The sequence below is a fragment of the Podarcis filfolensis genome, assembly GCF_964270895.1.
Source record: "Podarcis filfolensis genome assembly, chromosome: 5".
In the NCBI taxonomy this organism is placed as follows: domain Eukaryota; kingdom Metazoa; phylum Chordata; class Lepidosauria; order Squamata; family Lacertidae; genus Podarcis; species Podarcis filfolensis.
Window position 1 is genome coordinate 51,188,952 of NC_139608.1, and position 72,089 is coordinate 51,261,040.

General features: G+C 40.7%; 1 protein-coding gene across 1 annotated transcript; it reads right to left on the reverse strand.

Annotated features, from left to right (window-relative positions):
• Positions 1-795: 795 nt before the first annotated feature.
• On the reverse strand, positions 796-39,870 carry PDZD8 (PDZ domain containing 8). The gene is made up of 5 exons (XM_083616676.1): positions 37,576-39,870; positions 22,848-22,970; positions 21,173-21,275; positions 7,986-8,148; positions 796-5,167 (listed from the first exon to the last, which is right to left on the reverse strand). The coding sequence occupies exons 1-5, from the start codon at positions 38,451-38,453 to the stop codon at positions 2,877-2,879; spliced, it is 3,558 nt and encodes a 1,185-aa protein (XP_083472802.1). The 5' UTR covers positions 38,454-39,870; the 3' UTR covers positions 796-2,876.
• Positions 39,871-72,089: the final 32,219 nt, after the last annotated feature.

Consider the following 72,089-nt stretch of genomic DNA (forward strand, 5'->3'; position numbering starts at 1 on the left):
GATTTGTCAGTTTTTGCATGTGAAAAAGACATTGGTCCTGTCACTTTGATACATGTTTCTGGAAGGAGGAGAAAGGCTCTGTAGTGTGCAGCTGCAAAGGGATGTGCTCTTGGACTCAGGTTAAACCCACACAAAATGAAATATAGGCCCTAAAGCAACTTTCCAAGGTTGCATTGCCAGTTTCAGGATATGTGAGACTGAAACATTCCCCCCCACAAAAAATCAAGATACTGTGAAGTTTAGGTCTGCAATGCCAAAGTGCATTTAAGGAATTTATACTAATTTGATGTAGTAGATTTTTATCTATGCAGCTTTGCAACGGAATGGATCCTGATAGGCAGCCTACAATACTTTCAATCCCCTGCACTTGTTGAGGCCCCCCAAATGCAGGAGAAATTTAGCATGCTACCTAGAATGTATCACTGAATCCTCTGTGCGGATGTGAAAGATGTTCCTTAGCTAACAAGTCAATGGAAAGGAACAGTGAAAGCAGTCTATACCACTAGCCCATCAAGCTCAGTAGTGTCTACAGCGAGTAGAAGTGACTCTCAAGGGCTTTAAGGCAGGTGCCTTTCCAACTCTTATCTGGAGAAATCAGGGAGTAAAGATGGGGCCATCTGCAGACAAAGCATGTTCTCTATCACTGAGTTGTTTTCCAGGGCATCACTGAAAGGATTCACTTGAAGATAAAAACTTTGGATGTCAATCCTCTACAACATGGATAAGATAATATTTGCAGATAAGTACTGAAAATATCCTATAAATATAACAGCTTGCAACAGAGAAACTGAGAACTTATTTTAAAAAATTTATTAAAGCTTGTTTTCATGATAAAATCATGTCTGACAATCATCTTGGGCAGACTTTCTATAAATATGTGCAAGTGTCAAGTAGTTACATACCACTACATCAAGATATCCTTGCTTTCAGTGGCATTTTTTATTTTCAGCTATGTACAGTAAAGCACAGAAGCAAAGAATATAATAGGAATGTATTAATACAGCTTGCCTCTCAAGATCAGTGTTTGTTATAATTATGTTTTCCCTTGCTACCATACAATTATTTTGCCACCATTCTCACGCAACATTTAGAATATTGCACTACATTTATTATACAATCATCATAGCAGAGTATTGATACCAAACTTTTCATGCCCGTTTCATTAACTGATAAACTATAAGGTATTATTTTGAAAAAACCTAATGCCTATATTATTTTTGCAGCTGTTTTCTCAAATGAGCAAGTGTTTCAAGGCAGTACCTGGACTCAAGCGAAAAACTAATGGAGAATTATTCCAAACCACCTCAGTTGGTAAGCAACCCAGAAAATAAATTGAGAAATAAAATTCATTAAACACAATGTTGAACTCTTTTGGAGGGGTTTATTTTTTGGAAGTATCTAGTATAAGTTATGAAGCAAATTTTTTAAAAGAGCAGAACTGTACCCTTTTTTACTAGTATGGATTGTATTCTAATTTAATATTCGGCTCAGTTATGTTTTTTAAAAAGCAAAAGGTTATTCTTAAGGCCAAAAAGATGTGAAGAGGTTGTTATCACTCCTATACAAACTGAAAAGCAGATTCAACATAATAGGATATCTGATTGCTTGCCTGTCAAAATAAGAGGCTTTAGGTGTGCTAGCTTTGCCAGTTTCTACAGGTGTTTGTATATATAGCACAGGGCCTAAAATAATGATATGGAAAACAAAGCCCTATGACACATAAATGTCCCCCACCAAATATATTTCTTAGCAGACCAGCTGGGGCTTTTAAAAAAGAAATTTTAAAAAGGTCCCCAATTTCTGTTGGGCCCAGGAACCAGTAAGGAAACTCACATGCTATATTAAAAAGCTGGGTATCTAACTAGCATTTTTCTGTTCACGATGGCATTACAACCAGTGGAAGTAAATTATTTTAGCATTTCATTTACCCTTTAAACATTAACACACAAAAGTCATACATTTTGTGGAAAAATCAATGCTTAGGTAAACAGAAAAAGCTACAACTCAACTTAAAAATAGGTCTTTATGCATTATAATATTACAGTGATATGTTTTATAAGGCTTCCACCTATTTTTACATTAACATATCTTTTGCTGGTACATTTCCAAGAAATTGCTATACAATATTAGTACAGCTTATGATCAGGCGAAATTGAATGTTTGTGGTCTTTAAGGAAGGAGAGAGGGAGATGAGCACCTACTGATAATTATTTGAGCTTTGAACTAGACATGTTTTAGAATTCTCTCCCAGCTTACAATTCTGTTAAACCCATAAAGGAAAAAGGTATTCAAGTGTCAATTAAGCTTCAAAAATCTGTGACTGAAAAAAATTATGGAAAGTAAGCATCATGATATGTAGTAACACCTTTACTAAATAACTGAAAATAAAGCCTGTGTTGGCTATGATGCATGATTGGCAAAAAAACAAAACACCCCTGCTCTGAAATAAATCAAAGAGCCAAATAATGAGACACAATCAAAATCTTCAGAACCTGGTCCCCATGGCTGTAAATTTCAGCATGCAGTTAAAAATCAAAACATTAAACTTAATAATGGAACAGAACAAAAAATAAAACAACTGTATTAGCATGAAACTTTAGAAAAAGTTCAAATAAATTAATCTTCCAGTATAAACTTCCAAAATGTTCTTTAAACACAAATTGGACCAGCTATGTCAACAAAAAACAAGAAAGGGGAACTGTACTTGTAAAGAAAACTCTAACTATACTCTTACAGAGATTTTAAAAAACACCTGTGGAAAAGCAGCTTGTATACATTTTACCAGTGTTTAATTACATTTTAATGTATCTGGTGTGGTTTTGATTAAGTGCAAAGTATTTTCCCAGTTTATCATTCTCAAGGCCAAATGTGCAACATCAATCTACTAAGTCATCAGATCTTTCAAGCTCTCCTTCTTTTAGTAGTTGTTCGAGTACTGGCTCCATTACTAGAGCACTTTCAACTTCATTATCCATTTCTTCGTCTTCATATTTATCCTCTTTTCTGGATTCCAGGTCTAAAGCTTCTATATCTTCAATGCCTGCTCTGTAGTGAATCATAAGGAGTGTTAGGGCTTGCAGTCGTTCACCTGATTTAGCCAATGCAGTAGACAGTAGCATTTTTTTCCTTGTATCTGTTGTTTCTTTCTTTTCTCTTATTAAAGAATTGTTATTTTCCAGTTCCTGGTCTATTTCATACTGTAGTTTTTCCAACATAACCTCTAATTTTAGGATTCTTTCTTCTGTAGGCAAACCTCTATAAAGGTCTCGACCAATTTCTTTAACAGCAATGTAGACACTATCATCTAATCCACCTTCTTTTCTTGCTAACTTTATCCCTGTACTTGCTTGCTTGGAAGGGCTACTTGGACCACCAGTTTCTGTGTCGCTACCTTCATTATCGGAACCATGTGGCGTGTGCTTTGGCGAAGGTTCTACTACATCAGCCCCTGGCTCACTAACACGAACTTTAGGAACTTGACGAAGATTTAACAACCGGGAGCTAGTGTTGATGATATGTCTTGTTAAACCTGTTGTTCTGTTTGCAGTTTTCAATTCTGTATCGGCACGAGATGCTGGTACGCTTAGAGAATCAGGGCTATCAAATTTAAAAGTGCGAAGGTCTCGTTCAAGCCGTCTTGTGGCTCCTAAACAAAATGGGCTTTCCGTTAGACACTTTTCTTGACATTTTTTGTGACAAACGTATGCACAAACAACACACTGTGATGCTGCTTTAGTCCAAACTTTTTTTTTGCAGTAATCACACCAAGTTGGATTCTGAAACTGGGTGTCCTGAAAATTATGCTTGTTTTCAGTGTAGATAATCTGTCCAAAATAAGGATCCTCTTTGGGAAGAATGGGAGCAGACTCATCTTCTGAAATATTTTCTTTTTCTTTTTCCAGGAGAAAACTGGAGTCTTCTGGTTCACCCTCTTTTAAATATTTAAAATGTATAGTAATATCACCGTAACAAAAATTTTCATTGAAACCTTTGTGAGAAATCAAATTACGCAATGCAGTTCTAGTTACTGAAGCTTTAGGTGCAGGAGGATTTAATCTAAACTGTCTAATGAATTCCATGGAGGATGTAGCTATACAATCTAAAGCTATTTCTTCAAGTTTTATGCTTTCATATCCTAAACAGAGAAGCCCACCTAATTTGAAAGGATCCCTACACCAAACAGCAACATTTAGGTACTTGTGCTCTTTTTCTACTTCAAATATGTAGGAAGAGGTCTTTGTCCTTGTCCATTTACCTAATCGTTTGCGATAAGGAATTTCTGGTGTTTCCCATGAATTATGGTTTTCTGTAGCTGATCTAGAACTTTGTGAAGATTCTGAAGGTTCTTTTACTGTTTCTAATTTGTTTGTAACTGCTTTGTTTGTAACTGCTTTGGGACTCTGTAATGATTCTGAAGCGTCCTTCATTAATTCTAGTTTGTTTGCAGCTGGTTTGTTTGTAACTGCTTTAACATTCAGTGTGGAATCGGAAGGCTCCTTAACTGCTTCTGGTTTATTTACAACTAATTTGGATCCTGTAGGTCCTTCTTCTATATCAGTATTTTTTGTTAGCTTTACTAAATTTTTATCTCCATTACTTGCAGGAAGTGGCTGCTTCTCTGGTTTCTCAGCAGATAAGTCACCAGTTTCTAGTGTATTTTGAACTTCATTAGGAAGTGGTGTGATTTTAAACTGTGGCCTGGGTGGGACAGGAGGTTTACTTGTCTGTTTGTTTGTTTGGTGGGTTGCATCTATATTTTCAGAATTTTTTTGTACCACTTGTTTGGCTGCCTCTCTGAAAAGTGCCTTTCCAGTTGCCTGAGGACTTCCAAAATGTCCCTTGCGGCTTGGTAGCGGTGATACAGTTCCAGGTGGTTTTGCTGTAGATGACACTGTGGTATGCTTGGGACTGGTTGAAGAATCATCTCCGGGTTCATATGACTTTAATTCATTTGCCAAATCCTCAAATTGTAAATCTAGTTCTTTGTTTTCTAGATCTGCTGATGTCTCCTCATCTGGAAACACTGAGTTTACAAATGGTGCAAGACTATCTTGCGGTACTGAATTCTGTTGGTTATAGCCAACAGGCCTCTCATAATGTACGATGACTCTGTCACCAGCCTGTCTGATGAGCTTTAGCACTTGTATTGTTGATGTAATTTTCACTCCTGTCAAAAAAGAGAAAAAAATCCAAGAATCAACAGTAATGAAAAAAATATATATAGCTGACTTTATAAAACATTCATGCCCTGTTTCAATGAGGACAATGGTCATGCCAAACACCAGATTCTGCTGACTGGGAAGTGTGCACAGAAAGGGCCCGACACATGGAGATCTTGGCAGCACTTTGACCGGAATATCTTGTTTCCATGATGAACAAGACAATCAGATTTGACAGCATACATGTGAAATGGAACTCTGGCCCCTCCTAGTGGTAGGGTGATAGGCACCTGAATTCAGCTCCTTATTGATCCTAAAGGGAATTGGTACCATCAAACATGGCAGTGTGAAACACTTGGTTCAGTAGCTAACCATGTCAACCATTCCTGATTCAAGGAAGAAGACACAAGCTATTAACACAAACCAGAGCCATGGAGAATATTTTACTATTGTCACTCCAACTGATGATGAAGAAATAAATATGAACTTACAAAGATAGAAGTAAGTTGCTAATATACCAGAATACCACATATAGAAAAATGTTCAGGAATCTGTTTTGTGAACTCCAAATTACTGGATATTGTTGCACCAGAACCCAAAATACTTCCTCACTTTTGGAATGGCTGGTGCCTAATCATGTGATATGGGCCAAATTATTTATATATTTTTCAGGTCTCTAGGTAATAATTTATCAATAATTATTGTTGCATCAGCCCATAGTGCCTGCAAAAACCATGATCCATGTTTAGGTGCAGCTGGAATCTACACACAGGCAATAGCCAGGGAAGTGAAACTGCGAAGCAAGAGCTGCTGGGAAAAACCACCCTGTAGTTCTGCCAGGTAAGAAACACTGTGATACCATCTAGAAGATTTTAACAAAAGGTGGTTTCAGATGAACCCCATTCACATTTAAAATATTGAAGAGGGTGATGTGCTATACCTCTAATGTACCTTCCAACCTTCTAGAATGGTGCTGGGGGGCTGCAGTAAAAGCTGCCTTCCCTGCCCCCCTGCCACATGAGTGAAGTCTAGGTTCAAGGTCACCCTTTGCCAAATGCACATTTGAATCTGCATTTTCCACACATACTCTAGCAGCTGCATCACACTGGTACACTACATACCAGGAACAGTGTCAGTGCCTTTTGGTTTTGATCTGCAGGCACTGGGGTAGGTAAATTTATCTTTCCAACATAGCAATTCCACGAGTCCATCAAGGAGGGATTGGGACTGAAATTAGTGGACCCTCAGATTCCAAAGTTCTATTGGGAGTGATGTGGCAGGGCAGAAGGAAGGAAGGGAGCAGCCCCCCCCCCCGTCCTTGCCTCTGGTTCTTCCACCTTTTTTATGATCCCTCCCCTACTGTTTTTGAATGGTGGGGGGCAGGCAAGAAATGTCATGTCCAGGACTAGCATAGTTTGTTCCATACTTCAGTTGTGAGCTGGAGAATGAGAGGGCTTCTTCTGGCACATTTTCCTTGCCCCCCTTATGTCTCTACTGACCAGGGGTGCCACTTGAATAAAATATTGGGAGGGCCCAGGTAAGTTCCACCCCACATAATCAATCACATGATGCAGTGCACGCACACCATTTGAATGGCAAAGCCCCCTCGGCCCCTCTAGGAGCTGGCTCCTATACTACTGACATCTGCAAGGCAAGGGTGCTGTAGTTTCATAATGGTTAGGAGACAGCTCACAAGATCAATATCACTCACCCAAGAGTGGGCCTCTCTCTTTTTCTCTACCCTGGAAAGAGATTCTCTAAATATCCTCTAGGATCCCATCTCAGGGATCATAGGATTGAAGTGTAAATAAACTTTAAAAAAAATGTATTCATGAAAAAGAAAAACACAATTGCACGTAAACAAAGAAATGTCTAATGAGTGGAGACACCATGTCTGTCTTTGAGTAGGAACAATTTAAATGTGTTTATATTGATCTTCAGATGCTTTCAGTGCAATTATGGAAGTCAGGTGTTAAGGAAGCTTTAAATCTATAGTAATGCATTACAGCAAGTACTTTCAGAGCAAGTGCAACCTAACTGTTAACAGCAAGAGGCACAAAAACATAGTTTTGGATGTTTTTGGATCCATAGTTTGGATGGACACCTACAGTTTGTAGGTTACACCTACAAACTGCAGGTGTAACCTAGAACCACAGAACTGAAAAAGATTTTACTGTGTCTGTTTTTCCAAGGGTAGGTAAAACTAACATCTTAGGGCTGACAGGACTGGAACCTCATACACAGGCAGGCTTGGAACTGGGAAGAGGTTTTACGATGTCAAAATAAAACAATAACCTGAGGGAAAGAAAGCCAAGAAGAGTTTGTATTTGATATCCTGCTTTATCACTACCCTAAGGAGTCTCAAAGCAGCTAACAATCTCCTTTTCCCTTCCTCCCCCACAACAAACACTCTGTGGAGTGAGTGAGGTTGAGAGAGAGAAGAGTTACTAGCCCAAGGTCACCCAGCAGCTGCATGTGGGACACGAACCCGGTTCACCAGATTACGAGTCCACGGCTCTTAACCACTACAGCACACTGGCTCTAGGAGGGTGAAGCAGCAGGACAAAGTATGGATTGAAATGAGCCCAAAGAAAATGTAGAGAGAGAGCAGGGCTTGAGGAAAAGGACAGTTACAACTGGAAAAGAAAGCAAGAAGAGGTTATAAATAAACCTCAGGTCACTTAAGTACGGGACAGGAGTGAACAACAACAACAATATGCTACGTGTGGAAGAAGGGACTAGTACAGTATTAGGGAAGCTAGTCCAGAGAGGATAGCTAAAGATGGATCTGACATACAGTTTTATCCAAGTTGTTTTACTACTTACCTCCAATAGCTATAAGCCTATCCCCTCTTTGAAGATCAGCAGCTGCTGCAGCTGAGTTCGGTGTGATAGTTTCAATGACAACATGCCCTGTTTCACCTTCCTTAACTTGTATTTGGCGCAGAGTGAGTCCAACACTTGGTGAATTTCCTTTTATTAGTTCTGCCTGGGAAGAAAGAAATTGTAAAATTGTAAAATGAAATGACATTTAATCTGGTATCTAATAAAGATTTAATGCATAAGGTTGCTATGTTTTCTCTAGACAAATCTGTCTTACAAAATGTGGCATGTTTAAAACAGGGTTGATCAATAATGAACAATGTCATTTTCTATCCATGTTTGCAAAAATGAATGCTTTTTATCAAATAAAGTTGAATATAAACATGTTACGTGAACTATAGCATACTCCAACTCAGCAGAACACTATGTGATCCATGACTTTAATCAAGCCAGTTAACAGAAAAAGAAAACCAAATTAAGATCAGCTCTACAGATATCATATGCTGTATTCAAAACCATGTGGCAAACAATTTGCTTCTTCCAGTACAAGTAGTGCTCAGGGTCTCAAGCAGAAGTTAATCTGAAATGCTGCAAATCAACGTATTTTGCATTCAAAAATCTTATTTTACTAAAGATGAAGTGATTTGAAATCATAGAGCATTTATTGCTGTAGGGGATAAACTAAGCTCAAACTATTTCCCATTTCCTTTTTTCAAAAAACATCATATGGGCATCAGGGAAATACATCTGTCTCCCTTCTCAGAGGAACATTAAGTTTTTTCCAGGTACAGTCTGAAGCAAACAAAAAGCCTGCAAAACCAGGGGCAGAAAAACTTATACATTTATGGTGGACACTGACAGGTGGGAACACCCAGGTTAACTCATTTAAGATAAATCACTTAGAAGTGTACCTGCACATTTTGCTTCAGAAGCTACTTTTCTAGGGCTACTTTTTTAAAAAAAATAAAATGCCAATGAAGGCATTTGTGGGTATGATGGCACCTGGCAGCCCCCAAAAGACATCTAAAACTGATTTATTAACAATATGAAACACATACCAATAAAATTGCAACAGCAGCTGCAAAATGAGGCTCTCTCAACAGAAGTTATAGAAGTCATAGAGCTGGAAGGGACTCCGAGAAATCATCTAGTCCAACACCCTGCAATGAGGAATCCTGCCCACAGCTGTCCTTGGGTGGACCTGAACCACTAACCTTCTGGTTAAAAGCCAGATGCACTGACCCGTTCAGCCACCTGGCACCACCCCTCCCCAAAGGCTTGGGCAAAAAGGTACATATTTTTTCCTGCTGACGAAACAAAAAAACATGCTGGAGTGTAACACACCTCAGAGGGGAGTTCATTCAACAGGTGCGGAGCCCCCACAAGGAAAAACCTTTCATGGGCCCCTACACCATGGACCTCATTAAGTGCAGTTATTACCCAGATTCCTCTAAGCAAGGGTTACAACTCCTTACTGTGGTCGTGTGGCTGCAATGGTGGCTTTTGCAGAGATCTTGGGAGAGTTCTGTGAGATCTTGCTGGAAGCTGCCATTGCATGACCCTAGTAAGCAGAGCTTTGGCAGGGGTGGAAGGGTGGGGGACACCTCAGGCAACAGAAGGGGACAGGCCGTCCCTGGCATATGTTTTGCATGCAGAGGGGTCAATCCCTGCCATCTAGTAAAGGAAAGCAATTAGTAGAGCTAGAAAAGTTAACTGCCTGAGAAGTTGGAGAGCCACTGACAGTTTGAGTAATACAGGGCTAGATGGACCAACGTCTGACAACTTCATATGTACAAATGCTCATATTTTCCCAACATAGAAAACATTCTCTACTGTTAGAATATGTGATTTATATAAAAGGGGGCTTTTCTGGGCATACTTGTAATAGCTTATGTTTACCTTCGAATTGCAAAGCAGTAATTTTTCAGAACACTCAGAAATAACCAGTTTCTGTGACATGCAAGACACAATCTCTTTAGCGATTAGCATGAATTGCCCAGGTATTCCAAGCAATGACAATTATGGAAGCAGCAGATACAAACAACTACAACAGGGTAACTAGCATTTAGGAGGACAATGTCTGCACCATGTAAAAAGGAAGCCATTGGTTTTACACGCAATTCTGCTCCTCTTCTAAAGAAAGCAATTTAGAAAAAGATGCTAGTGTAACTCATGCTGAATGGTTATTACTCATTGACTTTTAGTTCTTGCTAAATGCAGTTGTGATGTTCTCTCAGTCCTGAAAAAATGGAAAACAATTGATTTTTTCATATTTCAATTCTGACAGCCACTGATAGAAAAGATTCCTCTAATATAGCACTTGAGCATGGATCAGTTATTGCAAAATGTTGTACAATCTCACATTAACTGACTCATAAAGTCAATTTTCAAATATTGCAAGAAGAGCTGGGGGGGGGGAGAGAATCAAGAGGGTTTGGGGGCCAGAAATGAGTCCCAATCTCTCCACACCATCAGCACTGCCTTTAGAAATCACAGTTGACTTGGCAGAATAGCTGTGATTAAAATGTCTATTCTTCCAAATTTTTCATATTTTTTCCAGGTTTTGCCCATCCATATTTCCTCCTCTTTTCTTAAAAAAATGGCAATGACAGCTAATTCTATTTCTATGAATAGAAATTCTAATTCTATTCATCTAGTGGGAAAATATAGAATAAAGTATAAAACATTATTTAGGCATAGATCTAAGGAAGGTCTCAGAATGCCCAATCTAGGACTCTATTATGCAGCATTTCAAATTAAATCTCTGATCCCCTTGATTAGGGGACAATATGACATTCCATTGGTGCAGACCAAGGCCCCTCCCTCTTCACCATCAGTAAGGGCATTTCATTTCCAAAAACTGTCCCAGGCTGAGTAGAGCAAGATTCAAAACTATTTCGCTTTTCAGTGCATAGCTCTAGCACAAGGTGCAAGCTAGCTCTTCTGTAAGCAGAATATACTTAACATAAAAAGAACATCTTAGGATTGCAACCCTTGTCTATGGTTTCCTAAGTACCAATAGTCTCTTCTGCTTTTCCATTTCTTTTTCCTGAGCTATAAAACGTTTCTACCTCTTTGTGTTTATTTCCCCCCAAGGACTATTGTTCAACATTACACTGTGCTGTATTTTTCACTTTTCAACAGCAGCTGACTAAACCAAATTTCAGTGCATCTCAGGGAAGCAGAATGACCCCACCAGTGCCATGTGCTGTGTGTCAGGAGTGCTTTCATCTGCTTCCCTGTAACTGCTTTTGTTTGAAAAACCATCTAGGATTTTTTTACTACAATATTATAATTCTTAAGCTGAAACTAAGATAATAACATAGGTAATTTGGGGGGGAGGGGGATGTTTTACTATCCCAAGTGAAATTCTAATATGCATCTGGGTAGTAAAATGTTCCAAAACAAAAGCAATGTGTTTTCTATCAGAAGAAGGGCACTTATCTGCTTCCTTGGGTTGATTTTTGTTTTAAAAACTGCGTGGTACATTTGTTACTCCAATATACTAACAGTGGCTGAGACAGAAAAAGCACCTCAGTGGCAGAAATCAATAGATTTCACAGGTTTTTGTTGTTGACAGAAATAAAACTTAAAGGTTGAAATTTGGGAGCACCCTGGGTAGGTGACAACTGTGCAGATGATGATATATCAAGAGGGACTACTTAGGTGTAAAGAAAAGTATTGGTGGGGTAAATTTTAACCACAATTGGAGTGAAGAAGGTTTTTAAATAAACTAATTGTTTGACTGGCAATTTTATACTATAATTATCATTTTATTTAAATTTTATTGTGAACTGCTTTGAGCACAATGTATTTGTGAAACATATCAGTATTATTTGCACAGTATATCATGACTATTATTCCTCTGCATGCAGTAATTTGACATTTCATCTCTATATATGCAACTGAAAACTGTCTGTGCTTTTAATACTTTTTAAAAAATGATCTCTTCTGTGAGCCTTTCAAAGAGTAGAATGTTCAGAAAATTCTGCAAGTCCTAGAGACAGAAAGAGTGCTACATTTTTGCCCTTTTTGTTCCTATTTGCAAACAAAGGGATCTATGTTACCTTATCATTTTAAGATCACTCAGTTCTGTCAATTACCATAATACATCAATAAGGCAGTTTTATTTCCTACTGAGGAAATTTGTTAGCTTTCAAATGTCAGCAGAAAATCATGAAGAGTAAACCTCTGTTTTCATCACTGAACTCTGGTGGCTCATATCCTTTGACCTATATACTTTAATATCCTCTAAACATGAGTGTGGTAAAATAATTAAAAGTGAAAAGATTCTACAGTATGATGGCATTTAAATGATTTGATAGCTTGGAAAAGTAAAGATGGAATTATGTTTCTATGTCATTAAATCAACCAATATTGTTTTGAGTTTTATTGTACAAAAATAGGTTTAATTTATGGATTTGTTTAAATGCCACTTTCCCTTCAAGGATGATTAAATGCTTTAGCACAGAAGTAAAAATAAGGAAACAGCAATGTAAAGAAAACAAACATTTTTGGACAATCATATGCCCTAACACCTACCACTTGACAGGGGCAGAGAACAGACCCAACACTGGCCTGATTTGCACAATAACAGTAAACAATGGTTTAATAAAGCACAAGTTGTCCCACAGAAGTTCAAACAAACTATGGCTTGTTTCTCCAAAGTTTGATATGTTTCTCTTTTGCCTTGTGCCTTTCTAGTTTGGTAAGCACATGATATGGGGTGGCTGAACAAACCATGGCTAAGGAGGTGTGGCAGGTCTGCAGGTTAACACAAAGTCATAGTTAAACAAAGGTTCACAAGTCAACAATAAGCTTCTGATCATGTTTTTTGACATAAAAAAATCTCACTAGTGTACAGGGTTCACACATAATAAATAATTTCTTAGCATATGTGAACCAGACCACATCAGTGTACTTCAAAAACCCTTTGGTAGGAAGAAATATGACTGGAAATGTCACTCTCAATAGTATTAGTTTGTAACACAGTTGGCCAGATTCAACTGCTAGCAGAAGCCAACACAAGATGTCTGGCTGGTACAACAAGGCTTTCCCTTGACTCCTTCCCCTGTGTGCCCCATCAGCTATAGGGGGTCAGGAGAGTCCCCAGAACTGCATGTGGCAGGAGGACAGGAGAGATCATTCTATCGTGTAAGTCATGCTAAGGTGATAGCTATGCCAGCACAATAATTCTTGTGCTGGCATAACTAACTCTTCTTAGTGCTATTTTGAATTCCACCCAGGGTATTTTTTTTTAATGCTTTCAGTAGGTTATCTCTTGTGCCTTTCCCCTCTTCCTCCCCATAATTCATATTTGGGCTTAAGCCTTTATTAAATTTTGAACATTCTCTCCTAAAAGATCATACACTCCCTTTGCCAGGTATATGGAAGATGGCCAATGTAAAGCCAAGTTTTAAATACACCCAGAGAAGATCCAGAAAACTCAGATCTGTCAACCTAGTTTCTGTCTCAGAAATGCAAACTGGAAGAAAGCGCCTATTAACAATTAAACATTCAGAAAGCATCAGTTTAGCATGTTTAAAAGGGAAGTCATTCCTCAGTAGCTTTCTGGAGTATCACCAAATATGAAGATAAGGACAACCTGGTGAAATGAATTCCAAACCTTTTAGAAAGGAATCCCCTATCAAAGGCTTCTAAAAAATATGGTTATCATGCAGTAAGAAGGAAGGTCCTCTTATATAGACTGGCAACGAGCTAGAAGGAAACAAGCAAAAGTAGAAGTAAATGGCCGTATTTTATTTTTTTATATAAAGGAAGATTAAAAGAGTAGGCTCTCCTCCAAGAACTGAGATCATTACTATCATAGAACATCTTTCTAGTAACAATGAGAGGAAATGCTCGGTAAGGCAATATATTCGTTGCTTGATACTGAGCTTATCCCAATAACTTGCAAAAATATGTTTTTGGGCAGAAGAGGCTGGTTTGCACATAACGTTAAACCATAGCTTAGAACTACATACATGAACTAGAATAAGCTTGAGCAAAGTCTTGGCCTCATGTACTCTCTCACCCTCCCCCCCCCACCTCACCCTGTACAGCTGGGAATAGAACTGGCATGTTTACATTCAATTTCCATGAATCTTGGCTTCTTATTACACGCAAATCAGGGGCAATTGTTTAAGGTTAAATTAAACAAGTCAGCTTCACAATCCATGGTTTGAAATTGGCTTGTTCTGAAACTTAAAAAGAGTTTGTTTTATGCCATAACTAACAAGCCAGAAATTTGAAGTCTACATGCCAGAAGTCCTTCTCTTGGTCATATGGGAGGAGGTGAGGTAGCTTATTAATCTGAGGCTTCACTCTGCTCATTCTAGTTTGTTCATATAGTCATAAAACATGTTTAATGTGTCCAAAGAGAAACAACAACAACAACAACAACTAGTATTGCTAGTGCTATGACATCAGCACTTGGCTTCAGAAGGAACATATTCTAAACATGGCTGCAGTAGCTATGAACCAGAACACCAAGAATGACAATTGGCCCTTGAACCATTTCAACTTTGCCTCTCTTTTAGATATGAACTTTCAGGGCCAAGGACAGATGACTGTTTTGCAACCTTTCCATGGACTACCTGAATGGAGTGTGCAGACCATATTTTGAGAAACTCTGGTTTGAACACAAGCCAGGACTCCCAAGTAAATCACACACATACATAGACACAATATTAACTAGATTACGCTGGAACCTTGTAACCAGGCAATATATTCTGTACAATATATCACATATGCTTTAGAAAGTCATTTGAAACTAAGCACATTACCTGGAAACCACCATGTTTAGTTGGGTCAAGAAAACAAACATTGTTATCACTCTTACAAACAGGCCATATTGTTTACACAAATAATTAGCTTTCATGCTGAGTCCACCTTTATAGCTGAAGTCACTTGTCACTGTAAATCAATTTCAAATGAGAAACATGGCTGTCTGCAAGTAATACTGAAAACTCTGCCTTGTGTCCAATATTTATATAAGCAACAGAACAGATTACCATGTGAATACAAAATGGATTGTCAGCACAGTGCATCTGTGAAAAATAAATACTCCTCTTTGTTTCTTTTAGGATTTGTAGCTGCTTAAAGAAAATAAACCAAGTTAAGTTTATACCCTAGGATAACATATGCCTTTACAAAACATGTGTTACAGTGCACTGAACCATCATTAGCACCTAAGCCATCCAAACAATAATTAATTAATTAATTAATTAATAATAGTAAACCTACTGTTTTAAGAACAGAGTTAAGAAAGGGGAAACTGTAACATAAAATAGGACTGGGAACACCTTGACTTTTCCTCATCCAAAGTAGCCAAGTTCAGCTAAAAAAACCACACCTTGGTGCATTCACAGTATGTACAAAATTGTGTCCTTTATTTATTGGAAGGATCTTGGAGGGAAAGGACAGATATCATATGACTGCAGACATTATTATAATAATAATATGCACATCAGGGTAATGCTTGCAACTGTTGCCAGGAAAGGGAAGATAGAGGAAAGCTATTTCAACAGAATATAACAACTTTAAATCAAGGCAGTTACTAAGTAAGCCAAATAGTTAATGCTCGACATGAGAAAGCAGACAGCTTTCCATTTTACATGCAATATGGATTACAGAAAGTTATGCAAGTCTCAAAATTATCCCCCATTGTATTTTCAAATGCTAAGTTTTACAAGACTTGGTATTTTCATAAAAAGTGACATTTTCAAAAATGGAAGGTTTTTTATTTGTTTTTTGCCTTAATCTCAGTTCTTTCCTTTGACAGGATTAAAGACTGAAATGGCAGACTTCAGTAAGCTCACTAAAATACTATTACTGAGAGACATTTGACTGAGTCTATTTACACTATTATTTCACAACTACTTCAAGTTGTGAAGTAGTTGAAAAAATGGCATTTTATTAGAGTATGTATCATGCCACACCTACTGCAATTTCTTGCAATGGGGGGAAAAAAACTAAAAGAGGACCCAATAAGGTTACATATTTTGATATGTTTATTACATTGGGTGTCATGAAAGTCCAGCTCAAGCCAACAACAGAGTTCCTTGTAGTCATCTACCAGTGAAGTAGCAGCATAATGTACCCCAGTTGTCTTCTCTAGCCATTAATGCTAATAACCCTCTAGGAATGCCATCAATTTTGGTACCCTCCAGTGTTGGCCATTTACTGGATGACATCAATTCAACCATATGATTAAGTTGGCTTGTTTTATAATAGCTATTTAAATTCAGAATGCCTCATCTGCCAACCAATAGGTAGAGAGATATAGTAAGACTGTTTTCTTTAACCCAGTTGGCACATAATGCTAAACTATGTTTCAGCATTATGAGAGAAAGCAGTATGAGGAGCTTGTGGACTCCTTCCTCCTCCTCCTCTAAAGTGACCAACTGAAGATCAGAAGCATCTACTTCTGTTTAAGATTAGCTACAGTTTGGCTTTGTTGAAACCCTAAAACGTGACTAACCTTAACTATGTTTAGCATAAGCAAGTCAGCTGCATAACCCAGGGTTTAAAGATGGCTTGTTTCTACTAACCATAGTTAAGGCCAGTGCTTTTTTTCAGGGGGGACGTAAGGGTATGCAGTACTGGCACCTCTCTTTTTTGGTTAAAAAGTGTGGCACTTACTCTAACAACTTCATGGTGAGTACTGGCACCTATTTTTATAGGGGGGGGGGAACAGTGGTTAAGGCTAAGCATGACCAATTGCATTTAGTCTAAAATGGAAGCAAAACCATCTATTCAGAGCAGTGCGAGAAAGGAGAGCAGATAGCAGGCAAACCCAAGGTTTACTATGGTTCATTCTGTTAATGTTAAAACATGGTTTGGTATTCAATGACAATGCAGTCTTTGTTAATCGGGAGACTCAAAAATTTGTTTGTTTGGAAAAAAGACTAACACTAGTTTAATTTTCCAGGTTTCAGTTTTAACAAATAGTTTGTTCAATGTCACTTAATGGAGAACATCTAAAGTCTAAAGGAAAGTCCTGCCTTACTTCATATCCAACTACTGATTAAAATCAATCTAGTAATGGAAAATGGAAAATTTCCAACCACAACAACTACTGTATATGCCACAGCCAACAACATATGAAAAGGGTTGTAGCTTGGTTATAGGTTATGGGCATTGCATGGGAAAGGTCCAAGGCTCAGTTCCTGTCATCTCTAGGTAGGGTTAGGCAAGATTCTGGTCTGAAACCCTGTAGCTGCTGCCCATCAGTGTAAATATCAAGCTAGATAACTTGGTGTAAGGCAGCTTCATAGGTTCACCTACCATATTAATCTCATCTTTGAACTGGATAAATAAATCCAGAAACCCCATATGTTGCGACCTCTCGTGTACAATATTTTATCTGAAGTATTTAACTTTTGCAGAGTTACTTAATAGTATTGATTCTACATGCAGTTTCACTATTACCATGCCCAAACTATCTCAACAGCATCCATGTGCAACCACAACTATTTCCCATTAATATGTTTGTACATTTGGTTTCTCCATGTAATGGTTTATTTGCAATGTTAGCATATTAGGGGCAATGTGGAAAATTGCAGCCCATGCACCATATAAATTTGCTTGAAACAGATCCATCTTCCATTGTAAGTGACATTTGAAGTAATGCACTGGACAGGTTTAATAACCTAGAATCTTTGTTCAAAATCAATTATACACCAATATGTAAAGGGACATGATTTGATTAAAGTCTCACTATTTTTAGTCATTGTGCATCAAGCTGTCTAATTTATCCTCACTGCTTACATAACAAAAATATGAAAGAAAGACCTAAGGTGGGTATTTTGCAACTGGAAATAATTATAGAGGACAATTTATAGTAAGAAAAAACTGTTTTGTCAACTGCCCATGAACAAATTTAGCTCTTTCTGTAAACTTGCAAAACAAGAAATTGTTTGAAAATATCCAGACTTAAGACATTTGAGGTTCCTATACTGTGATTTAGTTTCTAGGTCACAAAGGACCATTATTCACATGCTTATCCATTACAATTCATTTATTTCAGTGGGATCAATTTCTACATAAGTGTTTATAGGTCTACATTTAAAAAAATAGCAGTGGTATGGGGAAATCAGAATATTTCTCATTACAATGGAGGTTGTAAGGATTGAACCAAGGATCTTTGATTTACAAAGCATGTGCTCTGCCATGGAGCTATGTCGCCTATCCTCACCATTCAAATATTACTTTTGCATGGAAGGGCTGTGGCTTCATCTGATCCTGTGGATACTCTGTGTAAGATATCCTACCTCTCTCTACAGTGTTGTCACTGGCTTTGCCACCACAGATAAGGCTCCTTCTCGTGTTGCCACCCTCGCAGCACACAAAGAAGGGGCCTCAGATGATGATCACTGGGTCTCGGTCAGTTCATATGGGGAGAGGTGGTCCTTCAGGTATTGCAATCCTGAGCCATTTAAGGCTTTAAAGGTGAAAACCAGCACTTTCACCGGGACACAAAACTAATTGTCAGCCAGTGCTGTCGAGCCAGGATCAGTGTAATATGCTCAAACTGTCTTGCCCCAGTGAGCAACCTGGCCGCCAAACTGCACCACCTGAAGTTTCCAAACCATCTTTAGAGGCAGCCCCACCTATGATGCGTTCCAGTAATGTAAACTAGAGGTTACCATAGCATAGACAACAGAAATTAGGCTATATCTGCCCAGACAGGAGCGCAGCTGGGCCACCAGGCGAAGCTGTTGGAAGGCACTCCATGCCACTAAGGCCACCTGAGCCTCAAGTGACAGCAAAGGATCCAGGCGTACCCCCAAGCTACATACCAACTCCTTCAAAGGGAGTGTAACCCCATCAAGAGCAGGCAATTTCCCATCCATCCGGTCCAGGGAACCACCCACTAACAATGCCTCTGTCATATCTGGATTGAACTTCAGTTTCCTGGCTCTCATCCAGTCCATTACCAAGGCGAGACAACAGTCTAGCAATTCCACTGCCACATCCACAAAAGTAAAGGAAAAGTAGAGCTGTGTGTCATCAGCCTATTGCTGACAACATACTTTCCATGCACTACCTTCTGGACACGACCATCCAAGTAGGACCAGAGCCATTGCAAAGCGGTGCCACCCCTAACTCAGAGAGCCGTTCCAGAAGGATACCATGCCCAAATGTTATCAAAAGCCACTGAGAGGTCAAAGAGAAGTAACAAGGACACATTTCCTCTGTCTCTCTCCTGACTGATGTCACCACACATAAAATATTTCCTTAAACAGTACTCATCTAGCTTGAAGTCTCTCTTCCTTGCAAACTTAATCTTGTCCCCTGCCAACTCATGTTCCAGACTATTGTTCTGCTCGTAAAGGAGAATCTGAGTATTTTCACTAGCAGCTTGAGTGAGTTTTAAACAGGGTGGATAAAAATAAAAGTTTTTTTAAAAATAATAATTAAAAAATCAGTTTTTTTAAAAAAAATAAATTGGATTTTTAAAATAAAATGCTTTTGGAGGAAAAATCTTTCTAAACATAGTTTTCTATTTAAGTTACATTATAGCCCAAAGTCTATTCATCAGGAAATGAGGATTTGTTTCAAGTTTTTCATGTGTGCTAAAACTCAGTCTAAGGTTTTTTTTTAATTGTTTAACCACATCGGTTAACAAACATAGATACGTATGCTATAATGTTATTGTTTTAGTTAAATAAATTGTTTAAATTGTTATTAAGGAAATGATTATTTTTCTCCTTCCAATAAAGTACAGCAGAAAAGTTGTCCAAATATAAACAATAATTTCATAATTATCTGTCTATGTATTTCTGATAGGTATAACCAAATCAGTAATTTTTTGATGTAACTGTAAAAACTATGCTGAACATTTATTATTCCAAAAATGAAACCTTCCTCTGGTTGTAAATATTAAGAGGATGCCAGCAGGGTTGAACCTTTCTGTAAAAAATGATTTAAATCAAGACTTGCTGACTAGTGATTTAAATCGTTATTTAAATTGATTCGATTTAAATCAAATCCACCCTGGTTTTAAACATTTTTTCAATTTGAGTAATTGGTTTCTGGTATCACCATAATGCCAAGAATAAACATCTTGTAGGTTAAAACACAACACATACATCATCATCAGTATTTAACTTCTTTTAAAACACAGTTCTCTCTTTCCTGCTGGTCTAATTCCTACTCTGCTGTCTAGTTATATGTGTAGTAATACTGCCATCTGGTGTTGAAATGTATGTAACTACTATGTATGTTAAGGGAAGAAACACATATTTACAAAGTACGCAATTGGGTTGTGGGCAGGTGGTATTTATTTGCAAAAGAAATCCTGCAGAAACCTCCAGATGTATTTAGATTGCTTCCCCTTACTGGCCCTCTGTGCAAAAAGGAGCTGATACACAGAATAGGGAGACCAATGCAACTCCCGCACTTTCACCAAGAGTTGCTTATTTCCCTCGGACCTCTGTCCACTACTAAAGATTGGGATTCAAGTACAATTGTACCTTGGAAGTCCAACAGCTTAGTTCCCGAATGTTTTGGCTCCTCAATGCCGCAAACCCAGAAGTGACTGTTCCGGTTTGCAAACTACTTTTGGAAGCTGAATGTCCGATAGGGCTAACGCTGCTTCCGATTGGCTGCAGGAACTTTTAGAAGCCAATCAGAAGCCGCATTTTGGTTTTCAAACATTTTGGAAGTCGAACAGACTTCTGGAATGGATTCCATTTGACTTCCAAGGTATGACTGTAATTTGAAGGCCAGGGGCCCAGGGAGGAAAACAACAACTGTATATATGTACAGGAAGAGCACAAGGGCCAATCCTTATGTCCATTAGCTGGCCCAAGAATTGAGAGGGGAGATTTCCATTGGGATCTACAGAAATCTCTCTCAAAGAATGTGGGGAGCGGTGTAGGTGAGTGTGTGAGAAATAGATCCTGCCCTTAATATTTTGATACACTGTATTCATAGTATTATTTCAGTGCTATTTATTTAAACAAAATTTTTGATGTAATTGGGTAAAAGGTTACATAGCTACTTCATGTGCATATTCTTAAAGGTGGAGGGGTTTCCTATTGGTTTTATCTCATGAACTTCTTAGAAACAAGAAGTGAGTACTTTGTATTCAATTGCGCTTGCGTGTCAAGTTATTAAGTGAAATGAGGGGAAATATGAGCCATCACATAAAAATAATATAAAATAGCATATATATAATTTACCGTCTTGATAAAAGATCTTTCTTTTTCTTCCCAAACTTTTTCACCCAATTCAAATGTGCAATGAATAGATACTTCTCTCTCATAGGATCCAAAAATAAGTAATCTGCAACACAAGAATATCAGTAGCATTAACACAAACATATATTTTAAGCCATCATTCATTGTTTGTAATTGGTTTAACATTTGCCCATATTAAGGAACCCCTTAAAATATTAAATAACTTGAATGTATAGCTAAGCCCACATGATTCTACTTGACAAATGTAGCACAAGTAACATCAGAAGTTTTATAAAGCACTTGCCCCCTCTAGTGGGAAAGGAGGATACATGAACTTGTTCAGATGCAGTTTCTCAATTTCTCAAAAACATAACATGCACACTGAAGTAGGCAGAAAGTTGAATCTTGCACTATTACTACATATGTAACAGTGATAAAGAATGAAGAAAATTGATCATATTTTAATTGATCAATTTTGTATTAATAGCCTAGTACTCAAGACATGCATGCTTCCATATTCTGGCATGCACACCTAACACCATCACAGAAGAGGTGTGATAGGAAGAAAAAATAATGATCATATTTAAAAGCCGACCCAGGATCTACCAGATCCCAAGTAAGTCTAACTACCATATCACAACAGCATCATGCACAGTCTGCAGCCTAGAGCTGGCAAAAGGATCAGGCCCAATAGTCCTTCTCAATCCCATTGCCATGAGCTGCTGGGCTGTAGCTCTGCAAGGACTCATCAGCAAGGAGGACGGATTTGTCTTGCACACTAAAATATTAAAATACCAGTGGATAAAATGTAATTCATATACTGCTGTCTGCTATTTTGATGTTATACTTTACATTACTCTGTCAAGAGAATTATCTGTATTTCATCTGCTTGACAGCTCCTATCATCAGTTCTGTTTTTAGAATCTTTCAACAATTAAAACCTTGCAGATATCAGAGGCAGGGAGCTATTAGTATTATAAACTTGATGTTCTAAGTGCAACTGTCAACAAGTACTCTGAATATTTGTTCTGTTATAGAACCCACTAAACAAAGCTGTGCTCATAACAAAAAGCTAATCATCCCTGGCCTCCAAATCAACCAGCCTTAGATTTCAGTAGACCAGATCAGTAATTGCAATTGTCATGAGTTTTAAGGGTTGACAATACATTTTAAATTTGAATTGCTATCTAAAGATCTGCTTGACAGAGTTACTCATTTTTGCTCAAGAAGTGCTAAGGCAGTACTTCTATACAAATTTACATGGCAGTAAACCACACTGAACACAGCAAGCACCATTAATACTTAAGCATGAAGCAGTGTTACAGTTACAGTCTATTCCTACTCCATTTAGAACACCAACAAAATGAAAAAAGGTATTCTTCATTTGAAATACATTTTTGAAGATACAAAAAAAAAGAAGATACCAAAAAAAAAAGAAAAGAAAAGAAGAAAATGTGCTAATAGAAGCTGCGAGCAACAGCTCCTAATCGTCTTTGTAATTAGCAGAGAAAAGCAAACTAATGTAAAGGAACACATATTTAGGAATTAATTTTAAATAGTGTCGGTTAACAAACTCATTTTATTTTTAAGAGCTACAGTCCCATTCCACAATCCACAAGGGAAATCCAATGGAAGACATTCAGTGAAACCAGACATGCAGAGAGTACCAAGAACATACCTTGAACATTCTATTAAGGAAACTTTCAGTCGTCCTTCAGTTAGTGAAAAATTTTGTATACTGAGATTCCAATCTCTAAATTCTTCAGGTGGCACAACTTGAAATGGAAAAAACGGCTTGAACCTAGTCAAAATATATGTATAAATAGGTTAAAAACTTTCCCCCATAGGTGAAAAAAGCATACAAAATTTACACACTGCAACAAAGAGATGAAAGGTCTGATTGTAAGAACAAAGCAACTGCGTAAGTAACACTATACAATACAGTGGTACCTCGGGTTACATACGCTTCAGGTTACATACGCTTCAGATTACAGAAATAGTACTTCGGGTTAAGAACTTTTCTTCAGGATGAGAACAGAAATCGACCTCCGGAATGAATTAAGTACTTAACCCGAGGTACCACTGTATGTCGAATTGAAAAGTAACATGATTTTGTCAGATTTGTTTAAGAAATATATGAAAGAGTTATCAATTGGAAACTTGATTTAAAACAGTCTTTTTTCTTGCCAATTTAAATCACTGATTAAAATTAATCTACCCAGCCCCTACCCTCTTCCCAAACTTTCCCCCCATAGGTCACTTGAAAATTGCTGAGTGTCTTGTTGGACCATTTGATGTTTATTCTGTCTGTTGTAGAAATTGTAATGTGCTGTGCTAGGTGCTGTATCATTTTTAATTGTATTTTTATTACTTTTTTATTTCTTATACAGTGGTACCTCAGGTTACAGATGCTTCAGGTTACAGACGCTTCAGGTTACAGACTCTGCTAACCCACAAATAACTCGGGTTAAGAACTTTGCTTCAGGATGAGAACGGAAATTGTGCTCCGGTGGCGTGGCAGCAGCAGGAGGCCCCATTAGCTAAAGTGGTGCTTCAGGTTAAGAACAGTTTCAGGTTAAGAATGGACCTCCAGAACGAATTAAGTTCTTAACCCGAGGTACCACTGTATTGTATTTTATTGTATTACAATTTGAATACATTGAAGTTCAAAGAACTCAAATATTAAGTGTTCTTCACAGACACACTGTGGACCACTGTTTGCCAATCCCTGCAATAAGGTATTTGCCTGACATGCGGATTGGAACTGAATGGCCATGTCCCTATCGCCAGATGTTGAGGCTGGCTTTTGTTGCAACAGCAAAAGCCACTTTTTACCCTACTGAAACTAAAGTCAGCCAACCTATTCATGTTATAAATTAATGATTTGCAAATATCTGTTTCTTCCATCAATATATTTTGGGATCCCTAAAATCTCCGTTGGGCCTGGAAGTTCCAGAGGCTCAGACAAAGTTTCCAAGTTATCCACAGAAGTTCAATTTTTACTGAGTAACAAGTTGCATATGGCTTGCCTCCTCAAGACACCTTATTCTTTATACTCTATGGTTTGAAGTTGGCTTGTTTCAGTAATCTATCTTTAAGACTAACCATAGTTTAGTTTGGTTCAGACCCACTCTAGTAATGGTTCGGCACTAAAATTGCCCTGGTTGATGACTTATTATGAGAGAGACAGAGAGTGTGCAACCTTGTAGATCCTCATTTATCTCTCAAAAGCTTTTTGATACCACTGACCCTAAGTGTCCTTTTGGAGGTTGAGGATTGGAGGCACTGTGATATGGTGGGTGTTTTTCCAGCAGAGCTGTCTCCAGACAATAAACATTGGGAGACTTCTTCTAGGTGCCTTGACAGTTAAGCAGAAGAGTCCTGCAGGGTTTTATTCCGTTCCCACTGCTGTTTAATGAAACCATAGTGAGAGCTATTGAGGAAGTATGGAGCATAGCATCACCAATATACTGATGAAACGTGACTCTATTTTTCCATAAGCCGGTCAGATGGTATAGGTGCTGGTGTGTGTGGCTTCAATGGCTAAGAGTGTCTATCAGCATTTATGGCTAGTTTGCCAGCTATGGTCATTCCTAGACCAGGATAGCCTAGCAGCCCATGCCCTAGTAACCTTCTAATTAGATTACTCTAACATGTTCTACAAGGGACTGCCCTTGAATACTTGAAAGCTGCAGCTAGTGTAAAATAGAGCTGCACTTATTGCCAAATGTTACTGGGATCAATTCAGGGTGTTTGTTAGCTTATAAGCAGGCTTGTGCAGAAGTGGAAGCAGCCGGGTACACTTGCCCTGGGCCTCAGAGGGACTAGGGACTGGCTGCTTTTTTGAGTTTATAAATTTGTTCTAACAAAATTCATGCCCTGGGCCTCAGACGTCTGCCCTATAAGTCCTAAAGAACTTGGAACCCAAATACTTGAAGGAGTGCTTCTGCCTATATCAGCCTGCCTGAGCCATTGGATCTCATTGACAGCTTAGCTCAGCAGTGATTCTAGAGAGGGCTTTCTCTGTAGTGCACACATTTATTGAACTGCCCCCTCCGAAAGGTGCATAATGTACCTTCACTACTGTAATTCTGGTGCCATCCAGACAGCGTTTTGCCCTGGCCTTCACAGAATACTGAACAAAACAGAATCTCTGGATGAGATCAGCCACAAGAAAAGCAATCAGTTTACTGCAGCTATACATCTCATTTTAATTGTGTAGTTGTATTAATTATTTGGAAGACTGATTTAGAATTTGTTTTATTGCTGTTTTAATGTGCAATTGTAAACTGCCCTAGGATTCTGTCACCTAATGGGCAGTATGAAATTGGGTTTTTTTAATATAACAACAACAACCACCTGTGGTTAGTTAAAAATGAAAGTGAAAGCTTCTATTCTCTTTAGAACTGAACAGGCAGTTGAGCGAGGAGTACACAAGCTGAGTTTCACCTGGGCTTGTTCATGTAATGATAAATCCAGTTTTTAACCATAGCTTATTGATACAACCAGATGCAGCCAAGTAAATGCCAAGATAAAATTACTATAGACTTCCACCTAAACATTAGGAAGAACTTCCTGACAGTAAGAGCTGTTCAACAATGGAATTTGCTGCCAAGAAGTGTGGTGGAGTCTCCTTCTTTGGAGGTCTTTAAGCAGAGGCTTGACAACCATATGTCAGGAGTGCTCTGATAGTGTTTCCTGCTTGGCAGGGGGTTGGACTCGATGGCCCCTGTGGTCTCTTCCAACTCTATGATTCTATGATTCTATTCTATGATTCTATCCTTCTAAGCGGAGTTCACATTAATTTGCTCACCTTTGCATACATAAAATGTTAATGGATGCAGATACTCGCATGCTAGTATCTCAATGGATACAATACTAGCATGCTAGTATTGGAATAACTGCTGAAAAATAGTTTTCTCAACAGGAACAGCATAAAGAGATAAAATAACTCCTAACACATTCTAATCAGAACTATCTGTTAATGTTGTGCCACTGAAATTATGAGTTTATGTGTGTCCTTTCACTGACCTCTATGACAAGGGGAATATCAAATGACAGGATTGCACAACAAACCCTTATGATCTCCAGAGGGGTAGCTGTGTTAGACTTAAAGACTAACAAATTTTACAATGGTATCATTTTATTATGCCATTCAGAACAATTTCCTCCTTATCATGTGGGATAGTGTTTTCCGAAAAGCAAACTTGTACTGGAAATAATCAGTACAAGTTATTTTTGTTAGAAGCTAATGTTTATACACTATTACAAAGACAGTAAGTTTATAACACAGACTTCTACTATGGCCTGGCATATACAATATAACTATTGCAATACATTTTACACCCTGCAGATCTGATAACTGATCATACGGCTACATTTGCTGCAGATACAAATTTCACCAGTGCTGCAGAACTACAGTGCTCTACTCTAACCAAGGGTGCAGATGTTTGTCTGCATTCACAATGCAGTTTACAGAACCTTGTCAAGATACCCATTGCATATTATTTAAGTTTAAAAGCAAAGAGAGCAGAATGGAATTTGGCATGTTTTTCAATACGGAACTCCCCAAAATAAATAACTGTCCCCATGAAGCAGATTGTGAATTCAATTTAAAACAATTCTCAAGCTCATCATAATTTAAAATTGGATTTTCTTGAGAGAAAGATTTGCAACTTTAGGCAGATCCATTTTCCACCAGCAAGATACAGAACCTGTTCTACAGCTAGGTTTAGCTGAACTGTAGCACTCATTTTAAATTTGACCAGTCAAAACTTCAGTAATGTGTGTCAATAATATATTATATAAATACATGATTGTTTCAAGAATAAGCAGCCTTCAACAAATCCACTTGTCATGGTGAGTGCGGCACCACCCCTGAAGAGGATGACAAATGGTTAGTCTTTGTCATCAACTTCAATTTTCACCAACTTGAAAATTCTTTAAATTTGCCCACCCTCCTAGAAGATTAATACAATTTTGGGAAGAGGTTAACCCAGCTACCATCTGCCAAACCTACAAAACTGGGTAGGGCTGAATACTTCAATCAAGTACTATCTTAAATAGAATAACGATCTATAGCTTATTATTGCATTTTTATCCCATCCTTCCAAAGTGATCAGACTGGTGCACTTGAACTAACATATTTTATACTCAAAACAACCCTGTGATGTAAGTTAAACCTCAATACAATAACTGGTCCAAGGTCACAGAATGAGCTTCATGGCAGAGTAGAATATGAAAAGAATCTCTCCAGCCCTAGTCCAACACTACCCACTAAACTACACTGCCTGACCTGCTTTGGAAGTCCCTCTAGCAAATACATAAGACAGATGTTGCGCAATCATCTTCATATTTATAACATGAAAGTTATACTCAGAAAGTTCTGAGTTAAATAGAGCTTCTTAATTAAATGTACTTATGATTGCTTTCATTTTTAATTTCTAAGGTATGACCAGTTAAAACTTCAGTAATGTGTGCCAACATCATTATATAAACAAGCATAGCTTCCTAAATATATCTGTTATTTTTAGCTGCCACCAGGAAAGATGCTTGCCATCATCAGACTATAAAAATAAAATGATTTCTCTTATCCTTTTGAGACAGAGATTCAGCATTAAACTTTCCACTATTCTGTCTCATATTTTCAACACACACCACCTTTGAAAACCTCTTAAGTTGTTGAGTTCTTAAAATAAGTCATCGAAAACAGCAATTTAGTGCTGTCAATTTAACCTTAACTAAAGGCTAAAAATTGAATGCATGTGTCCCAATGAATTTAGTGGTGTTTATTCCCAGGTAACAGGAATAAAATCAGGCTATAATAACAGTTATTGCAGTTATTAACTGTTGGCTAGCTGCTTATATATCCTACCATAGTGAGGAAACATTGCAGAAGCAGTATGTAAAAACACATAAAACTTAAAATAGACTCTTGTTACTTCTTCTTTCACACAATCTTTAAGAAACATATAGTAAAATGATCTGTGTCCTTGACTGACACCCCTGACCATTATCGAGTTACAAAGATGTTTCTGCTGAACAGAAGTTTGGAGGTTTCCTGAATGTATCTTCGAAACATACGTCTGACTACTTTCAAGTTATGAAAATACTATCTTCCCATTACTGTCATGAGAACAAATGTAGGAAGAAATTTGAAACAGCCCTAAAAAGTACATATACAAATACATGTGAACAGGGCTTGATGTGGAGAGGAAAGAAGCAGCCACAAGGAGCTGCTGTTTTGAGCGGAGAAGTGGGGGAAGTTTAAAACAGAATTATTACAAAATCTCCACACACCCCTCCAGCAGCTTTCCCTCCTTGAAAGGTTCCATATAAAAGTTTACAAGAGTACTTAGGCATTGCTACTCACACTTCCATGGTGGAAATTAAGTTTGGAGGAAGATATGCTTTGGAGTAGATGGATGGCAGGGAAAGGGGTAAAGTACATACACAAACACACCCCAGTTAGATTTCAGAGGGTGCTTTTCATTTTTAAGAACACATATATGTAGTTGCCCCTAACAGACAATAAGGAATATTTCCCCAGTTTTAAAAGATGTGTTGTGACAAAGATGTGAAATAAAATCAAGTACTCCATTACTGCTCTTGCCATCTCAATTTAAAATGCTGCAGTGACCAGAAGCAATAACTGGCAGAATTCTCACTTCAACGCAATTCTTAAAGGCACAGGAGTCCTCTCAGGACATAGATCTGGCACCCAATGACCTCTTGGCTCCCTCACCCACATCCCCAATGCTTTTCCTTTGGCCTCTTGGCTCCTATACTTGCCTTTCCCTCAGGATCATATATTTCACCCTGCTTTTCTTCATTTGCCTAGCCTCTGGGCACTCTACTTCATACATTCCCTATCCTCCCAGGCCTTCTCCCAGTCAGCTTAGCTCACCCCATACAGCTTTTCTTTCAATAAAGTCTATGGGGTTCTATACCCAGACAGACAAGTATTCCTTTTTATAACTTAGACAGTGAACCTTTTGTTGCCAAGTTCTTGGTTCTCTGAGGAGTTAGAATGTTCTGTGCCATCACACGAGCTCATCTGATGTCCAAGGCATCATCGCAAGAATCACGTTATAACAGACACCAATTATGTTCAGTTTAATTTCTATGATAAAGAACTGTCTCAAAGTAAAAAACGTAAACTATATTTGTAACTTATGCTTTCTGGAATATACACTGGCAATTTTTAGAATGCAGGAAGATAGAGGATTAACATAATGGTTCCTAGAAAGAATATTCTCCAGTTACCCAGAGTTTACTTGAAAATATTAATAATTGTTCCGCACAATAATTACATTTTACTGTTGTATCTGTGATGCAGAAATGTTACAGAAACCCTAATAAAGATGGTTAGCTATTCAACAAAGGCAAGGGAGAAACAATATGCAAGAGTATACTATATAGACAGACAAATCTGAGGAAATACGTTGATAAATGGTCAGAATGAGGATTCACATTATTCATTCTTTCCTAAACACCATAGGTGCCACATAAAATGGTTATGTCATATTCCGAAAGATAAAGAATTCCACTGGGAAACTGTTAGCATCCTGCAAACCTAATCTAAGAGCCAAATTGCAAAAAAAGTATATTTCAATTTAAAATTACCATACCTGCAAGTTAAAATCATATTTCTCAAGTGAAACAAAAAAGTAAAGAATTCCACTCCTTTTATGTAACAGACTAATGTCCTTATTATATACAGAGCTCCCTTACTGATTTAGCTACGTTAAGCAGATTAGGTATCTAATGGATGAACTCGCAAGACCTTGAATTAGGAAACACAGCAGCTGGCAGATTTTTCATATTACTTATGTGGAAATAACTTCTCATAGAAGCAGGTGTGTGAAAAGCAGAACTCAATGCTTTAGTTGCAAAGCACTTTTTGAAATGCATGTAGCAAATATTTTTTATTATTATTAGTGTAAACCAAGCTTCAATAAAAGTTCCCCAGGCAATGAATAGTATACAATAAACCACAGAACTTCCCCCCCCCAACTAGAAATAATACAACTATAATTGTCATAAATATGATAAAAAATAACCACCAGCAGCTTAGATTATCATTATGCAGTACTGATGTGACCATCTCATAAACATCTGAAGGCCAGGTGGAATAGATGCTTCAATTCCGTCTGATGTCTTTTCATCACCTGAAGATGTATCTCCAATTGGAGGAAAACCCATAATCAGGGAGCCATATTGAGAGGTTAAGTATGAAGGGTCTACAAAGATAGGCCTAAGAAAGGAGACAGAAACAACACTGCCTATATGGTGGCCCTGGACAAAACAGCCATAGTGACAGAGGCTGCAAAATTACCCATACTAATTCAAAACAAATAGCAAGCCTCTACTATAAGCTTGTAATAGTAAATGTAAGGTAAAGGTAAAGGACCCCTGGACTTTATAACATATGGATGGATGCATATTGTAAGATCTGAGTGCTGGAAAACCAAATGCAATTAGGAAGGCTGTTTTCAAGCATTACACTTCTACAGGAGGTCCCACAGGCCCAAGGGATTGTTTCTCAATATAGGCATTCTTGCTAATTATATATACTTCATTTCCACAAGTCTTTTTCCATGGGACTGGAGCACCTTTGCTAAAATTTATATTTAGATTAATTTTTAAAAAGTAACCTAAAGGAAGGGCATGATGAAAGTTATTAAAATTATGATTTGTGTGGGCAAAATAAAACAAGGTAAGTTTGTCTCCTACCTTCTTAAAACTTGGATGAACTTAGGATCATCCAAAGAAGTTTAATGGTGGAGATTCAGGAAATAAAAAAAGAATTTCTTCTCACAGTGTGTAAGAAATTAAATGAAGTCACTGCTACAAGACACTGTAATGACCAGTGTTACGCTATTTTGTAAAAGGTAAAGGTAAAGGGACCCCTGACCATTAGGTCCAGTTGTGACCGACTCCGGGGTTGCGGCGTTCATCTCGCTTTATTGGTTGAGGGAGCCGGCGTACAGCTTCCGGGTCATGTGGCCAGCATGACTAAGCCGCTTCTGGCAAACGAGAGCAGCACACGGAAACGCCGTTTACCTTCCCGCCAGATTTATCTACTTGCACTTTGACGTGCTTTTGAACTGCTAGGTTGGCAGGAGCAGGGACCGAGCAACGGGAGCTCACCCCATCGTGGGGATTCGAACTGCCGACCTTCTGATCGGCAAGTCCTAGGCTCTGTGGTTTAACCCACAGCGCCACCTGCGTCCCATTAAGCTATTTTGTAAAGAGTATTAAACAAATACATGGAAGGTGTCTATCAAAGACAGGTCTCCATGTTCAGATGCAGTATGCCACCGAGTATCAGCAGTTGTGGAGCAACAAAGGCAGTGCCCTATTCCCTTCATACCCTACCTGTGAGGCACAGAGATACACTAGGTTAGCAGCTATGGGAAAGTGGATGCTGGACTAGATTAACTATTAGTCTGCCCTAGAAAGTATCTACCTAAACTCTTAACTTTTCCTTCCACAGCTAGCAATTATACCCATCCACTGATTTATTTGTGGAACCCTCTTGTAGTACTGCACAAAGCTGGGGAGATTGTCTTTACCTGCAAACATCTAATCAGTAACAGCCTCAAAATCTGTGTTGGCTGCATTTGTGTATCTACCACTTGAATGGACATCATTCAACATGCAAATTCACAAAGCAGATGTTAGAGAGTAAACCAGTCACCTTCAGTGCAACAGTTGTTTGCCCCAGAGAACAAAGTGTCCCCATTAAAAGAATGTTCTAATTCTTTTTAAATTGCTAATACTTACTAGAACAAAATGCAAAACAAAGAACACAAGCAATAGACTATTTACTGTTTTATGTCCATATTGCCAGTTAATACCTATATTGTTTGTTTGTTCTGTTTATATACCACCCTTCAGACAGAGTTGGTTTTCAGAATAAAAACACAAAAGATACATAACTTAATAACAAACAATATATCTGCAGCTTGAGGTCAAAGTTGCCTTCCCCAGTATGGTGTCATCCAGACATTATGAGCTACAGCTCTCATCATTCCTAACCATTTGCCATGCTTGCAGGGATTTGAAGTCCAAAACAACAGGAGAGCAGCACATTGGGAAAAGCTTCATTACCTGAACTTTATTTGTCCTATGCATGGGTGATTAGAAATGTTAAAGTACCTTGTTTTTGTACTCTACATTACGTTATCCTTTCCAGGACTTCCAATTCTTGACATGCTTTAATAGCTTTTTTTAAAACAATAGCATTTCATACGCTCTGAGCAAAAGAGCTATTTTTCTTCATCTCTGAAAGATCCCTTCATCGTTTTCATTTAGGTACCTCTTTGAAAAGGAGTAATTACCACACCACTTCTTTTCAAATCTTATTAATTAGTAAATAGGCTGCCTATTATTATTGTTCTGTCCTTCAGTCATACACTGGTAGGAAGTACTATTCCCAAATATCTGGAAATGACTTGACACCAAGGTGACACCTTGCCAAAAAAGAGAAGAATAATTTGGACAAATGTCAAAGCCTTGGGGTTGATCCAGCTGGGTCAACACATTACAACTCAGGCATACTTCTTACTGAGAAGATTGATCAGCGTGTATTACTTCAGCCTGCAAGAAATACCATAAAAAATGTCTAGCACATTTATGTTTTAGTCTAACCTTTATCCCGATATGCTAGTTTTCTAGTTACCAAAAGCAAGGCTGCAATATGTAATTATCCAATTAATCAAATATCCATTTGATTGGCTGAAAAAGGTGCCCATGATCAGTAAGGCATCAGGCGCCAAGACCCAAACCAATGGATTCAAGTTACAAAAAAGGAGATTCTGACTAAATATCAAGAAGAACTTTCTGAGAATAAGCGCTGTTTTTACAGTGGAACATACTCCCATGAGAGGTGGTGGTCTCTCCTTCCTTGGAGGTTTTAAAGCAAATGTTGGATTGTCATCTGTCAAGTATTATCTAGTTGAGATTCCTGCCTTGCAGGGTACTGGACTAGATGACCCCCGGGATTCCTTCCAACTCTACAATTCAACTTAGAATCATAGCATCATAGATTTGGACAGATTCTATGATTACACAAACAGTACTTAAAACCTGCAAATGCCACCTTAGAAAAGGATTCCCTCCTCTTTAAATATCTAGTTTGATTATCACTTTAATACTATCTAAGTTCAATATTATTATAATTAAATCATGTTTAACTAAATCTAGGCCACAGCATCAGAATACACAAACATAAAAAATCAGGAAAACTTTTAAACAAGGGAGAAGTTCTATCAACAGAACCAATTGAAGAATATAAGAAAAACAAAAGAAGCCAATTTTAGCTTCACTTGATTTAGAGATGGAAAATATCAAATCAGAGCCAATATTGTTACGAAGCAGCTATTAATATTCTAACTCCTTTTTTTTCGTCAAGGGAGAAGCTGTTTTTAAAAACAGATATGCACTAGATACGTTTTTAAAATACAAGATGTGCCATGTGAGAAAAGGCTCTTATAACCACAAAGTTACATTTTAAAAACCTGTCTAAATTTGGAATTATAGTTCAAATTAGAGACTTGCTAGCTGAAACAGTACATCATTCCAGTAGGGGTTTATTAATACTCCAGAAAGCACCTGGAAGATTGCCTCACCAGCATCAGATTATAATAGACCTAGAATCTGCATACTACAAACAGGGAGAACAACAATAGCTAGATCTGTGAAAAATTAACTTTTAACCTTTGGTACTAGCAAAACCTATTGGACCCAGTGGCCATATTTCAGTAAATGAAAACACCAACATATGTAATAATCACAGATCAATTTTGTCACCAGGAACAAGATAAACTCCTATGAGGAACCAAGATCTGTGCTTTCCAAAGTCACTAGGAAAATAGAAAGTTGTATCATAAAGTAAAGACCAGAGTTGTCTCTCCCTTTTCCATTTCAGTCTTTTTGGCATTTAATTCAACTGTGAGAATGGAAGTGGAAAGTCTTTTTACGATATTTCAGTGTTTTGGGTTCTTCAGCCAAAATTTCCAGCTTAATTAAAAAAAAATGAAGCAAGAAGGAACAGCAACCCTAGCCACTAATGTCCACTTATTTAGAAGCAAGTTCCACACGCAACGGAACAGACTTCTGGGTAAATATGAAAAGGATTAAAATTTTGAAAAATAAAATAAAAAGCTGTCTATTTTCTGTCTATATTGAGGTATTATCTGATGAATAAAGGAGGCCACTTTTATACTGTGGTATATTCCAGGCTTGTTATGGAATAGCCATGCCTGTAAAGTTTAGCTGTTCAACTGTGGAACAGATTCCCATGAAGGGTGGTGGACCCTCCTTCCTTGGAGGTGTTTAAGCAGAGGTTGGATAGCCATCTGTCATGTATGATCTAGTTGAGATTCCTGTAATGCAGGGAGTTGGATAATGATGGGGTCCCTTCCAACTCTACAATTCTATGATTTTATAAATCTGTGGTATCAGTGATTTACTGCCAGTTAGGCCCTACTAAATTTTCTCTACCAATATCCATTGGTTAAAATCCACTGTAATGCAAGGTATTCACTCACACAATGAGGATTCTCTCCTCCCTCTGCACCTCACACTCAAAATCTTCCTGAATCTTCCAATATTCAGCTTCATTAGCTATCCACAAATTCTGGCATTACGAGGGAATTTTTTCCTCTATTGACTTTCTATGTGCTATGCATAATTTTATATGCTTATTTCATGTCGCCTCTTACTCATCTAAACTGAAATTCCCCAAAAGCAAAACTTACACCATTTGTTCAGTTGCAGAATACTTTGTAGTGTGCAAACAACACAATCACTCCAATGATTAGTTGAATACTGCAAGGCACTCCCACCCCTGAATGAGGGACCTGCTTCCTCTCCAAGGGGATCAGGCTGATGGAAACAGAATCTTCTAGTGCTCAGGAACACATGCTATGTGAAAAACTATCCAACATCTCCCAGCGCCTTGCATGGTAGCTACTATTGCATTTAGAATAAAACCAAGTGCTTTATTATTAAGCATTATAAAGTTCTAAACTTGGTATTTGGGATTGAGATATGTAGGATATCTCAAAATTGGTGTTTTTAAAATGTATGGGCACACATCCACAATCTAACATTAAGCTGAAATACCTTGTACAACTAATGATAAAGATGGTAAAGGGAAAGGAAGGAAGAAGACAAGTAACCACTCCTTTCAGGACAAGCTCAACACAGAAAAATAATTTCTACCTGCATTAGTGGTTAAAAGACAAAACCAAAAGCTGTGAAAGGCAGCTGATCTGGACTAAATATCAACAGAGGACATAATCTTTTGAACATGGTGTGGGTGTTTTAAAGTGTTAGAAGAAAAGGGTGTAGCCAAGGGGTGTCAGTGAACAGACAACAACTTTTCTCTTTCTTCTGCTACTTTATACAAAGTCATTTTCCCAACAGAGACTATCTACAAAATAAGAGAGCATTAAAACCATGCCTCTTAAAAATTCTAGCAAGTTTATGTAGTTTACCAAAACAAAAAACAACCCCCCATGCTTCCAATTTGTAAACAGGGTTCCATAAATACACTCACCTGTTTGCCAGTTGCAAGCATCTCTGCACCAAACACCCAGCACAAAAATATTCCCACCCCAGGTTGTCCATAAATAGAAGAATATCAAGAGGAAACACAGAGAGTCCTCCATTCCCAGAGTTCTCTGCAGGTCAAAGAGTACCAAAGAGTGAGTGAGATGTTATTTACATCTCTTGCAAGAGAGAGAATATTAGTTATTTTCCCTAACTAGAGAGGAAAGAAAGACATGAAGTTTCTTTCCTTCCAGAAAGGCTTTTGCAAATCAGAGTAGAAAGGGATTTCATAGGCCACCTAGTCCAACCCCCAGCTAGATCCAGGAAATCCAGAGCAAAAGCATCCCCAACAGATGACCAGTCTCTACTTGAAGACCTCCCGCAAAAGAAAGCCCAACCATATACCCCAGATAACTGATTGGTTTCATGTTCTTACCACTAAAAAGTTTTTCCTAACATGCAACCCAAGTCTAACTTAACATGAAACACTCTGGTAACTTAAGCCCATTATATATGCTCTTGCTCTAGGATAGCAGAGAACTATGTAACAGCCCTTCAGTATTTATGCTTGACAAATCTATGTTGGCTTCTACTAACCACTGCGTTTTGTCAAGATTTATGCTTACAAATTTGTCCCTATCTAATCTGTTCAAGTATCTTTCCTGGTAGCAAAAGCAGTCTAATCTTCCTCTTTTCTGAGAACTGGACCAACATTTGGCTATCTCCAGTCCTTGCCTATTCTCAAGGATATCTAACAGATGATAGACAGAGATTCTGAGAATACATCAGCAGCTTCTTCTAGTACCCAAGAATGCAATACATCTGGTCCTAAAAACCAGAACTCTTTTAAGGTAGCTAGGCATTTTCTGACCAATTCCTCTTCTATCTTAAATTGCAATCCTGACCCTTAACTACTGTCGCAAGGTCACATACAGTTCCCCTTTTAGGAGAAAACAAGAGGCAAAAGGGTATTAAGTAGTTCCTTCTCTTTATTACCGGTACATGCTAACATTTCATCATCCTTACAATGAAGCAGGCCTAGTTACCTTCCTCTTTCTTAAACCATACAATCCATTTCATTACATAGGATGCCAGCCTCGATTTTCCTATCACTGCTCTAACAGGTCTGGGTATGCATCTGTATTTGTCCTCTGTGACGACCTCTCCTTCCTTTCATTTTTTCTAAGTCTCCGGGGGGGAGGGGTTAATTCATCACCAAACTTTTTGGTCAGCAGCATCAGCTCTTTACATTTTGCCTCATATTTTTTCCCATTAGAATTGTGATTTGCCTTTAGTAACTTCTTCACTTCATGAACTCCCACTAGTCTTGGGCTCCTTTCTTTATTAGTATATCTAGCCATGGAATCCTACCTAGCATTTCTCTGAGCTGATTAAATCCAGCTTTCCTGAAATCAAAGGTACATGTTTGGCTCTATTCACCTTAAGCTTTCCACATGATCAAGATTTCCAGCAGACTGGAAGAAAACAGCAGTGAGTTACTGCTTGCACTTTCTTCAAAAAACAACAACAGAATAAGGGGTACCATGAGGTGTGGAATGGGGGAGTGGGGTCAGCAGTACAACTAAATAATGGCTTTGATAAGACAAACCAAAAATCTGTGGACCTATGCATATGTATACAAACCATTTCATCTTCTAAAAATGCCACCTTCAGAAGGCATTTTTGCGAATGTTATCATCACTGTTGTTATTACCATGTTTCAAATACTACTACACAGTGTTTACTAAGAATAAGCCAATAGAAAGTTTTCCTTCCAACAATTCCCCAAACTATAATGGTGAGTAAAGTATAGCTTTGCTCCAGTTAAACCCAAAGCACCTTACCTGATTTTATAATGAGGTAAAGTATGTTTGCGCCTAATGACTTTCTTGAACTGGCTGACAATGATGGAAGTAAGTTGTGGCAAGGGCCTTCCTTCGAACTGTGACTTGACTTCAAGACCAATCACAGGCTCGTCGACAAAGGCGAAAGACCAGTGAGTGAAGGGCAAGCGGGTGAAGACCAGCCTCACCCGACCCACCACCCTAGAGATCTTGGCAAAGAGATATGCCGACTTGCCAAAGACAAGGTCGGCATCAATGGCCAAGTGAAAGCCACCGTTGTACTCAACGTCCACCTCAAAGTCTAGTTCCTCGGGGCATCCTTCCTCGCTACAGGTCACCGGCCTCAAGATCTTGATGTTCTTGAAAACGGGCACAACGTTCCCAAAGGCAACGTCTCTCAAGCTGAGCCCCTCCAGCACCTTGCCTGTCACCTTTGTCTGGAGCAGCTCCTCAAACTCCACCTTGATCTTCCTGGTGACCCAGTGCCTGACAAAGCCAGTGTCCTTGAGCTCCCTGAAGAGAAAGAGACAGATGGCATTGAGCCAGTAGAGGGTCTCCTCGGTGAACTCCACCACCGAGCTAGAGGAGGAGTCCGAGTGGGTGCCCTGGTCATTTTTGGAAGGGGACTGGCTGGGGGGCACGCTGCGAGAGCCAGCCCCCTCTTGCACCCCCCCGCCGCCGCCGCCAACGAAGCCGGCGAAGTACTCCTTGAGGCTGGTGTCGGGCACTGCCCGGGTGGTGTAGATGCCGGTGCTGGGCGCCGAGGACGGCCCCTCGGGGGCTTCGGGCTTCCTCCGGTAGAAGAGCAGGATCTGGCACAGCAGCGTCAGGCAGGAGCCCAGCAGAGCCGACAGCAGCATTCCATACACCGACAGCATCGCCTCAGCGCCTCTCGCCGCCCCTCACGCAGCCGCGCCGGCTTCCTGCGAGCCGCCTACCCCGCGGCCCTCGCCGCCTCACGCCGCCGGCGCCACGGCCAGCCCCGCTACCTCCATCTTGCGGGCAGCGGCTTGAGGGGAAACGGGCGCCGCCGCAACTCCGTCAAAAAACAAAAGCAACAACCCGGGGAGCTCGAGGTCGACGCAGCCCCCCCCCCAACACTCGCTCCCCTCAGCCGGCCCCAGACGACAAACCGCCGCCGTATCCACAACTCCTTCCCTCCGTGGCCCGCTCCGCCTCACACAGCAGCAGCGGCCGCGGCATCCGGGTCTTTTCTCGTCTTCTCGCGTCCACCGCCCCCTTCCTGAGGAGAGACCAACTGCCACTTCTCTCCCTTTGGCTGCCCCGTCCCCTCTTCTGTCTGGATTGTAAGGGCTGGGGAGGTCCGGGAGTGGGTGGGTTACGTCATAGGCTACGCCGTCCCATGCGCTGACCTCATAATACTGCGGAGGGAGGAGGGAAAAAAAAGTAAGGCGGAAAAAAAGGAGTTGCGCATGCGTGTTTGTTTCTGGCCCCTCCTCCTCCTCCCTTCTGTTGCTTTTGGTTCCCGCTACTCCCCCCGCCCGTCCGGCATGTTCTGTGTTCAAGGCTGGTTGAGAGGTTAGTTAGTGTTTGTAAGGCAAAAGGGTTGAAAGTGTGAGGATCCATAAAGGCACCGTAAGAAGGAAACGTGGTCGAAGCCTGTTTCGAGGGCAGGCTCGGGCTGAATCCTGTCTCCACCAGGGGGGTTGCGGAAGCGGTGTTTTCTTTATCAGCATAGGATGCAAGCGGTGTTCTAAGAATAACAACAGTGATTCTGAATTCGGACACACGCGCACCCGCAACCCGCTTTGCTGGCCTGGATTTTATTTGCTCTCTTCCCACCTGGTCCACCGACAAAGCAATTGCAACCAGCGCATTAGTTTATTGAACTTATAAGCCGCTTCCCACAACAGAACGTCCCGAAGCGATAGAATAAAACATACACAAGCACATCAAAAATATAATTAGAGCAGAAGCATCAAATGCTTGGGTGCTACCCGAATGTCGTGGGAAACAAACGTCCTTTTTTTGTTTGCACTTCACCGGCATGCTCCTCCCACCCGCGTCGTTTTCCGATCTCTGTGAAAATCACTCCCTTTCTCCTGCTTTTGGTTCAGATTTAGGCAACTACTACTGCCAAGAAAATGAATGAAAATATTCTAGCCAAGATAACATTGGCACGCAGCTTATACTTCACTGAACATAACAGTTTCAAGCAAGAAGGTAGCCGGACCTTAAAGGATTGCAATGACTTAAATATGCCGAATCAACACGAAGGATGGCTTTTGTAATGAAACAGACAAATCGAAAGGAACCTGTAAACTTTTTTCCCCGTGCAAAAATAAGGGGAAGAGGAAGAGGAGCAGGTGCGGAGCGGGAGTGAGTTTTGGGTGTGAAATTAGGCTCTTGTGAACATGACAAAATACCAAATCAAAGTCCAGCGGATGGGGGTTGCCTTTATTTATCTTTTTAAAACAAGGCCTTTAACCTTAAGAAACACGCAGAACTTGTATATTGCTTCATATATGCTGTTTACGGACCAATTACACAATGCAACTGAATTAGGCACAGATTTCATTATGCTAAAGGGAAAAGAATAACAAACACAGGTTTTCCAGTTTTCCATTAATGTTATCCAGATTCAAAAGTGCAATGGAGTATTAATTATTCAGAGTCACTGTTGTCCCTCTTTTCCTCTAAAATAATGGTTTTTGGATGGTATGAAAAACTACATGTCTCTGAGTGATGCTTTAAGATTGCAGTCCAAACAGCACCTACTTGAAAAAGCTAAGCAACAGCAAGATTAAGGGGTCTTGGCACTTTGGGTTAAGAGTTTATCTTTGAGGCAAACCTGCGACTAGTGTTTTTGAGAATAAAGGTTTGTTTTATACAAATTTACAACCTGAGTTTTGATGGAGGAAGTGCAGAACATTACACTCCAATAGTGGCTCTCATTGCTCCTCTCATAGCTTCAGCAAGCTTGGGTCTAAAGCAGCAGCCAGTCATGTCCCCATCCATGTCTCGATGCAGCCTGTTCTAGCCAGCGCACATTCAGTTTTGGCCTTCTCCTTCCCCCAAACCCTTGCTCAGTTAAAAAGACAGGTGGTGATATCACACCTCATGTTACCTGATAAGTGACCTAGAGATAGGTCAATTAATCAAGAGTCTAAATTTAATCACACTGGACAAAGAATTGATAATATTGTATCCTTTGTGACCTTACTGCACAATGCACTTCTACATTGTTGAAATAAAATAATAAATACCTGTAAGTTAAAACTGAGTTTTTAAAAAATCCTTTTAAAAACCCTTAGACATGTCTTCTGAATTGTTTTGGGGATGGATCCAGGGTGGGGATAGGTGGGTGTCTGACCTGCCCCCCAATCAACATACTGCAGTGCGTTGTGGGGGTGGGGTTTTTTTTTTTAATGTCTGGCAATGTTTTGTTGGGTGCCATCCATCACCAAACACCCTCAGTGGGCTGCAGCTGTTTTGAGCAAGTCTGGTGTTCCACAAAATTTGAATAAACAAACAAACAAATAAAGAAATAAAGTGCCTGCACGGGCAAAAGGATGCATGCCCAAAATGAAACCAGGTTTTCCACAACTCAGGGCGGGTGGGCTGCTGGCGGGGCAGGCAGGCAAGAAGACACACACACACACATTTTAACTCACTGTTTTGCACAGGTCTGGTAGATAAATATTCAGGGTGGGTGGGAACACATATTTCAAATACATCCCATTGAACACTGCCCCCTTGTGCGGATGGAAAACAATGAGATGATGATTTTAATTGAAAGGGCTCATGTGTGGACATACATATGCAAAAGCACACATTAAAAAGTTTTATGTACGTGACGCACAAACTTATTAGCACTTGGGTATGTATACAGCCCTAGTCCTGGGACCTTCTGGGAAGCACAGAAGCACATGAAGGCAACTACCCTCTCCTATATCTTACCCCTCAGTCCTTGGCATTCAGAGGCATATCAACACTGAAATTATAAAGCATTTCCTTTGTTTTGAATGACTAACCTCAGTTCACAACACCGTATTTCAACCTAACATAAGGTGTGTTCTTTATTTCCAACACAAGAGCTCTTGTTTTTGAAACTGGATCTGGCAACCCTGCTTTTGCATAACCACTTTATGGAAGGGAGGCTGAAATTGCTGACAGGTGCAGCTGTCTAGCCCTCCAGTGTCACATAACATATCGGGATGCAATTGGCATGTGGCACATGGACAAAAAAAATGACATTAAGGGATGTGAATAGATCCATCCTGGCCAGATAATGCAGGACACATTGCTGCAAAGAGGAGGAGACTGGGCAGATGGCTTTTTGTCCTCTTATTCTCTCTCTCTCTCTCTCTCTCTCTCTCTCTCTCTCTCTCTCTGTGTGTGTGTGTGTGTGTGTGTGTGTTTTAAAGGGAGCTAAGGCAATTGTCACAGGTAGGTAGCAACTTTAATTCCAATTTGTTATTTTTGTACACCAAGTATTTCTGATTCCCAATATGTAGATTCATCTTGCAACATAAACACTGGCAGATTTCCAACTATGTGTCTTTTAGCAAGCTACTTTTTTTCATTGTGTCTTTTGTGTGGAGAAGATGGATAGGGAACAGTAGAACCTTGCCCTCTCCAATGAAACAGGAAAGTTGGAAGATTAAGGAAAAAATAAAGTACTTTCATACTTTACATAGCGCATGAATAAACTGGGGAATTTGCCCTCACAAGAGATTGTGATGGCCACCAAAGTGGATGTCTTTAAAGAAGCTTAGACAAACACAAAGAGAAAAAGGCTATCAATTGCCACTAGCCATGATGGCTATGCTTTTACCCCCACTACTGAAGGCAGTATGCCTCTGAATACCAGTCGCTGGGAATCACAAGTGAGGAAAGTGTTGCTCTTGGTCCTCCATGCAGGCTTCTCCTGGGCCACTGTGAGACCAGAATGCTGGAAACCAATGAACCTTTGGCTTGTTCAACAGGACTCTTAAGTTTTTTCCTTTGCTAATCACATTACATGTATAGTTAGGGACTATTACATTTACATTATATGAGATCAGCAGAAAGGCAGGAATGTGAAGCCCAGTCAAGCAAAGTGTGTGGAGCTACACTAAATCAACAGCTATGTTTACTGTGGCAGTTTGATTGCTTACCAGAAGCAACATACAACTCTTTGATTTCAAAGTTTCCACACTTCTGGGATTAATATTCAGGGCCATTAACATGATTTATTTTGTCCACAGCAATAACACAGGTATTATATGCACCACAGAAGGAGCCCACGTATTTTTCTGTATTAATAATATATAAATACGAGTTAATGAAGGGGGGGGGAGAGAGCAAGAGAGACAGTTGTGTTAATTGACTTTCCGAGATGCTAATCTATGGCTCATTAGCTTTAAACATAGGTCTTGCAGCATGGTGCCATGTAGAAATAATGTACTTTAGCTGGAAACACAGCACAGTAAATGCAGCATGGTGTTCATCCATTATTCAGCTTATAAACACACACACCCCTCTATTTGTTCTCCGGAGAGTTTTAGGAAGCAGGATGATTAAAGGCACAGGAAGAGAGGTCTGCAGATAAACATGCATAATAAAAGCCTGGAGAGGAATAAAGAGCTGGTGCTTAAGTATGCAGGAAGAACTGTTGCCTAAGCTACATGCTGTGGTGGTAGTAAAAAAAAAAAAAGGCATCTCAATCACAAAGCAGAGATGGGGAACCTACATCCCTCCAGATGTTGCTAGACTACAATGCCCATCATCCTTGGACAGGGCCAGTCCAAAATATGGCAGAGTGAGACAGTTATCTTAGGATGGAGGAGGGGTGAGGACATTGGTGCTCCCCTGATCCTCTGCTCACTTCATTATTAACTTGGCATATATTATTAACTTGGCATATATGTTTAAAAACAGCCTTTCTAGCTTCCATGACAAACTGCGAGAGCAACTCTGGTATCCTTTTGGCCACTTTGGCCAGAAGGTCTCATTCTGAAGGATCCCCTTGGCCTTTTCTCAGAGTGAGGTGAGGCAGTGAGGAGGTAGAGCAGAGAAACCACCACTATTGCTGGTGATTGGGGGGGGGGGACAGTGTGGAGAGACACAAATGTCTTTGCAATGGCTGAAATCTTAAAGATGCAAATACTCAATGTAGGGCAGAAACTCAAACCAATAAAATTTTATTGAAACCAAATATAGTGACATGGCAGCCAGCCACCTTATGATTCAAACAGCATCCACACCTTATTGCCAAAAATACACTAAATTCTATTTTGAAGCACAGGCACAAAACCATACCTTAGCCAAAACACACATATTTTCTCATCCTTCTATTTAATGCCTCCCTCTAGCCCAGGGCTGAGAAACAATGTTGGACTACAGGTCCAATCATCTCTAACCACTGGCCATGCTGGCTGGGGCTGATGAGATTTGGAATCCAACAAATATTTAGAGGGACACAGATTCCCCACCACTCCCGCAGCCCTCCATGCGCTGGAGAGTTAACTTCTGCAAGCAAGGCTTTTCTATACATGTAGGCTCCCAAACGGTTTAGAATCCTAATATTCCAGGGTTCTAGACCATGCAAGAAGCTTTCAGGACTAGAACTGGCTCCCTGCTGCAGAGGTTCAGCCCCCAACAAGTGAGAGAGCTCTGGGAGAGGTGACAGTGATAATGAAGGAGCGGTGAGGTCAGCCAGAGAGTATTGCCATGCTTCCCCTCATGCAGTGATAGTCGCATGGGGCGAAGAACTCTGGAAGGCTTAAACTAGTGATTGACAATAGTTCATGCCGCCTTATGCTAAATATATGCAAATCTGTTCTCTTCCGAGAGTGATGAATTTCATCTTTCCTTTTGTTGGCAATGCATACATGCCCACCCTTGCTGCTTTTTATGAAACATTTAGACTTCTGTACATATTTTTATGGGACACTGGTGGCGCTGTGGGTTAAACCACAGAGCCTAGGACTTGCCGACCTTTCGGCAGTTTAAATCCCCGCAACAGGGTGAGCTCCCGTTGCTCGGTCCCCGCCCCTGCCAACCTAGCAGTTTGAAGGCACGGCAAAGTGCAAGATAAATAGGTACCGCTCCAGCGGGAAGGTAAACAGCATTTCCAGTCACTGCTCTGGTTTCGCCAGAAGCGGCTTAGTCATGCTGGCCACATGACCTGGAAGCTGTATGCTGGCTCCCTTGGCCAATAAAGCGAAATGAGTGCCGCAACCCCAGAGTCGGCCACGACTGGACCTAATGGTCAGAAGTCCCTTTACCTTTACCTTTACCTATTTCTACATGTTTTCAGTGCTTTTTTCTGGGGGTACTCAAGGATACACAGTACCAGCACCCTCCCCCCCGAAGAAAAGCACTTGTTAAAAGTGTGGCACTTACCATAACAACATCATAGTAAATACCGGCACCTTTTTTCTAGAATAAAAGCACTGCATGCTTCCCAATCTCTGAACAGTGAGAGATTTGAAGGTACGAGTGCATATCTCTTGTTTTGTTTCCTTGAAATTAAGATCACTAGAGACTGAGTTGTATTTGAGATATATGGCTTTATTTGCACATGAGCATGAAATTTAAGGGCTCAGAACATTAACACTCTTGCTCCCTCATTGTGCTGAAGTGGCGGGGCAAAGCCCTGTCTTCAGACTCAGCGTAAGTCCTCTGTGTTTCCCAGTTCCAGATACACAAGAGGTAAGATGAGACTGGCCCTTGACCTTTTAGTCACCCACTGAGAATGACATTGCCTCCACCTAGGGGAGGGGAGGAAGACCTGCCCCCTTCTCCTGGAAGCATATCACACTAGTAATTCCTATAGGAACACACCTGTACTTGGCCTACTATTTACTCATGCAAATATATACTTAGCAGAACTTGTTAGAACCATCAACTTAGCAAAATGACTACTTTTGCAGCCTCTTCCCTACAGAATCCCATCTTACAGATATAAAACCACAGGCTTGGAGGAAACCTAAGGTGACATCCAGACCAAGCCTGCATCCTGTAACATAATTGTTTACGAAAATGGACACGTGTTTCAAACTTAGATATTCCCTTTAAATATACATAAGCAGGGCCCTAATTCTTTCCCGCAGCACCTTGACATATCTTAAAGGGGAAAGCTGCATTTGAAAAAGAAGTATCAATGACTTGGCGGCGGCATTCCCCATCTGGCATCCTTACCCTGTAAGTCCCCTTACACAAGTCTCATCTGATTTGTGCATAAGAATCGGCAAGAGAATGTTGTGCAACTGGCTTCACCTCTTTCCCCAGCCTCCTGTGCAAAGTTAGCACAGAGGGACTTTCACAAGCCAGCAGCTGTGGCAATTGAAGGGGACAGCAAGTGAAACAACATCCTGAGCTCCAAAGCAGAGAGGCTGTTAAGACAGAAGTCTGTTGCCCTTGCTTTCCCTGAGAGCAGGTTGTTTCTCTTCCCCTTTCTCGTCCCACTTTGCTCAGCCTAAAAGCAGGCCCGTGGCTTAGAGATATTAATGCATGGGGAAATCCTTTTGGGTGAACAGTGTTATCAGCCAGGCTAATCCATTTTGGCCTGTGCACCTGCATCCCTTTTAAGCTTCGTCCTTGTCTCACCCCACACTGTCAATGGCTGTTTGGATGAGGAGCATTTCTAAGTCTGCCCAGGAGACCAGTAATAGCGCATGGCTATTGCCAAATAAAGGAGAGCCAAAAAAGCTACTGTATCATCCCGATATTCTCTTCAACAAGCCTGCAATCCCACATAGAACCTGGGAGGTTATCGAAAGCCTTGATATCCTCCCTCCCGCCTTTGCTAAAATCAAGGTAGTTGTCTGTGTTTAATTTTATACTAGAGATTTGTAGGCCTTAACACCACCTCCTCACCAGCTGTTCAGTGCATCTGTTGTTGTAATGTGATCTCTATTCCACTCTCTGACTAAGGCTGCAATCCTATACATACATATCTGGGAGTAAGCACCACTGAAAACAATGAGACTTACTTGGGAGTAAATTTGCATGGGATCGTACTATTAAATCTATGGAAGGGTGTTGAAAATATTAAAGATGTGAAATGTTTAATGTCCCATGAGCAGGGTAAACATTACGGGTGGCATTCAACTCAGTTTTACTCAGAGCAGATCCACTAAATTAATGAGCATAATTAAATTAATTTATACAGATCTACTCTGAGCAAAACTGAGTTGAATACTACCTTAGACTTCATCCTTTTTCAAGGACCATGATTTCTTTTTTATAAACAACATTTGGCATATGACACTTTTCAAGTCTTAATGAGTTTTACATAGATGAGTCCTGTAAGGCAGTGAGGTATTATTAGTGCTGTATTGCAGCTTAGGCATTGAGGCTAATGATCTGGTGTGTACATGATGGTAAACTGTAGTACGGCTTAGCATGACCACATGAATGCACCAGCTCCCAGAAAGCAACTCTTATTTGTTTGCTCCTCCCTGAGATTTTTAGGTCAGCATAGCAGAAGAACTGCACAGCAACATGGAATATTCGTTCCCCACATGCTCCTGTGGGTATATGATGAAGGTAATTTTCCTCCATTGCTTTGCTGTCTCTACAAGGGCTGGACAGAAACATCTGTTATCAGTCCTGAGCAGTGCTTTTTTTCCTAGAAAAATAGGTGCCGGTACTCCCCATAAAGTTGTTACAGTAAGTGCCACACTTTTTAACAACCGAAAAGAGGTGCCAGTACTGCATACGTGGTCATTGCCTAATATCCACCTAGTGTGATCAGAACTGAGACCTCTTCCTTTCTAGGCACCTCTTAGGAGAAAAGAAGGGGACAACTTGCAGCCTGTACCATCCCTAACTCACAACCCCATTAAGAGAGAGCAGCACACCTTGCAAGTAGCAAAGCCAAGGTGAACAAAGAAACAGAATTTTGACATTTTCAATGGGCTTTCTGTGAGCATGAAAGGGAATGATAGTCAGGGGAATGATAGTCAGATACCCATAGAGGCTAAAGGCGCGGGGCGCCAGGGCACCAAGTTCTGAAGGGCACCAGGGAAGAGGTGGAGGCGGAACGCGGCAGCTCCCAGCATCAGCTCGCCACCCTTGCGTGCCTCCGCTATGCCCTGCCAAAGCAGCACCGCTCCCGGAGCCTCCCTCTGCCATGGCCACAGCGGCACAAAGTGTCCAGCTGAGCTGAGAAGCACTGCGTCCAGCCTCTGCCTCTTCCCCACCGGAGGAGCTGCCCTCCAGCCACTGCTTGCCTCCTGCAGCCCCACCGGCAGCACTGTCCTCCCTAAAAAAAGGTCAACAAGTCTGGGAAACGGGAGGGGGGGCAGGGGCACTGGAGGGAGCTTTGCACCACAGCACCGGATATTCTTAAGACGGCCCTGATGATAGTACCTGTGACCTAGGGAAAGGAGGTGTGTGATCCAGAGAAGAGTTTTAAAATAATTCCCGTACTAGAGTTAGGAGTTAACACTAGCCAGTCACCATTGCCGTGAAATGAACGGGAATGATGAGTCTGGGAAACTGAAAATGTAGAACATTAAAACAAAGAGTAGGGATGGAATATGAGTCTTCTCTTTTGTATGTGTGGGGTAGTGGTTAAGAGCAGTGGACTCGTAATCTGGTGAACTGGGTTCGTGTCCCTGCTCCTCCACATGCAGCTGCTGGGTGACCTTGGGCTAGTCACACTTCTCCGCTTCTCTGAAGTCTCTCAACCTTACCCACCTCACAGAGTGTTTGCTGTGGGGGAGGAAGGGAAAGGAGATTGTTAGCCACTTTGAGACTCCTTGTTGTTGTTGTGTAGTCATTTAGTTGTGTCCGACTCTTCGTGACCCCATGGACCAGAGTACGCCAGGCTCTCTGGTCTTCCACCACTACTACTACTTCTTCTTCTTCTTCTTCTTCTTCTTCTTCTTCTTCTTCTTCTTCTTCTTCTTCTTCTTCTTCTCCTTCTTCTTGCTTCTACCTTCTGCAAACACTTGGTAGCTTGTACTTTTCTAATTCTTTTTACTATAATGTTATTTCTAAGTGAATTAGTTTTAAAACTGTTAAAACTAATTACTCCTTTTAAGAACCTTGTTTCCTCAAGTCAGCATTTTACTAAATAGCAAAAAGAGCCTAACGTTGTAGGGCTGTACCTGACATAGTCATATTCCAAACATGGCCACTGAAATCAAGTTAGCCATGACTCTTGACTAAATTAAAGTTCACTGATTTCATTGGGCTGTGTCTGAGGTTAGCCAGATGCAGTCCACACGTTTTGTTCTAGGAGATATCAAGGGCAGGTTGCTGGCAGTCAAAAGAGAAATGCTCAATGCTTTGAAGAAATTGAACGAGACACAGAACATGTGAAGCTTGCTTTTTCCAATGTCTGAGTGCCCAGGGTACTCCTTAGTGTGGAACCACTGGAAAGCTGCCACATAATTATTATATCTCAAAGCATGGTCTCCTCATCCTGCACCAACTGTCCTCAAGCATAACTAAAGATCAGTTTGTACTCTGTGGCTTTATTATAAAGCCTGAGGTTAAAAGGGTGTTTCACAATTTTGCTCTTGGCCAACCATAAAATCCAGTTAAAAGTGCACAAACTGCAGCATTTCCTGGAGATGTCTGATCTGGTGATACATGCCTTAGTTACATGCTATATGTGTAGCTGTCTTTGGAAAGTCTTCAGAAACTTCAGCAGGTCCAAGATGCTGTGGCCAGATAACTAAACTAGATGAACCAGTGGCCTGACTCAGTGTAAGGCAGCTTCCCATATTGCAAATTAGCAGTTTTTGTTTTTTTTAAGAACACTAACTTTCTTCAATATTAAAAAAGGGTTTTTTGACAACTTTCAAGATGCAGAATGTGCATATGGTGGAATTAATACTCACATGCACTACAGAATCAGGGACGTGGGTGGCGCTGTGGGTTAACCACAGAGCCTAGGCCTTGCCGATCAGAAGGTCGGCGGTTTGAATCCCCGAGACGGGGTGAGCTCCCGTTGCTCGGTCCCTGCTCCTGCCAACCTAGCAGTTTGAAAGCACGTCAAAGTGCAAGTAGATAAATAGGTACCTCTCCAGTGGGAAGGTAAATGGAGTTTCCGTGCGCTGCTCTGGTTCGCCAGAAGCGGCTTGGTCATGCTGGCCACATGACCTGGAAGCTGTCTGCGGACAAATGCCAGCTCCCTTGGCCTATAGAGCAAGATGAGCACCGCAACCCCAGAATCAGTCACAACTGGACCTAATGGTCAGGGGTCCCTTTACCCTTTACCTTTACACTACAGAATCACTGTCCACTTTCATATGTGTGTCTCTCAATCAGATCCAGTAATGATAATTTCCTTTTTGGTTCCTTTTAAGTGTCACATTTTGTTGCCGCACCAGAAATATGAACGAGACTGCACTGCTGGTTGCTTTACTTATACTGGGGCTGCAGGGAGAGAGAGAAGAACCGCAAAAGGAAAAGTTGGGCAATGAATTCGTCTATAGACGGAGGCCACAAATATGCTTCGGCTAAATGCTGTAAGACAGCTTGCGAATTTGTAAGATTGGATTTTGTGTCCGAAGAACGACAGTCCTGAGCTGCATGCCCTGAGCTGTGTGTCCTTGACAGGGAGTCCTGCAGATCTGGAAGTGGAGGAGGGGAAACCTCTCTGCTAGTGTCCCAAATGGACTTCACTGCAATCTCTCCTGCCAGAGAGTGAAGGGGAAAGCATTGTCTTCATCTGCTGCTGTCATGTCATCCTGCGGTGGGGGGATAGTGCTGCCCAGAGGGATTTCTCAGGCAACTCTGCAAATATTCTTTCCCAGTTTACAGGTGTAAGGTTACTGTACTCAGTAGACCATGCATCTGACTCACTGCAGCAATTCTTTCTCTATGTTCCTGGGCTGATAGCCAAGGCTTGGGGTCGGTGGAACAAAAAAATAAATAAAAAATTACCCAGATTTAGCATCAAGAAAGACTAAAAGCTGTGCCTAGAATATATTTTGAATTTTCTAAACAGCACCATCAAATACCTTTGTTAAATGTTATTCTCATTTTTATTTTGGCATACTAGTTAAGAAAAAGAAGAGGAGAAGCATCAGAACAGAATAGAAGGTGGTATCAGAGTGCATGGGAGAGGTACAATGACCTTTGCTGTACAATCCTCTTTTCACAAAATGAATACACATTTGTGGTGTCCAGTCTACACATCTCCCCGCAAGGTAGTACTTTTGTTTTGATAGGATCATACTTCTTCAGCAAATATTCAAAGTGCAATTTCTCTAACCTGAGAAGATGAGTATCATTATTGTGATAGTTGGCTTGAATGTATGTGACATAACAGCATCCCCCCCCCATATGATTTTATGATTTTTACATAGTAATTGGGGGGAGGTGTTAATCCTTTTGGGGCAATCCACTCTCCCCCTCTAAAATCTGTATCGGGATATATGTAACTGCATTAAGTCAACCAGCCCTAAAACCCAGACCTAAGAGTCCTCAGGTATCAGAGCTATCAAGTAGTTGGCCTATAGCTGACCTCAACTGTCACCTAGTATTCATTTTTAGAACAGGGGGGCCATTTGAGAAGCTTTCTTACAAATGGAAAGCTTTCCTTTTACAGACTTGATAAGTTTTACACACACACACACTCTCTCTCTCTTTTAAAAAGCTCTTTGATGAATTAATGGCCAAACAGAGAATCATACAGAGCTTTGAAAACTTTTTTTTTTCTTAAAGTGAACAGCCCATGTTAAGTATGGGGAAAGGGAAAGGCCAGCAGTGGAAAGAACTTTAATTTTTCTGGTATTTTCAGCAGTCATTCAAATTGCAGAACTGGGATTCTGCAACAATAGCTCATGCCACAGCTTCTGAATCCATTGTGAGTTCTCAGAATATGGGAGCAGCTCTCCAGGGTTTCAGGCAGAAATCCTTCCCAGTCCTATCTGGAGATGTTGAGAATTGAACTTGGGATCGTCAGTCTTGTGATCTGTTCTGCTTGCAAAGCTAATGCACTATCATTGAGCTAAAACCCTTCCCCCTCTTTTTATATTCCATGTGCCTTCAGACCTTCACTGCGGTAGGTATCTGAATTCTTCCCCCACTCTTAAAATAAACATCTTGCTAATATTGATCTACAGTGAGTTAAAAAAAGTTTGAAACAACAATCCCCTCAAAAAACCTGAGACCTTTTTGTTAGGAATAGTTCAGTCTGAAGTTCCTAGCTGTTAGGAAAAAATATATTTATGTACGCAAGCGCAGCGGCTCGAATTTTGCTAGCCCAAAGGTGGAAAGTGAGCAAGATCTCTAGTAAGGAAGATTGGCAACTTAAGATGATAGAATTTGTGGAAGCAGCAGGTTTAATTTATGGAATAAGAGAGCAAGAAGAATCTTTATTCAAAGAGGAGTAGAATTTTTTTGCTGAATATTTAGAAAATAACTGTGTATGGTTGAAAATGCTGGTAGCATTTAGATAAATTCAACAGTATGGTAAATATTTGAAGTTTGTAAAATGGAGAAATGATTATTTTTTTTTTAAATAATATTTATTGAAGTTTCCAAAATACAGAAAGAGAAGAAAAGAAATTATGAAGATACATTCAGAACCTTATTTTCAAACATCCACTTTCTGGGACTCCCCCCTTCCCCCACCCCTACCGTATTCCCCTTTCATATTGTTGTTTCCACAAGTTCTATTTCTGATTTAAAGCACAATTTATATACCCCATTGTTCAAATTTAAATTTATACAAACCTTATGCAACACCCTTGATAAAAAAAAAAGCAAAAGATCTCTCCCCATAGCCCACCCCCTTTTCTTTCCACAATGTCCCCCTTTTTTCCCATTAAAGTAAAAGCACACAGAATAAAAGTATAAAAAAATAAAAAATATATTAGAAAAAAGAAAACCAATTCAGAAAATAGTTGCAAGCCTTTGGATTCTAATTCTCCCTCCCCTTCCCCGGTTTAATTTCCCTTATCCTCCAATCTATGTTTCCAGCCTGGAAATCTTAAGTCCATCAATCCCATTTTTCCCCCAACTCCTTGCAGAATTATTTCCCATTTCTAGGATTACTTTCTTTAAAAATTAATTCCTAAATCTTTAAAAATGTCAAATTATAAAATTCCCCCCATTGTTCTTTCAAGGTTATAGTCCAGCTTCCTCTTGTTCCGCTGCTAAAACTTTCTTATTCAGAAGTTTAGTAACTCTACATGGGTTGTTGTTATTCAGGAACAAAAACTTGCGTTCAGTCCCTTCCTTCTTCAGTAAGGTATTCTGTTGTCTCCTTTTAGTCTAAACACCCTGTAGACAAGATTCAGTTTCCGTTTTGCAGCTTTCCCAGGAGATAACCAGTTCTGTGAAATTCCGGAGTGTTGTATTTTTCCCGGCTTACGCCCATCTTTGTAATGTCCCGAAACTCCTCTAGGGGGGTTGTTGTAACTTTGTTTCCAAAAATCCGATTGTTCTCCGTATTTTCGCCATTTTGTATTCAAGTCTTAACAAATTATATCAAGTTGTAACAAATTTGACCAGCAAGGTCCTTGTAATAAAATCCTCTTTAATATTCCGACTTTGACAGCTACTTTGACAGCTGTCAAAATCACCGGCTCTTTCCACCAGGCTCACTCCTCAATCGCCCCGGTTCCCAGGGAGGGGGGTGCATTTTCCTTCTCCTTCAATTCTTCCTCCAGCACAATTCTTGTACTTTCCCATCATGGAATTCTTAATTTAGCAAAGATACCGTTCTTTTTGGGCCTTGGCTTCCCAATCCTTGTTTTAAAATGTCTACCATAGGGAGGGGGACTGACTTCCTTTTTAGATCCCCCCCCGCTCGTCTCAAATCCCAAAAATTTTTCTTCTTTTAAACCCGATTTCCAATTTACTCACGGGTTGTTGTTAAAAGTCCAAATTCTCAATGGAAGAAGTCAGCGCTCTCCGCCGGATGGCATGCGGCTTCGCTCGGCAGGGATGGCAGAGGACTCAAAGCACCACGCTTCTCCCCGGCACCCGATCCGTAGCCTTTAAAAAGGCTCCTTCACGAGTCGGGAGGGCGCTAGCGGTGCTAGCCGAGTCTCCAAGTCCACGGCCCCCGTGGCCGTGGTTTCTAAGGGTCCCCGCATCGCCGGTGCGGTAAAACCCAGCCCCTGCCGAGCCGGCTCCCTCCGGAGCTCGGAGGGAGTCCGCCATTCGGCGATGGCGCCAACCCGGAAGTGAAATGATTAGATTGGTTATAGTAAAATATGCAGGAATGATAGATAAGTAAAATGAACCATCAAAGGGGAAGGAGGGAAGTCAATTGTTACACATGGTATTATGTAAAATGTTTATTTTGAGATGTATAAACTGAAAAATTAATTAAAATTGTTATTTTTTAAAATAAAATATATATTGAACAAAGCTATTAAACTAGTTTGCCCAGTACTCTGGATACAAATGTATATGCCAGCAGAGCTTAAAATAAGCTGCTTGAACTGGATTAGAAAAAAGAGAACAATTTCTCAGTTCTCGGGATTGGCTAGAGAGGTAGGCATCAGGGAACAGAGGCTGCATTTGGACACTGACTGATACCACTTTCAAAGTAGCAGCGCCTGCTTGTGGTTCACCTTTTCAATATATTTATCTGTAAGCAACTGTGTATCACAGTTTCCGGTGTTCCCAAGGAAACCAAACCTGCTCTAAAATGTCCCAGTGGTTGAGGGAATGTGGAGTGCAAAATAACATGTAAAATTGTGTCAGGTTTTTATACTTTGCTAATTTAAAAGTATTAATATAAATCTATCTATAACTTGATTTCCCCTGTTGTGCAATGCTTTTGTTTTCTGGAGATTGTTCATAAGGTTATCAATCCAAAAACAGTTAAAATCTGATTTTGTCACAGCACGGCTCTTGGGTTTTAAAAGGACCAATCCCCCCGAAAGCTATTTTCTTCAGCTTGCAATGCATTACGAATTCTGAACAACCAGTGGTGTTGCCAAATTTTTTTTGGGGGGGCATGCAAGGTGTCCTTAGTGCCCCTGCATGGTATTTCCTCCCCTGCTGTTGCTGTGCATTATCTTGCTGTGGAAATTTCTCATCCTCTGCCATAACCTTTGAGTCAGACTGCCTGTTCTGCCAAGGACACTTGTTCTTTTGGATTCAGAGGCCTCCAAACATTGCCCATAAGGCAATGCGACCCTCAGGCTGAAAAACATTCCTCACCCCTAACATAATGCTCACATTATTTTCCCAGTTCTGGTCAGCACCATTTACAAATTGGGTGGCAGATAGCTGGTTGTCCAGGTTGCTGCCGCCACCGCCGCTGCTGCCGAGATCTCAGTAAATCTCATCTAGAGCCATGCAGCTGGTTTTTAAAGTGCATCCCCACCCCCATTTGCACTGAGAGATCTAAGCAACAGTTCTGCTAGGAGATCAACTGCAGGAGCAGTCCAGGTGGCTGCCCTCAGCTTCCTTTGGCCCCTCCCTGAGAGCATGGGTTGTGGGTTCTGTATTTGCGTTCAGAGACCCACCCTTGGGGATGTCATTCTTTATTAATGGAATCATCTGGCAGCGCACGTCTGGGCAGGAGACAGTTGCACAATAAATACAAAATGCCTTCGCCCATCCTGGGTTGATTATGAGCAAAACAGTGACATAAAGATGAACGCTATTAAAGGAAATGCATTTCCCTCCAGGAGGAGGTGGGGAAACCCACCCACCACTCTTAAAATAAATGTCATATTGATTTTGATGATTTGCTCTGTCTTCAGGTTTCTAGTAAGCCTGGAAAAAGGCTCTAAGGCATTGCAAAGTGCCTCCATATTTAACCACATGATAATGCAGCTGCAGCACAAAATTTCCTGTACGTATAGTGTCAATAACATTAATAACCACAAGCTAACAATTCCAACAGAAGTATATACTGCAATTGACTTTTAGCCCTCTTAGCAGTACACTGAAGTCATCAGGATACTTTTACATGGCCAAAATTGGCTGTGCCAGAATTGACAAATTTGACATAAATATAATATGTCATACAGATTCTATAAGTATGCAGCAAACATTATATGATGAGTGTAGAAGGGTGCTGGGAAGGTGCTGAAGGTTGATATGCAGGAATTTGGACCAATTGCTTCCACTGTCTTTTATCCAGTTGCCGTTGTGACGGGGAAAACCTTTTCCAGATACGTTTTTATGCACCAACTACCTGTTTGCCAGAGGATAGTCATTGCATACGATGCAAAGCTTCCATAGAGCAAACTATGAAAATTATTGCAAATGAGGCTGTTGCTCTGGGGCAGTTAGTTTGGCTGTTCCTTTCCTAATGATGCTGCACAGAGCAACACATAGTAATGGAACTACAGCAACATCCTGCATGTAGTCCCACCTGCAACCCCACCCTTATGTTGCAAAGTCACTTGCAATCCCATAGTTAGTATAGACAAATGCCTTCAGGATACTGTGTAGGTGAAATACCCCTAGATTCATATTCATCTTGCCTATATGGTATGTTGCAAATGGCATGATGTCTTAGTGCAATCACTGTATTCTCTTTAGGGCTGCACTTACAGTCAACCTTGTAGCAGAAAGCTGAGTTACTGAATACAGTATAAGAACATAAGAGCCCTGCTCTCCTGAATCAGGCCAAAGGCTGATTGGTTGACTGTCCGAGGTTGTGGGGAGCGGTGGTTGTTGTTGTTATTTTGCAGATGACAGTGTGTACATGATTCCACACATTTATTACCCTTACAGATATACTGCCTCCTTGTAGGAGAAATATCATGTATAAAATGAAGCAGTCCAGAGCCCACAATTCAGTCAGGTAAGAATTTGTATACTAATGACTAACTCTGCAAAACTAAATGGTCAGAGTGTTCTGCTGAGCCTGTGATAAATCCTTCTTCCATTCCTGGAATTCTAAGTATGCAGAAGCTGAAAGAACACTGGCCTAGGGTAAATAATGCCTCAGCAAAAAAAATACACAAAAATTAAAAAAATCCCAGGGTCAACTGTCCACCTTGTGCAAACTGACATTTAGTTAGAATACGGACAGAATGGAGTCACTCTGCTACTCCAAACAACCCTCCATTTTAAGGTGTTCCCAGGTTTATTTTACCATAGGCATATTACAATTTAAAGCAAACTAATATAAATGCTAGTATTTTTGTTGTGGTAAGTTACAACCAAGTCCTATGCACATCTACTTGAAAGTAGGGTCTGTTGAGTTCAGTGCGACCTACTCCTAGGTAAATGTATGTAGGATTGCATCCTAAGAGAATAAACAATTGCAACTTTTTTGTAGCAAATCCCACTTGTTTCAAAAAGATGTTCACCTCTTATCCAGGAAGCGGTGTCTGTGTGTGTTTGTGTGTGTGTGTGTGTGTGTGTGTGTGTGTGTGTGTGGATTTTTAGCTGAAGAAAAGGAAGTAGCCCTACCCTCAACTTAGTCCTCCTTTCACAATTTTAAGCTCCCGTGGCTAATTTTCCTTTAAGACAAAAACAAAAAAACAAGACCTGTTGAAATGAAGAGTCACAGAACTGCAGTGTAGTTTGGCCCCTAACCAAAATGTTAATTCACACTTTCTTTAGAAATTGAAAAGGCTCAGTTGTCCTAATACTATTCCAGTTAAAGGCAGCAGGAGACAGTGAAGACTTGCTGATTAGATCAATTAGGTATCAGCACTACTAATCATTTCCCTTATTTGCCTATGGGCTAGCAGTGAGTGACATCTGAGCTACACACAATTAATTAAGGTGGCTCTGCAGCACAGAAGGTTTTGCAGATTTATTCAGCACGCCGGCTGTCTTTAAAAGCTGGCATAGACTTCTTTGGTTCTCTCTCCTTTACCCTTTCTAGAGGCACTCTACAGACAGGCTGCTTGGTAAAATTGCAGAACATAAAAATCACAACCTCAAAATATGTCCACTGAGGGTAAATTCCCAACTTTTAAAAAAAACAGACCAAAAAAACCTCAGGGAAACTATTTATTATTATAGAGAAAGTTTATTGAGAAGCTTGCAGTAGATATGCTTGTAAGAATCAGATTATCTGGATCCATTTCAATCTGGACTCAGGCCCAGTTTTGGCACTGACAAAGTCTTGGCTACCCTGGTTTATTGATTTTCTCAGGAGTAAGATAGAGGGAGTACAATCCTGTTGATTTGCCTTGATCACCTGAGGGTTTTGATACTATCAGCCATGGTATCTTCCTGGATCAGCTCTGTGGGTTCGGCGTCAGAGGTGGGATGATATGGTGGCTCTGTGCCAATCCGTAGGACCATTTCCAGATAGCAGCATTGAGGAACTTCTGCTCAGCTGCATGGCTTGAAAGGTGTGGGGTTCTGCAAAGCTGCATGTTGTTCCCCTCACTCCTTAATATCTGATGATGCTGGAAGAGGTCATCCAGGGTACGGGGTATTATGCCATCAATATACAGATGACATGCAGCTCTGTTTCTCCTTGTCATCAGAATAAGGTGAGAACCATTATCTGAAGGCAGTAATGGGCTGGATGCAGGTCAATAAAGTGAGGTTGAATCTGGACAAGGTGGAGGTGCTGTGGGCTGGTAACTTTCAGTTATACTCCACTTGAAAGAACCTGTGAATAGTCTGGGAATACACCATCATTTCTCCATCAAAACCCAAGTGATGTCAGGGGTCCAGCTCTGTCTGGTCCACAGCTATTGCCATTATTGGATAGAAACATCAGCTATGGGAACGCACACTTTGGTAACCTCATGTTACTGTAATGTACTCTGTGTGGTGCTCTCCTTAGAGACAGTTTGGAAACTGCAGCTAGTGGAGAATGTGGCTGCCAGAGCGTTAGACCAGTTCAACTAGTTGGAATCACATAATGTTGAATCTGAACTGCTTACCTGTATGCTACTGACTTGAATTCAAGGTGTCAATGCTAATTTATAAATCTCTAGAGAGCATAGGAGCCAAGAACTTGTACTAGCTTGCCTGTGCACTGTGCAATGGGCTTTTGTTGGATGAGGTATACTATGCTGAGACATGGAGCAGGTTGTCTGTGTTGTGGCTCCCCAATTATGGAACACACTCCCCTTGGGGATTTGACTGGCATCTGTTTTTCACCTTTCTATACCCATGTTATAGCCCATAATAAAGTTACTGAGATTTAGGTACTTTCACCTCCAGTGCGGTCAGTTCTTGGAGATTGCCTTGCTCCTAGCTACGGCAAGCCAGTCATGGCTGTTATCAGGATAGGGCCCAGTGGCGGCACCAGATAAAAAATCGGGGGGGGGGGGCACAGAAGGAGCAAAATATGTTTCTAGGTGGGAGGACTGTGTCCTATATGATAAGATCTGTGAAAGAAAAAATAACAGTATATTTCACACTAGAACTGCCATCTTAGAAAACATTTTCCCCCTGAAAAAGTTACATATTGGTTAATGTGGGTAATAATTTTTATATAGCATGTATTAACCAAATTCAAATTACAGTAAGGAAAAGGCAAGTTAGAGTCACTTCACAAACATATGGGAATACTTGTGTTCACAGGTGAATGTGTGTGTTAATAATCTAAAATCCAAATTGCCCCATTGAAGTTAATGGAAGTTGCATCTTCATAATAGCCAGGATACAGTGACCCTGTTCATGCATGTGCAAGGCCTTCTGCGTAGTCAGGAGGGTTTCTCCTATTTTTGTCTCTGTTTCCCCCACCCTCGCTGCCCGGCACACACACAATAGGTGCTTCTTTTGCTGTAAGAAAGGATGTTGGTAAAGCTGGCTCAAATTTCTGGGAGCATTGTTGAATGATTCTGGTGTGTGTGTGTGTGTGTGTGTATGTGTGTGTGTGTGTGTGTGTGTGGCTGTCAGAAAGAGAGGCCTTAAAAGGTCTATTTACTAGGTCAGGCATGGGGAACATTTGGCCCTCTGGATGTTGTTGAACTACAACTCCCATCAACCCAGGCAAGCATGGCTGATGGTCAGGGATAATGGGAGTTGTAGTTCAGCAGCATTTGGTAGGTCACATCTGTGCTAGGCTGCATGATTGTTTGGACGTCAGTCAATTTAGATAGAATTTTTCTGCAATGATTTCAAGGGAGAGACTGTAGCTCAGTAGCAGAGCTTCTTTTTCAAGATGGGGAACCTGTACTGTCCAGACTCCATCTCCGACCATCCCTGCCCATTGACCACACTGACTGGGAATGATGGGAGTTGGAGTCCAACAACATCAGAAGGGCATCTTCTATTGGAAGGACCAGATCGCAAGCAATATGAAAGATCCTTGCCAGGGTAGACATGGCTTCCTATGATATCTCCCTGAATATAAGAACGTTGAAATATTTTTAACCCCTCAGTTGACAGTTAGATTCCTTTAATGATAAACTCCTTGGCCTTCTGGGAATAAGGGTGTAATAAGATGGACGATACTGCTTTTATTATTGAGAGTTTCATAAAACTCAGTGGATATTTTACCTTCTAGACCAGCCTTTTCTTCTTTCTTTATTTCAGATGAGTGCAATGTTTTGCCATGTATGGTTACAGAACTTCACTTTCAAGGATTCTGCTCATGTTGAGAGTTTGTCCTTGAGATTCGGGCAAAAGCGACTCTCTTGCATGTATGTTTTTTAATTGCAGTTTTTAGAAGGTGCAGGCAAACTTGTGCTGTTTCCCTTAAAATAATGACACTTCCAGGTAGATCAGATAAATTGCTGCATGCTTTTTATCTTGACGGGGCTAATGTCAGTAGCTATGTTCTAAGTGCAGTCATTCAGCAATGCCCCCAGAAATCTGAACCAGGCAGCTTTAACCACATCCTTTATTACAGTAAAAGAAGCAGGGTGTGGGTGCAGGGCAGAGGGCTGGAGAGGAAATATAAGGAGCTCCAGACCTTTTCTATGTTTCCCATTTTCTATGTTTCCCAGTATAACTAATCAATCAATCTTGATCGGTTAGATCAGGACGTTGAGTTAATGGTACAAACCATTAGCTATTGCACTAGCTCCATAGAAGGAAAATGAAGGCTAGGCAGTTCCAGGATTGGAGAAGTAAGCAAAAGAGGAGGATTGGCTTCATCAAAAAATCATGTGGCCCAGCCAAATCAGCAGAGAATGGGAGCAAGCAGAGGCTGATCCTTTAGGGCAACCTCAATTTGTTGTCCCTATGTCCTTGCCTTCTTGCTTAACAAGTTCAGGGGGTGACCGGCTGTCAGCTTTCTCATCCTTAGTCTCAACTTTGCTCTTGGAGAACTCTGCAGGGAGGGGGAGGGGGCAAAACTGAAATTAGTGGGCTTTGGCTGTCATTGTCTCTGGCTCCACGTACTGTTGGCCTCCCTGCCTTCTACCCTACCAGTATCAAAGGGCACCAGCTACAACTTTTGGAAACGTTGCAATAGGCAGGGATCTAGGAGAAGGCTGTGCCAATTAGCCTTGGATGGAGCCTGAACTGTTAATTTGAAGGGTGGACTCATATTTTAATTACCCGCAGGGCTCCCTAGGCTGCGGATAGCAGCCTGCTGCCCGAAGCGCAGGGCACGCTGAAGCAGAACGCCCCGCGCTTCGGGCAGATATCCTTTTCTCCTCTAAAAACTATGGTAGGTGCGTTTTTAAAAGCTCGGGCTTCCCCAGCGGATTGGGGGGGGGAATAAATTTTTTTTCTTTATTTCCCCCCCCCCCCCAAAAAAAAACACCTAGGTGCGTCCTATGGGCCGGTGCATCCTATAGGGCGAAAAATACGGTATCTTTTTTTAAATGAAGTTTTCTATTGTATTGTCTATATTTTTATACACCACCATCTGATATTGTATAAACTGGTAGTAAATATTTTATTAAAAGAATGAATCAAAATAAATGTATGGCAGAGTCCAGCTACCTTCTTTGTACACTCACAGCCCAATTCCAGAAATCTAATTATGATCATTGTAAAGTTTGGGGAAATTTGTGTTTGTGCTCAGAATGTAAGTGTTCCAGTTCTTGCATGATAATTTATGGTATTGACCAGAAATGAACATCGGTCCTTTTAAAGGAAGGTATCCTTCTTTGGTAGGCTCAGAACTTTTTAAAAATTGCTTTTTCAAGGATCTAGGAAACACAGAAGACCTCCCCTCAATCCATCTCCTCTCCCCCTCCCCCCGGATATGCATGAAAAAACAGCATTGGCCAAAGTTCCCACTAGTTATAAGGGTGGTGGTTGTTTTTGTACACATGGCAGGCATACAAGATACAGGAAAGTCTCTTGTCCTTTAATGTGCTTAAAATCTACCCAAAATTAGGTGCTGCTTTTCAGAAGCATGGTGCTGTGCACTGGAATTAAGAAGGCAGGCAGGTTGTCAGGGGGCAGAAGAGCCAACCCCCATGGCAGATTGCCAGGAACAGATAAGGCAAGGAAAAGTTCTTACCAACTGCTTTTTATTCAGTAGTCACAGAGAGAGGCTTGGGAATGCAGCCTCTTAGAATAATGATGTTGCCCCAAGTGACTCTCCACCCTACTTCTCTCCCTTCATGGATCATCGCTACAGGTGCTGAGAAGTACCATCTGCCTTTGAGCTCTTTGCTCTCCTACTTTCAATGCTTGCCGGGTTCTGGGAAAGGCGAGTGGTGGTGGTCTGGAATGCTTTCTAAGGACACTGTGTCTATCAGCTGTCACCCTCCTGCTGCTTCCTCCTCTCCCATTATTTCCTAGCTTTCCCCCTCATCTTCCTCTGAGCTGTGACCTCCCTCAAACCCCTGTTGTAATTCTGAACTGCCTTCTTCTTCTCTGGAAGGGTCAGGCTGGGGAGGCGGTCTCCACCATTCCTCCTCTGCCCAGTCCCTGACACAGGTCTGTCTGGACATGGCATAGCAGGGCAGATACAAAAACCATGTACTTGGGTGTGGTGTGTGTAAGCGACAGTCTATCCAGGTGAGGCTCGCTGCCTGTTATATGCAACTGTAAGAATATCTTATTTCAAGAAATAAATTGGATTTGGAGGCCAGTAACTTGGGGGGGGGGAGAGGAGGTTAACTCTTTCCTTCTTTCCTTGCTTCCACTTGGAGTTAGCTTCAAGTTGTTTTCCAATGTAGGGTTCAAAATATGTGTTTGCGAGAGCAGAGAGCAGCCTTTGAACAGATGGTGCTTCCTTGCCCCTAAGCAAAGTGTTGCAATCTGTACAAAGTTAGGCTTCTTTTGTCAACAGTTCTTGCTGAGAACGAGACAGAACAGTGTTGAGGGGGGAAAGTATACAAATTCATATTTCTTAGCTGTGGTGTGAGGAAGTGAAAGAGATGGGATATTTTCTTCAGAGCAGCTGTATTTTTTTTATTTTTTTATCTGAGGAATTTGATCCCTATAGAATTCTAACTCTCGTGGCCACTTAGTTAAATTACTTCAGAGTAGCCTAATTAATACTAGTGGCATGGCTCCTGAGTAAGTTAGTTTCCCTGCAGGCCCGCCAAATTATACCATGGCTACCTGCTATTAGAGTGGAGCAAAAAGAGATCTCCAGGCTGTTTTCCTATCTCTTCATTTAGCTAGAGTCAGCTGAGGTGAGTGCTGCAGATCAAGTACAATCACATTCCATGATTCTTATCGGAGCTCTAAACAAGTGAACACTCTGACCTTGAGGGAAGAAAATCTCTATGCACATATTTAGCTTCATTTGGGAGTTGCAGTTACTTAAGCCCTGTGCTAACACATGTTGCTGAAGTCCTGTGTCTCTCTGTGTACGAGGAAGGACAAAATAGGAAAAAATGGAAGAAGGGGGCACAAGGGTTATTTATTCTCATGCCTCCTCAGCCTTGAAGATTCTCTCTGTATATTGCAAAGGGGCAGTTTCTGGGTGCTTCCAGGTGGGGCTTCATTTGAAAACAGGCCACAGATAGCACAAAATGTGTCATTAGGTTGTTTTTAGTGATTGGATTCCTCCCCGAAAAAGTAAATCTGGATTAAATGGGAGCGTTGTGGATTGGCATTTTGATGCCAATAACACACACAGCCTTGCATGCATGATGATGGCCAATCCTGCAATAAACAGCCATCCGTAATCACCATTACTATGGATTATTTATTTTATTTATTGCATTTATATCCCACCTTTTTCTCCAGGGAACTGAAGGCGGTGTACATGGTTCCTCCTCTCCTCATTTAATTAACCCTGTGAGGTAGGTTAGGTCAAAGGGCAGTGACTGGTCCAAGGTCACCCAGTCAGCTTTAGGGCCAAGGGGCGATTTGAACCCTGGTCTCCCATGTCCTTGTCTGATTCACTAACCACTGCACCAAACTGGGTCTCATCTCTCTAGTTTTTTAAAGGTTCCCAGTACAAGTGGCCAAAGCTGCGCTTGTGTGGTGCCTTAATGAATACTATTGATTTATTTCCATGTGCCCAATTTCAACAGAAGTGTTGTTTTCTGTGAAGTAGTTTGTGTTGCGTATCCGTTTTCACAGCTGAAAAATACAGGCACCCTTGTGTACTTATTAACAACCCTCTGTAACTCATGCCCATTGCTGAAAGCTTTTCTCTGCCTCCTGCCTTCTGTATTAATTTAGCCTGGCCTGACTTCATAAACAGTTTGTTTATTCTCTTAGGCTTTGGTTCTACACACTCTTACTTGGGAGCAAGTTCCATTGGACTCATAGGGCTTACTTCTCAGTAGACATGCCTAGGTTTGCATTGCAACAATACTGCAATCCCCTGCACACATACGCAGAAATGAGCCCCACACTGAACACAATGGACTTTCCTCCCAGGTAAACATGCACAGAATTGGCTGTAATGTTTGTTCTGAATGTTTCATAGAATAAATGCTTTATTATGCCATGCGAGTGTGTAGCTTTGGTACAAAGGTGTTACAGCCCCCATTTAACTAGTCATGGCTGCAGTTCACACTTCCTTTAGAGAAGAGTAAGGGCAAAAATAGATTTGATGTTAAATGTGTGAATGCAGTTTTCGAGGCCAATAATATCATGTAGATGCAAACACACACAAACACACACATGCACCCTGGCATGCATGATGCTGATCAATCCCACACTAAACACTCATCCCAGTTTTTATTTTCTTAAATAATAGCAATTGGAGTGGGAAATCAGGAGCACTGGACTTAGGGAACATGGATTTGCCCCTTTCCTACTCCTGCAATTCTGATGAACCACCTTTTGGACCATTTCCCACAGGCATCTGGTTGGCCACTGTGAGAATAGGATGCTGGACTAGACAGGCCATTGGCCTGATCCAGCAGGCTTTTATGTTCACCCCGCCCCCCAAAGCTGCTTTCATCTCTAGAAGGCATCAATGGAAGTTTTACTCCTGGGCTTAACAGCAGCTGTGGGGAGGAGGGGGTGATTTTCACTGGGAGTGGGAATGGACCCACTTTCTCATAGACCTGATGCCCCACCTGAGCTGTTATTTGGGCTGGGGAGACAGGACAAAAATGCACCCACACATTTAATGTCCCCTCTAGTTATGCACATAGTTTCAAGGTGCTTCTAGATGGCAGTTTATTGGTGCTGTTCATACACATGTTTGTCACGGCATCCACATGATAGCACCAGCATCCCAATGGTTGTCTGTACTTTCTGTCTTCTTGCATTCAATCTGGGTTTCTGCTTAATGCAGAAACATAACCTGTGGTGCATCCACAGTCACTACTGGTGTGGCAGCTCCTTTGTTTGGTGGGAGGCTGGTCCCATGTGGGGGGTGACATTTCTTTCCCCACACCCCTGCTTCCGTTTGCTCCTCATCTGAGCACAAGCTAGCCAATTTGTTTCTGGAGGTGCAAGTGCAAGTGTGTCTGTTTGCACTGAAAGCGGCATGCTGAAGGCAGATTCAAAATATAAATGACCTCATATGGAGAGGATTACCTTGGAGACTGCAATCACAGAACAGACATAATTTATCATCCTTATGGAAGTCTTGCACAAGCATCTTGCCTAAGATTAGGGATGGGGGAGACGCTTGATTCAGGTCTCATTTGAAGCCGAATCCATCAAATTTGAACTTTCCGAAACAATATGCAAAACAAAACACAGTTATACTTTGAAATTTGCACCTATCAAAATTTTGTTAAATGACTTCAAAAACTGCATATATTGGGGGGAAATGTTCAGAGTTTTATCCACACTTTTATTATGTGCACCACTTGGACAGCTCTTTAATTAGGCGGTTTTTAAGTCTAAACAAACAAACAAACGAATGAATGAGTAAATAATATACTATTAATTCTGTTTATGTGGTTCTTGTATTGTTTTTACTTTGATTGCAAATTATGTTAGGACTTTATTTTAGTGGGAAACCTAAGCTAGCCTCTATTTAAAACAAAAATTTAAAAACCTATAGCTTCCGTTTGCACAGTTAGTTCTAGGAGATTACATTTCCTTTCTATTGCTTATTATTGTAATAATGACAGTTCAATACAATTATTTCATGGTTTCAATTCAAACTCGTTATACAAATAGTACAAAAATATACAACAAAGATGCGTCTATAGAAAAGGTTTTTATAAAGCTGATCCTTAGAGGAAATAGCCATTTTATACTTGTTGCCACAAGGTGGCAGTATTGGTCCACTTCATGCAAGTTAGAAATCTATGAAAGAGGAAAAATAAAACACCAAAAAGTTTTCTTACTAATGTTATGTTGTTTATAAGGTATCTGCAGCGTTTGTCCCAAGCCCTGCCCCACCATCTCTCTCTTACTCTTACTCTCTTACTATTGAAACTTATTAACAATTATTTATGCCATGTATCTGTTTGCTTCCTATTTGGAATTATGTCACACAAGATTATATATAACAACGAGTCTAACCTGTATCTTCAATAAAATGATATTGTTCACTGATTAAAATGGAAAACTGAGAAAATTATGAACTGGCACCTTGAATTAGACTGTGATTTTTTGATTTTTTTTTAGGCAAAGGGAGGAACTCTTGTCACATGTTGGACCTCTGTCAGTTCTCTGTAAGAATGGGGGGCGGGCGTAGAATTTTGGTTCACTTTGCATCTTAATGGAAACACAGTGTTATGAGTTTGCAGAGGGTAGGCTGTATGTCAAGACCCTTCTAATTCCTGAATCCAGCAAGTTTTAAAATCTAAGCAAGGATTCAGATTCCTAGAATAGCCAGACTAGCTTCCTGGGGAGGTAATGGCCCTCTAAGTATGGGCCATTAAGGTAACAAAGGAAGTGGCTCTGTGCCAGATGTCAAATGGGTGCTCCTCCCCCTCAACGGGCTGGTAGTTAGAGAGACAAAGCCCAGAGCTAAGAGTTGACAGTTGAGTTAGAAGCTGGAAGCAAGACAGCAGGCTGGGATCAGAATGTGTCAGGTGGCAAAACCCAGGCTCACAGTGACTGCTTTGCCTTACAATGTCAAACTGATTGCATTCTTCTGAGTGACATGTGTTATTGCTGAGAACAGTTTACACGCTTCAAGGCCACAATCCTGGACAGATTGCTGGAGGAGTGGGTTCTTAATGGCTATTGATGGTTATTAGCCATGGTGGTTATTCTCTGCCTCAACAGTTGGAGGTGGCAATGCTTTTGAATACCAATTGTTAGAAACCAACAGGAGGCGAGAGGATTCCTGTGCTCATATCCTGCTTGTGGGTTTCCCACAGGGACCTATTTGGCCACTGTGAGAACAAGATGCTGGGCTAGATGGGCCATTGGCCTGATCCAGTAGACTCTTCTCATGTTCGTATGTAGGCCCAATTGCAAATTCTGCTTTTAACTGTTGCTCTTTCTCACACCATTCCCCTGAACTGGCTGCTAGGATATATTTGACATTCACTTAGATGTTATTCAGAACTCTTTGGTTGAGCTCAAAGCCTGGGTTTCAGAAACATCAAACGAGAACTGTAATGGGGTTTATGTTTGCTGTACATTCTTCATCAGCACCGTACTCTAATGTATCTTTGCATCTCAGCACCCAGCAGATGAAAGAAAGCTGAAGAAACTTAGTCCTCCTCCCAGTAATGTTAACATGTCATCTATAAACAAACTCCCTCCAGCTCAAGGCTCCCGTACTGTGGCAACTTTTCATTACAGATCTCTCAATAACCCTGCCGACAAAATTATTCTGACTTTAAAGGCTGAGCAGGTTATCCCTTTTTCATGCAGGGGGGGACCACAAACCATCTGACAGTTTAGCATTTGGGAAGACTTCAGCCCATAGAGATTCAATTAATTTTTCATATGCCCAGAAACAGATTCAAGATGTTCTCTCTCAACTTGGACCAAAAGATCCCGGCCCCTATCTAAGTTCTAGATCAGCAAGCAGCTGACTTCAAATGTGCCAAAGCCGTAATTGCCATCATGTGTGCTCGCTCACGCAGGCGAATTGGAATCCAGCAAAAACAAGTCCTGGCACCGATTCGGCGCGCGAACTTCACGTCCATGTCGTTCTGCCGCTGGAAAGCATCTTCGAACAAGCCCACGCCCCAATTACAATGCACCTTATAAAATAAACAAGGTTGGACCCTGTCAATTTAAGTGTAGCCTGCCAATGTATGGCAATCTTCAAACTGCAAGCATACATAAAACTTAGGTAAGCTTTGCCCATGGCAGCTTTTTAGTTTTACAGTCATGTTTGGCGGTGATACACAGGGCTGTGCACAAGGGGACTTTTACACCCACAGAAGGGCCACCTCTTACCAAACTATCCCTAAAACTCAGGAGTCATTTCACTGGGAGCAGCCTTCAATGCAGGACAGAGAGAAGCCTTGTGTGCACAGGTAGAAAACTGCTAGGCCAAAGACTCACGAGGCTTTTTGAAACCTAAAGGTAAAGGGACCCCTGACCATTAAGTCCAGTTGTGACTGACTCTGGGGTTGCGGCGCTCATCTCGCTTTATTGGCCGAGGGAGCCGGTGTACAGCTTCCGGGTCATGTGGCCAGCATGACTAAGCCACTTCTGGCGAACCAGAGCAGCGCACGGAAATGCCATTTACCTTCCCGCCGGAGCAGTACCTATTTATCTACTTGCACTTTGACGCGTTTTCGAACTGCTAGGTTGGCAGGAGCTGGGACTGAGCAATGGGAGCTCACCCCGTCGCGCGGATTCGAACCGCTGACCTTCTGATCGGCAAGCCCTAGGCTCTGTGGTTTAACCCACAGCGCCACCCGCGTCCCATTTTTGAAACCTAGCATCATGTTAAAATCAAAGGACACCCCTTTAATTGTTACATCCCACAACAAAGTGCTGCAGTGGGGAATGCTGCTGCTCAGTATTCCATTTCCTGGTTTTCCAGGCTCCGCTCCTTCCCCAAGAGTCAGCATTTCACAATCACTGAACACACTAGGTCCTTACTGGGCTATTTTGGAAGTTCTCCCCACCCCAGAACATTAGGGCTTTCCCTCCTGACTAGTTTTGTATGTCTGCACATCTTGTGGTTCCCCAAGCCTGATACCCCCTCTTGCATGTGGATAGCAGTGCATTGGCTGCATAAGCAATGGCTCTCACCTCTGGACATGGGAAACAGAGCAAGCGCTGGGCTACAAATGATGTTTATTACACTACATATGTGCCCCAAGCCTTCTTTCAATATTTGAGGTAGTTAAAATTTTTTTTTAACAGATTAACAGTTTTCTTTGACTTGCTTTTATTCCAGGGAACAAACACGCCCTCGTTTCTCAATTCTATCATGGCAGGGGTGTGTTCTAAAAATTTCTATGCAGCCGCTGCTAAACTTTTTATGAAAAATGCACCCACATGGGTAGTTAACAGTATCCTACTATGCTTGTTTACTGTTGGGAGTAGTTTCTCTGTTGTGTGCACAGCCAGAGTATTTTTGTTTTATGCCAGTCTTGGATCAGTTGACTTTTTTTTTTTTTACTCCTGAGAGATCTTAGCTTATAAAAGCAAATTACACATACATACTTGTTGAATTCTTTGTTCCCCAGATGGAAGAAATTATATCTGGATGTGCTTAAGTTTATAAAATCCTGTTCTTTTCTTTTTGCAGTTTCTTTTTATATTTAAGAGATAAGAGATATGAACCACGTTATGGTTATTAGCCTTGCCTCCTACCAAATGAGGATCTTTTTCATATATTTTGGTTTTGTCTTTCTATTAAGTTGTATGTATCAAATTCTGTAAAGTGCATAAATAAAAAGGAAAAAAGCATAAGGCAAAAAAGAAAAGGAAAGGAAAGGAAATGTAATGAAGCCGATTTGCAAGCAAAAAAAAAAAAAGTTTTTTCTGGAACAAAGACTTTACGATTAATTGAAAAAATATTGAAGCTCCCTGGGTGACCTTGGGCCAGTCACTTTCTTTCAACTTAGCCCTACCCCAATCCCTACCCTACAGGGTTGTTGTGATAGTAAAATGAGGGGAGAATCATATATGCTGCCTTGAGGTCCCTGGAAGAAAGGTGGGATGGACTTGTAATAAATACATAACAGGATTTTTTTTTAAAAAAAACCCCAGCTCAGCCAAAAGTGGTCCTCTTGAGATTTTTAATTTTTTTTGTCACAGATCATGATTTGGAATTGATTACTTATTTATTAACAACTGCAAAAAGAGAGAGAGAACAGGATTGCTTCATATTGGAACTCTAATAATAATAATAATAATAATAATAATGATGATGATGATGATGATGTTATTATTCCAGTACGTTTCCGAGCACAATTCAAAGTGTTGGTGCTGACCTTTAAAGCCCTAAATGGCCTTGGTCCAGTATACCTGAAGGAGCATCTCCACCCCCATCATTCTGCCCGGACACTGAGATCCAGTGCTGAGGGCCTTCTGGTGGTTCCCTCACTGCGAGAAGCCAAGTTACAGGGAACCAGGCAGAGGGCCTTCTCGGTAGTGGCACCCGCCCTGTGGAACGCCCTCCCACCAGATGTCAAAGAGAAGAACAACTACCAGACTTTTAGAAGACATCTAAAGGCAGCCCTGTTTAGGGAAGCTTTTAATGTTTAACAGACTACTGTAGTTTAATACTTTGTTGGAAGCTGCCCAGGGTGACTGGGGAGGCCCAGCCAGATGGGCGGGGTATAAAATAAATAAATAAATAAATAAATAAATAAATAAATAAATAAATTAATAATAATAATAATCATAATACCAATACGAACTTTTATTTGTATCCCTCCCTCCCCGACCGAGACCGGGCTCAGGGCAGATAACATCAAATATAAACATTGATATAAAATCAAACAATAATTAAATCACCTCTTAAAAACAAGTCAGGATAAAATTAAAATCTGAATTAGATGGCTTTCTGCAGGATTTGGGTTGGGAACAGTAAATGCTCATCAGGCCCAACTGTGTACGCTGATCTTACTCTCCAGTAAAGAGGAGACTGAGTGGAGATATGATGGCCATCTTCAAATATCTCAAGGGTTGTCACATGGACAATGGAGCAAGCTTGTTTTCTCCAGCTCTGGAGGGTAGGGACTGAACCAATGGCTTCAAGTTACAAGAAAGGAGATTCCGACTAAACACCAGCAAGAAGTTTCTGAAAGTAAGGAGCTGTTCGGTGATGGAACAGTATCCCTTGGGAGGTTGTGGACTCTCCTTCCTTGGAGGTTTTTAAGCAGAGGTTGGATGGCTGTCCGTTGTGGATGCTTTCGATGAGATTCCTGCATTGCAGGGGGGTTGGATTAGATGACCCTTGGGTCCCATCCGACTATATGATTCTATGAAAATATCTACCATTAATAGACAGTAACAAACAATTTAGAACATGGCATATTTAACCTAATGTATGTATTAGAGAAGAACACAGAAAGAAGGATTGTTTTCTCTTTTGGAAACATTATCTACAATTGTACTCTTTTGTTTTGTCTTCTTTTTAGTGGTCATAATATGAAAGGCTGTAGTTCTCTATCTAGAGGGAAAGGGGTGTGTGTGTCAATGTTCTCAGCCAGCCCAAACCTGCCTGTCTTCTTACTTACAGCCAATGATGTGCGGCTCTGCCTGTCATCAGCTCCTTGCCTTCCTCCCTACCTGTTCACTGATTGCCATTAGAACTGGTTCCCCCCAACCCCCCCACCTGCAATCAGGAGCAAAGTAAAGAGAGAAGGGGTATTTAAACCCCCCCATGGATCCCAATAAAACCTAATATTTGGGGCTTGGGGAAAAGGTACTCCCCAACTGGCTGCAGAAGGCTAGACTTCTAGAAGGAAAGTTGCTATTCCACTTCCATCTTAAAGCCTCACAAGAATACTAGAGTGCTGTGAAATTGTCTACATCTGGAAGTACCTTCAGTTAGTAGGTGCACAGGGCAGAACCTTCTCCATTAAGGCACCCTAGCGAATGGATTTTCTAGTCCATAAGATAGGATGAACCCCATCACTAATGGTATGGTGATAGCTTTTTTATAATAATAATAATAATAATAATAATAATAATTATTATTATTATTATTAATTATTTATACCCCATCCATCTGGCTGGGTTTCCCCAGCCACTCTGGGCGGCTTCCAACAGAATATTAAAATACAATAACCTATTAAACATTAAAAGCTTCCCTAAACAGGGAAGAAAGTTTTTTTCCGCCACGCCTGAAGAGCCGCCCACAATACTACTTACATCTCTTACATGCCTCTTACATAACAAAAAGCAGCTGCAAGAGGCCCAATCGATGGCAACGGCATTAGCCGCCATGCTGTTCTGCTGCCAAAAACTGCCTCTCTGGAGCTGCTATTTGGTGGCCAAAGGTACTCTGCGCAGTAATTGGCCTCGGTTGTGCTGCTATATCT

Coding starts and splice junctions, on each gene's coding strand:
- PDZD8 (XM_083616676.1), bottom strand. CDS start 38,453: ATGCTGTCGGTGTATGGAATGCTGCTGTCGGCTCTGCTGGGCTCCTGC. Junction 8,149..21,172: donor AAAGATCTTTTATCAAGACG/GTAAATTATATA, acceptor CTTTCTTCCCAG/GCAGAACTAATAAAAGGAAA. Junction 5,168..7,985: donor TAGGCTTATAGCTATTGGAG/GTAAGTAGTAAA, acceptor CTTTTTTGACAG/GAGTGAAAATTACATCAACA.